Source organism: Panthera onca, chromosome A1 (assembly GCF_046562875.1).
Source record: "Panthera onca isolate mPanOnc1 chromosome A1, mPanOnc1 haplotype 2, whole genome shotgun sequence".
NCBI classification, from domain to species: domain Eukaryota; kingdom Metazoa; phylum Chordata; class Mammalia; order Carnivora; family Felidae; genus Panthera; species Panthera onca.
Window position 1 is genome coordinate 183,675,574 of NC_138339.1, and position 72,089 is coordinate 183,747,662.

General features: G+C 34.8%; 1 protein-coding gene across 1 annotated transcript; it reads left to right on the plus strand.

Moving 5' to 3' along the window:
* The first annotated feature begins 22,643 nt into the window (after positions 1 to 22,643).
* SLITRK1 (SLIT and NTRK like family member 1) lies at positions 22,644 to 26,956 on the plus strand. The gene is made up of 2 exons (XM_060636867.3): positions 22,644 to 23,263; positions 23,760 to 26,956. Exon 2 carries the CDS (start codon positions 23,813 to 23,815, stop codon positions 25,901 to 25,903), a length of 2,091 nt encoding a protein of 696 aa, XP_060492850.1. The 5' UTR covers positions 22,644 to 23,263; positions 23,760 to 23,812; the 3' UTR covers positions 25,904 to 26,956.
* The last annotated feature ends 45,133 nt before the right edge of the window (positions 26,957 to 72,089 follow it).

Genomic DNA, 72,089 nt, shown 5'->3' on the forward strand with positions numbered 1-72,089 from the left:
CTTTATCAAATGTAAAATATAGAAATATTTTGCATTAATATTTCTGAAAAAAAATAGTATGTAGGTGTAATTATACAACTCGTGGAACTTATGATATAATAATGTTTCAAGACCATACTGCTCAGGAATTTTTGTTCATGATAGTATATACTAGGGATATAAATGCCATATCACACAGCAACATTAACACTGTGGGAAAGAAAGCAGGATCACATAACTGGAGGAGGAAAGAGAGAGAGAGAGAGAGAGAGAGATGGAAAAACCAAGAAAAAGTATAATCTAGTACTGACCTCTAAGATTTTGGGTAGCATTAAAAATATGAGAACTTTTTGGGTACCTGGGTGGTTCAATCAGTGAAGCCTCTGACTTTGGCTCAGGTCATGATCTCACAGTTTGTGAGTTTGAGCTCCGCATTGAGTTCTGTGCTGATAGCTCAAAGGCTGGAGTTTGCTTCAGATTCTGTGTCTCTCTCTCTGTCCATCCCCCATACTTGCTCTCTCTCTCTCTTTCAAAAATAAATTAACATTAAAAAATGAGAACTTTGATTCACCTCAAGATTAAAGGAAAATACACAGACATGTATACATACATGTTTGGCAAGATATTACCCATTATCATGATACATAAAAATCTTCCATTCATTCAGTGATTAAAAACACAAATAGTATTCTTAGTGTTACTATCTCATTTATAATTATTTAATTACTTCCTACTCTGTGATGGAGACTGTCTTAAGTACTGAGAATATTGTGTTCAATGAAAAGATGTGGTCCATGCCCTCATAAAATTTTAAAACTTGTAGATGGGAAAGGTATCTACAACAGTCACAATAAGTGCCTATGTAATAGTTACAAAATGTGGGAGTGCTTTAAAGAAAAGTATGGAGCAAAATAAGAAATTATTACAACTAGACATCAAGGCAAGGGAGTGGGTCGTGGTCTGAGAAGATCTTTTGGTGAAAACAATACTTCCATTAGAAAAATTTTCCCAGGCAAAAGGGGCAGTGTATATAATGTCTCTAAATCTAAAAAGAACTTAATTCTTTGGAGGAATAGTATGAATGTGGCTGCGGGAGTGATCACAGGAGTGATATTACAGAGATTGGGGCCATCATCAAACACTTTGAGTAAGAAACCATGATAAAGATTTTATGTTTTAGCTAAAATGCAATTGGGAACTGTTAAAAGTTTCTGAGTAGGGCAGTGACCTTTTTTGATAAGCATATTAATAAGATCACCAAAACTGTGATCTTAAAGATCTTCTTTAAAGATCTAAAGTTCTTCTTTTTAAGAAGATAATTTTCAAATAACTCTATTTCACTTGAATATTGCATTCACAATACAAGAAACATATAACATAAAAAGCAAATAGGAAGTAGGAAGTTCTTGAAAGTCAAAAATATTTCTAAAATTAAATAAAAAATAATTGACAACTTGGAAAAGTCCAGATACATACTAAAGATGTAGAACAAAAGGATAACATGAGAGGAGACTAATTCATGAGAAATTCAATATACAACTAAATATGAACTCTAGATAAAGAGAGCAAAGAAAATGAAAGCTAATAGAAATTTCTCAGAAAGGTGTCTAGGCATAGACTTGACAACTGCCCAAAAGAGTAAATGACAAAAGATTTTGAAAGATAAAGGGTGGATTCTAAACCTTCACTAGCGAGTTTCCATACCAATTAATGAGAGTTACATTTGAGTCACATATCATAAACAGTGAAGTAGCTTGAGATCAAAGAAATTATAGCTTTATAGATCTGACAAAAAAAAGATCTCAGAAGAAAGGACTGAACTAAAATAAAGAATATAAGCAAGAAATTGAATATATATGAGTAAATCAGAGAAACAAAAAAAGTAAAAAAAAATAATCTTTTTAGAAAAGTGTTTATTTATTTTGAGAGAGAGAGAGAGAAAGAGAGCACAAGTTGGGGAGGGGTACAGAGAGAGAGAGTAAGAAAGAGAGAGAATCCCAAGTAGGCTCCACACTGTCAGTGCAGAGGCAGACACAGGGCTCCATCCCATGAACAATGAGATCATGACCTGAGCTGAAATCAAGAGTTGGACACTCAATCGACTGAGCTACCCAGGCACCCCAAAGAAAAATTATCTTATTAAACTAACCTATAGTAGTGCATAATTTGTAAAGAGTGATGGAATTAATGTCTTCCAAAGCTTTTGCATTGTTAAGGATAAAGATAATGAAATAACTTAAGTTTAGATTTTTAATCTCATTGACTTAAATATGCATGATAAAGTTTCTAACATAACCACTAAAATTATAAAAATAGAATGCATAAAATCTAAAAGAGTAGATGGAAAGTTGAAATAAGAGAAAAAAGTCCTATCAGAATAAGGCAAGAAAAGATTAAAAGCCTATGTAAAAAAGGACAAATGGAAGAGGAAAAATATGTAGGTAGAAATAAATCCAAACATATCAGGAATGATGATGAATGAAAACAATGTTTGCCAGTTAATATCTAAAGTTTGGCTGTGATACCCTATTTGTAAAAGCCCTAACTAATATATAAGAAATCAGAGATGATAGTAAAGATGACACCATATATATTCCAAATACCAAGAAAAAGGATTATTCATTTTAATATCAAACAAAGTGGATTAATGTCTCATAATATAACATATGAGCAAAAAGTAATCTAATTCTGATGAGATTTTGAAAAAAATCCATTGTATTATATGACATAAACATGTATGAATCAAATACTTGATGTTCAAGTAGACAAAATTATAGAATATAAAATATTGGAACATGAGTGTGCAGCATCCAATGTTTAGAGAAAATGCATTATTCTTAAAGTACAGTTAATATGTATTACAATTGTTTAACACTTGTGAAGTATGGTATTGTAACTGATCATATGCTTGAGCCACAATACAATTTAACTTGGAAGTCAGTTTCAAATACATAGTGTAGAAATTTTAAAATGCACTTTCAAATATCACTAAATAGGGGCACCTGGGTGGCTTAGTTGGTTGAGCATCCGAATCCTGATCTCAGCTCAGGTCATGATGCCAGAGTGATGGGATCAAGCCCTGTGTTCAGCTCCATGTTGAATGTGAAGCCTGACTGGGATTCTCTCTCTCTCTCTCTCTGTCTCCCTCTCTACCCCCCCACCCCTGCCCCTCTGCCCTACTATAAATAAATAAATAAATAAATAAATAAATAAATAAATATCACCAAATGAACTTCTCTATATCGCATAAATATGAAAGTCAATGGAAATACTACACATTAAGACAATGGATAAGGATATATTGAATACAATTATGGATTTAGTATTTCTATTAGAAGAGCATAAAAAGATGAAAATAGTGAGCAGAACAGCTAACTGAGTTCTGGAAAAAAGATTAAATAAATCCAAAGAAGTTAGAAGCACCTTAACATGAGAGAGGAAATTAATAAATTAGAGAACAAAGTTTCAATGGAGAAAATAAAAACAAAAAGTTGACAATAAAGAAAAAAGCACCATTTGAAAAGAGTAATAAAAGTGATGTTTTTCTTGAGAATTCACTGAGGAAAAAATCAAGATAGATACATATTAAAATGAATAATGAAGTAAAACTCATATACTCATTATACACAGTATATACAATATAATCTTTAATTTGTTTCAAAGATGTATTTTTCAAAAAATGTTTTCATTTCTTATATCTTCTCAAATTTTGGACATAAAACTATTTCTTTTATCTTTCCCCCTAGCTTTATTGAGCTAAAATTGACAAATATATTTTGTATATATTTAAAGTGTACAATGTGATGTTTTAAAATACATATACATTGTGAAATGATTACTATAATGAAGCTAATACATATCCATCACCTCACATTGTGTGTGTGTGTGTGTGTGTGTGTGTGTGTGTGTGGTGAGAACACTTAAGATCTACTCTCTGAGCAAATTTCAAGAATAAAATACATATTTATTAACCATAGCTACCTAATATATATGTATGCATGTATGTATATATATTTATTTTCAGAAGAAACTCTCAGGTAAAGGACAAATGTTTTCATTATTTATCTCTGTAATCTGGACTGTGGGATGCTATAAGCAGCCAAAGCTCTACCAGGGAAATCATGGAATACCTCTGATTTTACCACTCTGTACTCATCAAAGTTGAAAAGCAAGCAATTGAAGGATAGCTATTGTCCTTTGTTGCCATAAAAATGGAAAGTAAAGTTTTTCTTTCCTTTCTTGTACCTTATACTCACCACTTTCTTTATTGAGATATAATCAGGTAAGTTTATCTTTAAGGTAAATTTACCTTAAATTTAAGGTGTATTGCCTGTTGATTTGATACACTTATGTATTTAACTGTGATTACCACTGTAGCATTGTTTAACAGGCCATATCAATATCATTTCTTTGTTGTGGTGAGAACATTTAGGATCTCTTGCCAACTTTGAAGTATAGTATTGTTGACTATAATCACTAAGCTGTGCATTAGATCTCCAAAACTAATTCACCATCTAACTACAGGTGTGTACCATTTCACGGAATCTGCCCAAATGCTCCACCCCTCAGCCCCTGGGAACCACCATTCCACTCTTTCTATGAGATCTGGTTATTTAGATTCCATGTATAAGTGATATCGAACATTATTTGTCTATCTCTGACTTGTTACTTAGCATATTGCCCTCAAGGTCTAGAAGTGTTTTTGTTCAAGAATTATAGCTGATGATAGCTCACAAATGGAGATCGTTCTATACTAATAAAGCTAACCTTCAAATATTAAGGAGCTCAGAAAACAGTATAATTTTCTTATGAAAAAGAAATGCAACATAAAGAAGTAAACAATTATCAGTGATGTTTTTGAAAGACAAAAAAGGAGAGGCTTTGAAGGGAAAAAATTGTGTAGATTATAATGTATATTCCATTATATTTTGAAGGCCTATAGAAGAGTGAATTGCTCTGTAAGGTTTCTTTGTTTGCCTCAACCATTCTCCCTGGCTTTCATCAGAGGCATGCTTTTGCCACCAAAAGATGACTTTTTTTCACCTGACAAGGGGATATTTTTCCTTGTATTTAAATAATTATACTTTTATACAAACTATGGACCTATTATTATGTTGCTACTGAAATAAATTCATGTCTTATAGTCTATATCTTAATTGTACGTGATAATATTATTGTATTAGTGTACACAATATAAGCTTATTATTTTAATCCTATGCTTATAAATTACTATAAAACAAAAATTTCCCTTCTCATTGCTAGTAATTTCGGCTAGTTTTCAATTGGCTTTCTTTGATATTGCTAATGCCTTAGTTTTAAAGTTGAATGAATGAGTGAATGAACAAATGAATGAACAAAAATATTATATGTGTAATAAGGCTTCCAGTAAGATTTTATGTGTATAAACACAGAAGAATATGAATATTTGTTAAACAGATATTCAAAATTCTTCTCAATGAAGTTAAGAGTTGCATGTGCTGTGGTATCCTGGTGAGGGCAGCAAAAGATTCAGCCTAATTTTAAAAAGAGGTACTGTTCTATGCAAACTACAAGTCATTACAAAATCCAAAGTGCAGCTCTTCAATCCCAAAGGAAGTATTCAAAGACAAAAAAACTGTACTTTTCATCAAAACAATCACAGTATCATCACTGTTTTCTAAATCACAGTAGCTCTTGTATCTATTCATCCATTCATTCTTCATATAATTATATGTATATATACATATATACATATACGTGTGTGTGTGTGTGTGTGTGTGTGTGTGTGTATACACACACATATATCTAAGTCACAAGCCTGCAGAATTTTAGGAACCATCTGAAAAGATATAAATACATCTGTAACCAAGAACTAAGAGGATCCACACTCTTATTAGTTATCACTAAATTACAATTGTTCTATGCAGCATATATTTGTTTCTAATTTATTGTCTATTTTCATAATTTGTTTAAAGTATCAAACATCTTAAAATATTTTTTGTGATATATTTAGGTGGGTAAATGTAATAGCATGTTCTGGTATCTAATTGAAGGTATGGTCAGAAGAGAATCTGTTAAATTTATTTATTTTTTTAATTTCAATATACTAAAGCTAAATAGAAATATATTTTGATGGACTATAAACATGTTAGCAGCTGAATCAACAATATTTATTGAGCAGATACTGCATTGTTTTAACAAATATTTATTTGATACTGACTCAGAGTAAAAATGAAATGATATAAATATAAGAAATCTTGGAAATGCATCATTTTATTGACTTGATGATTGTTTAGGAATTCATTGTACACATGAGTGGATTTTTTCTTAAGTTACACACCTTAACAGAAATGCAAGTTATTAGCTAGAATAATAGTAATGAAGAAAGGGCAGGTGGAATGAGGAGGAAGGCATGGAGAAACCTGTATGAGTTCCAACATGCTTTATTGGAGGTTTAACTCTGAAAAAATAGAAATGGTTCTAGAAACCTGAAATGGAATCTTAAAATTTTCAGCCTTTTCAGTGAGATACTCTATGTTTCTAGTCACTTCGATGCTAATATCATATGTGGAAACATTCTTTCAACTGAAAATATTCCATTGGATGCTGACTAGTTCAGAGCATGTGTGCCTCACATGGTATCCTCTTAGTTTTTGTTTTAAAAAGTGATTTCCATATATGTTTAATTGATAGTATAATTTGAAATTTAAACACATACTTCCAGATGCTGAGGTTCAGAAATTACAAATTTGTTCTATATTCTGAGCCACTAAAGAAAAAATAAATTAACAATGTTATCTCATATTTGACACATACAATTACAAATTGGATGTTGTTTTTATTTTTATCATGAAAAATCAAATAATAAATATGTATTGTGACCTCGATATGAGTGAGGATAAAGCATAGTTCTATTTCAAAGCATCTATAACCTAGGCAAGAAAATCAGGCACAGATATTTTACAAACTAAAGAAAAATAAAATGTGAGATGAAATAATTCTAATCTAAGGAAATTTGTAATGTGTAGATATCAAGTAAGTAGCAAAGATATAAAGTGAAATAGTTCAGAGGAGTTAATCTTAAATTGTAATTGTCATTTTTTTGTTGTTGTTTTTTTAAAAATATATGGTATCTCTTGTGTTTAGTGCTGTTTCCCATGGGAATGTCTGGGGAAGACATAGGACAGTCAGAAGGTGGTTTGATGAGCATGAAATCAGAATTTAAAGGACAAGGATGTAAGTGGATACACTTCCCAGGACTCACTCTTCCCCTTAGCATTCTCAGATATGAAGAGTTTTGCCAATATCTTATTTTTCTGTTTCTTTTGTTTTGTTAAGTTTCTTACCATGATACTACTCTAATGGTACTGTTGTTTTTATCTGATGAGCTGGTCTTTAGGGTGAAGTGGCATGTTTATCATATGATAGTATGTACCTAAAAAAGTATAACTTTTGGGCAACCCAGTCGGGACCCCTCTTATTCTTGAGAGCTTTGTACTTTGGCTCAATAAACTCTATCTCTTTGCTAAAAAAAAATTATAACTTTCAGGAAATAAATTACTGAATAAATTTTATGATTGCCATTCATACCATCGTATCAACCATATGATTATTGTGGGCTGTGGAATCTGTATATATGCATATATGTACACATACATATATAGACATATACATACACATAAATTCAGCTTACAATTTATAATGATATATAGGACATACCTATAATATAAGCTAGACTATCATGAGACAGAATGGAAATATGGTATATGGATGGATTCTAGTAAGTTTACACTTACATTTATTGGGGAGTAAGAATTTAAAAAAAGGAACTGTTGTTTTGCAAGCTTTTCTATGGGTCTCATGTTTGGCTTTTGATACTCTTTTAACAGGTTTTCCCAGATTTATTGAAATATAATCAGTATACAAAAAAATGACACATAATTTATGCAATTTGATCAGTTTGGACATACCTATGCATTAATGTTACCCTCACCACAATCAGATAAAGAGGATAATAACTATATCCATTACCTCCAAAAGCTTCCTTGTGTCCCTTTTGTTTCTTTTTATGTTGGGGAGGGGAGGCTAAGAACACTTAACATAAGATCTACTCTCAACAAATTTTTAAGTGCATAATACCTTATTGTTAACTATAGTCATTGTATTTTCTTTTTTGAAAAGTTTAGTTATTTTGAGAGAGAGAAAGAGAGCATATGTGGGGGAGGGGTAGAGAGAGAGAGAGGGAGAGAGAGAATCCCAAGCAGGCTCTGCATTGCCAAAGTGGGACTCAACATGGGGCTCGATCTCACAAACCATCAGATCATGACCTGAGCCAAAATCAAGAGTCAGGCGCTTGACTGACTGAACCACCCAGGTGCCCCTAGTCATTGCACTTCCATCATAATCTCAACAATCATCAGTCCTCTATGATAAAATACACAGTTTTGGAGAATCTAGTAAAGTTTCTTAGATATGAACCTGGGCTTTGCTCAGCAACTTTACATAGTTAGACATTTTAAAATATTTTGCTAACAGTGAAAAGTGAGTAAAATAATGGTCACTTAGATAACTAAGGCACAATGATTTACAGTTAACAACATGCCTTTGTGTTCATCACTTCCTTTAATCTTCAGAGTATAGACATGAAAATGGGTAGAACAAATATTTAACAACTGATCAAGTAAATTGTGCATCTTTTATTTTTCGAGCTGTAAAACGTAGTGATTAAATTGACCTTTGAGCATTAATTAGTTTTCTTTGGCATCTCAATTCTCTTCCACCTCTTTTGTTTTTTGCATTTTTTAAAATAACTTTTAGCATTTTTAATTTAATTTGATAGTGTTTTTTATGCTTCACAGTTCAATAGTTGGCTAATACTGAAAACTACTTTTCTGTTCATACCACCTTTTCAATTTAACACATACAAATATTTTGAAATGTATAAGAAGAAAAGGAATAATGGAGATCAGTACTTGGCTAATATTAGAAAATTCTCCTTTCTCCTTTTCTTCTTGTTCCCGCTTATGTTTTACTGCATATGCATACTTCAACATATACAATGATAAGAAATAAAATGGTTCACATCAAAACATTGTTTCACATAAGTAAGAAGATAAATATTGCCTCTAAAGTATTATTTCTGAAGGCATTGGCATTTGTGTTTTTCACCCAGCTCTTGAAATAATTCAAATTTATCATCATTCATGGCACAAATAGTTATGAGCATTTTTTAAGCTTCTTAACCTTTTACAAAAAGCAGACTGACAGATACTATAATGTTACTTGGAAGGAGTTTATGAAGCATACAGAGTCCATTTATCTTTGCAGACAATTAAGGATTTAAACATGGATTAGGCCATGCAATCAAGTAGTTTGTACATAGATTATTTGGTCTTGGCATCCTATCAAGTTATTTGAGTGCAATATTGTTATTTCACCAAAAGGTATTACAGGAACAGCTTTAAAAACTCATTCCTGTATATGCTCTAAGGAGTTATTATGTCATCCATAATATCACCATTTCTCAATGTCTTCTGTATGAAAACCTACATTGAAAATTCAGTACTTAAATTTAGTACTTGTGAAAAAAATGTGGTTTTCTTAAGGGAACTTCAGTTTTGTCCCCATATCACAAAGTAACTCCCAATATAGTATTTACTTTCAAAATTTGGCCATCCACTAAAGGATATTGAAAAATACCTTGCACTCAGTGCACATACTTATAAATGTAAGTAGACTATTGGAAAGTTAGAAATGCTTAGTTAAAAGAACAGAGCAAGAGCTATGGTGATTAATAATATATAAGTACAACATTATTTTTATTATGCTATCCATACTGGTTAAGTGTGGAAAGAGAAAAAAATAGCAATTCAATGAGTTTGACATCCCATAAGTAATTGTACAGAGAGGAAAATAGTTTACCTATAAGCACACCCTTACAAACTAGCAAAAGTATTATTACCCATTTTGTTTTGGACACCATAATACTCAGGAGCAAATGCATAACCAAATTAAAATGGCTCTGAGGACCTTACAGCCTGCAGGTTAGGTCCTGATGGCCTTTTCCAACTCATTTTCTCCCTAAGAATATGTCTATACTTTGCTATTTTATTGTATATATTTTCTATAAACTACCACAAATCCTTTGTGGAACCAGACATGCTATTAATTAATTGCTTAATTCTGTGCAGCTGCACTGTGCCAGGCCCTCTGCCAGATGCTGGAGATACAAAGATAAACATGACACAATCCCTTTTTTTCAAGGAGCTAGAAATCTAGCCAAAGTGGATCCCATTTTTATGGTACTTTGAAATATAGCAAGCTCTTCCACATTATCATATTTGATATACACACATGGGAAATTTAAAAAGTGCATTAGAAGTATGTTTACTCTTCCTGGGCACTGAACTGCAACAATTATTTTGTTCAATAATAGATCCACCGGGAGTATGTAGCTAATGTGTGAAAATTCAAATCTGAATAGATGTGTTATCCTGGGAGAATAACGAGAATTTTGGTGAAACCCCTTTTGATTCTGTACTGTGTTATTGGATTTTGATTTTCATGAAGCAAAATGCTTCCATCATTACCAAATCTGAGAATCTAATATTTATATAGTAGATAATACCAATTGTAGACTACTGCATTGCTTCAGAAACAAAATGAAAAGAATCCAGAGCCAAAGATCAGAGTGAAATGATAACATATTAAGAAAAACCTCTAATTTGTGTATATTTTTAAGTCTTTAAGAATTTTAAATATGTAAAATAAAATGATTTGATGACCATTTACTAAATAATAGTCATGTATGTTGACAATGTAAATATTTTATTCTGTCTTACCATGCAAAATAGAAGCCAGCCAATTACATATCCTACTGCTATCCATGGTTTTGTGCTTTATCTGGCTGCCTTTGAAAAATAGATTTAAGAGCTCCTGGATGGCTCAATTGGTTGAATGCCTACCTGTTGATCTTGGCTCAGGTCATGATCCCAGGGTCTTTAGATCAAGCCCTGCATGAGCTTCCCACTGAGCATGGAGCCTGCTTGGAATTCTGTCTCTCTCTCTCTCTCTCTCTCTCTTTCTCTCTCTCTTTCTGTTTCTCTCAAAAATAAATTGAATAAAATAAAATAAAATAAATAAAATAAAATAAAATAAAATAAAATAGATTTGAAAACAAGGCTATTTATTCTGCCTTTGGTTTACTGCCCTCCTTTTCCTCCCATTGTTGAGGAAGAGAGTCACATTCCAGGGTAGTGGTTTTTCCATCCTTGAGGATGGCCAAAGCATCACACTTGACACTGGATGATTAACACTGACAGCAGGGAAGAGTAGTGCAACAAACCATTTGCCCAAAACACGTGTGCTGATACTAGTTGTAATAAGACTAAAATGAAAAAAGAAAAAAAAATCTCTTTTTTACCTAGACTGGGAGAGCAATTTCAACATGTGTTTTGATTGACATGCTTGCAGATGTTTAAGTACTGTGAAGCAAACTATAATTTATGGAAACCAGATTTTGCATCCCGTTGATTTCCCTTAGAAACATTTCACTGAGATATGACATTTGATTTTGATTTTTCAAGACCACCTCAGAGACAAGATGTTATGTGCTATCTCCTAATGCTATTAACGTATTTTGTGTGCCTGTAGTGACTATTTCAGCAAATCTTCCTTCAGGAATACCAGGAATTATAAATATGTTACTAAACTAATGGTAAAAATCTGGGAACAGACCATCCATTTTCAGTGGCGATGATCACCCACAAGGGGGGAAGTTGGTTTGAAATGGCAGAATATTAGATATTGCAGTAGTTGTAGACATGTAGGACATGCACGATACATAGTACATCTTTTATGAACATTTTAGGGGAGCAGGAATAGGGGAAAAAGAAGTCTAAAAAAGCTCTTGGTATGGGAAATGATAATGGAAAAAATTAAAAGTTTAATAAACAATGGTATAAACCTAGTCATTTAGGGTTTGAAGCCACATACTGGTTTACCTAAACTAAATTTATCAAGCGAAAGGCAAGACTTTGCTGAACTGGAAAATTACAAATAAAATAGTATTAATACTTCAGTAAGTAAACATCTTCTAGAGAATTCCTTAATGATGTTCTTTTAATATAAGAGAACTGAAATACAGTTATGACAATTTCAAATATGATTATAATTATTTCTAGATTAAAATAAGTATATGAAGGATTAAAAGTATGAGAAAAGTTACAGGTTTTTAATGTCTTGTGTTCTAATATATTTATTTCCAACTTCAAAAGGGGTAGAATATTTAATAACTATCAATAAAATATTTTCAAATCAAACTAGTAAAAATTATGGAAGAGCATATTAAAATAATATCTCTTCTTAAACAGTTCCAAAGATGAAAAACATTAAAGTATAATGAAATTTTAACTGTGTTATTTGTTTTAATTCTTCTTTCCACTTAGTTTTTAAGTCAAGGTAACAATATTTATAATTTGTGGAAGCCATATTCTTCAAAGACAATTATTTTTCTGCAGGTTGTATGCTAACAAATAATTCAAAGTAGTGAAATTCATAAACTAACAAATAAGCTAACCAATTAAACTAAATCCAAACTAAAATCAAGCAATGTGAAGTCAATTATAGTGATATATAAAAATCCATGGCTGTGCACAAAGGCATTTTAGAAATTTACTGTGAAATAAATTTTTGCTAAATTTGCCCCTTTAATTAATACCTATTATGTAAAAAAATATTTAAGAAAACAACGATTTACTGTATAAGTTTTAAAATGCAAATTTAGTATCTAACACAATCATTTTTAACATAGCTTTTTAACTAGTAAGTTTTTTTATTTAAAATTTTTCATTATATTTGAAATAATCTTTGCAGATATATTTCTTAGGCCAGTCAATGGATTTTTTAGCATGGTAATTTCAAGCTGTAATATACTGAAAAGAGGAGGAGTAAACTAAAAAGATAAGAAAGGCAGGCAGAAAATATTTTTTATAATGACATAGAAGAATAGAAATTGCCCATTATTGGGGCACCAGGGTGGTTCAGTCAGTTAAGCCTCCAACTTTGGCTCAGGTCCTGGTCTCACAGTTTGTGAGTTTGAGCCCCACGTCAGGCTCTGTGCTGACAGCTCAGAGCCTGGAGCCTGCTTCAGATTCTGTGTCTCCCTCTCTCTCTGCCCCTCCCCTCACACTCTGTCTCTCTCTCTTTCAAAAATAAACATTAAATTTTTTTAAGTTTAAAAAGAAAGAAATTGTTACTATGTAGCAGAATCTTATGTTCTCAAAAATAAGTTTTCCAATAAAGTTTTTCAATAAAGAAAAACAAATGATGATAAGATTTAGTCGCTTTTCCAAAAATCATACTAATGGGAAAATACCAACTTGAGATAGAAAACCACGCTTGAAAAAAAAAATATATATATGCATGTGTACCTATATATGTGTGTATATATGTACATGTACATATATTTGTTTATTAACTTATGTAAATCACCTACCAGATATGACATCACTTCCTTGACTTCATGATAGTTTTAGAGGACAAAGCTTTTGGACAAAGCAAAATATTCTGGGAAAGGGAAACCTCACTGTGCTTTAGATACAAATTTCAGCTTGAAATAATTGGAAACTGAGTATAAGCATTGTATGTTTAATAAATGGCTATAATAGAGGTGCTTGTTCAAGAAGAAACAGGAATGTAGCTAGTTAGCCTAACTTCAGGGACACAGTAAAATGAGAAATGATAACAAAAGTCCCTCAAGGGAATTACTCAAGCCATGCAATCTAACTGCCAACATCAGCTTACTTTCCAGGATGCTCCTGGAGATATAACAAGTAGGTATATGACTGTACAGCAACAAAGTTAAAACTGAGCAGATAACTGGGCATAAAGCCTTATTTCTCAGTGTCACCTTCAAAGTGGCACTGTGGGTTTTCAAACAATTACAAAATTTGAATTTGTGTTCTGCTGTGTCTGTACTACAATATTCAGAAACCCTGAACCATCATTGTCTCAGAAGTAGCCCCGAATTACCTACTTTCTTGTACAATTATCTTTGATAAACTAGCATTAGAAAAAGGATTGGTAAAATTTGGGGGTGGGGGGAAACAACCAGCATAAACCAGGACTTTCCTGGGAAAACATGGATGTAAAGTCAGTCACCTTATTCCCACTCAGATCAGTCAGATTTCCTGATTTACTCAAGCAGAGAAGCCATTTAGAAAAAGGTAACTGGGTAGCTCCCAGAATCTCTGGAAAGATCAGAGAACCAGGTTGGGTACATGGACAGGAGCAAAAGTTGCCCCATAATCAAAATGGTTGAAGTTAGGCCATAACATTCCTCTGCTGAGGATGGTGCTGCCAGCGCTGGAACCAGCAGCAAAACGCTTTCAACAACTCCCTTCTCAGCCCTGGACCCTGAGAAGTCCCCTGCCACAGTTGTGTTGGATATTCTCATTGCTGCCGTTGCTACCATAGCCAGAGATAATCCTTCTGTTTCCTTTGCCACATGTCACTAAGTCTAATTTCAAAATCCAGATACATGAGCCAAGTCATATGATCTGCCCTAGCCACCAGAAGAACTAGGAAAATGGGTGTCTAATGTTTTACCATTTATGATATTATATGTGGTTTATCTCCAAATAAGACAAAAGGTGGGAAATTGACTGGTATTAGGATCGGAGTAAGAGATTCTCCCATAAGCCCAGTGTACTACAAAGTATGATTTCCTGAGTTTGATGCCAAAGCCCATGCTATTTTCACTGCTCTAGGCAACTGCTCATGTGAGATAATGCTTTTTCACAGCCTAATAGTTACCATAAATGTAAGAACTGCCAATTCCAACTGATTAGAAAATAGCATGTTTTCTAGTTTAATAAATAATATTTAATTCTTTTTTCTTGGGCAATTTAAATGCCCTATAAGATTTCCATTCTCCATAATATCGAAACCAAAATTAGTTACTAGTATATAGTGCTTGTGGACAAATCTAAAAGAGATGGTGTTGACCTTTTTCATCAGCTGATTAGCCACTAGCCATCTGCACGATGTAATGTAATGGTCATCACAACAAGGCATCCACCTCTGTTAAATGCATCTCTACCTGGCCTGCAATAGTGCATGTAATTCTACCTTTAGACATTTATTTCTCTAGATCAAGACATTGTATATTTAAGAATCAAGAGTGAAAATGTAAGTGGCAGCTTTGTCCATCTTGCAGTTTTGGCATTCTGGTGTTTTGCATACAGTAGGTTTTTTTATGATTTATTGTGCATACAGTGTATATACATGTTTGTGTATGGCTAGTGTACATGTGTGTGTGTAAAAGGAAATAAATGATTTTAACACTTTGTTTTTGAAAACTGATGAAAAAGAATGTGGGTATAATACATTTTTAAATGGTACATAATCTTGCCATCATATGAACACTTGAAAGACAGTCGAATTTTGTCCTGAAATAAGTCCCAAGGAAGACATAGTAATGTATGTAACAAGATAATAATGAGTGGGACAAAGAGAAAGGTAAAGAAAGAAAATATTTTAGAAACAAAATAGGTGGCAAAAGACAACTTAGCATCTTTAAGATTTTGCCATAGCTCTGAAAAAAAAATAACAGAATAGCAAATAATATTTTTGTATTCATACATTTGTTTTGTTTTCACACCTTTTAAAAATCCAGTCAATAACCTGAAAAGTTAACCTCACTGGGTCTATAGACTTTCATGATCTTTTATATTCACAACAGCTAATTTCATAATCCACTTCCTCTTGCAAAAGCAGCAACGTGTCCCCATCATTAGCATCATCACCCATTCATTGGTTGTCAACTAGGTCCATGGTGCTATACTACTCTTATGGGATATACAAAATGTAGGTTAGAAACTCATTTTCTAGAGGAAAAAAATTCATAAATACTTGCGTGATAATACAAGAAAAATGTATAAAGTGCACATAATGCATGGAAAACATGAAACCTAAAAATGTACCTAAAAAATTCACAGATCATATCACTTCCTCAGGTAACTAGTTTGTGAATTAATCCTGTCTCTGAGCTTCTAACTCTTGTGATCTGTCCTATTCAATTTATCACTAACTTGCCTACTGCCTTATTTCACCGGTAGAGTATACATCTCACATATTATGTGCCCATTGCTCTGCTAGATGACTGATATAAAAATATAAAAGAATTTTATTCTTTCAAGAATATTACATTTTAGTGAGGAATCAATGCCACAAACAAATAATTTTTTTTAAAAAATACACAATTTATTAGTTATTTTACTGAATACATTAAGCTGAAAGGTCCTGAGATGCATAGATAGGTTGGTCTGGAAAGTCACAGAAGTGATTTTAAGCTGAACCATATCTTAATACTTAAACAGGAATGAAGAAGGTAAACAATGTACTCAATAAATAATCATAAATTGAAAAGTATTTGCTTAAGTAAATGGATCAGCTTGGCTTCACTTTAAAAGTACTGAACTGATTGGAAAATATTTTAAATAATAACAAATAGTGTTGGCAGGGGTTTAAGGAAATAGCAAATCTCATCTACCATGGATAGAATATAAATTAGCAAAATTTTTGTGTAGGCAACTTGTCCATTTGTATCAAAAGTCTTAATATTATTCCTACACTTTGACCTGGCAATTCTACTTCTAGGAATCTATAATAAGAAGATAAATAATGATGTTCATAGTGATTTGAGCACAAGGTTGTTCTTTGCAGCATTATTTATAAGAGCAAAAATTTTAGTAAGAACTAAATATCCAACAATGTGAAATTAATTCAATGAATTATTCTATGCCGTACAAAGGAATTCAGCCTCTAATGTAATATATAAAATATAATATATAAAATATAATATATAAAATATAATATATAAAATATAATATATAAAATATAATATATAAAATATATATAATATAATATAATATAATATAATATAATATAATATAATGATGGATAATTGTTTAATAACAAGGAATGTGAACAATGTTCACGAATAAATGTTAAGTGCAAAAAGTGTATTGCAAAATATATGTGTGGATGTTTTTACTAATTTCTGGGTGTTGGAATGCAGTAGATATTATTTTATATTTTTGCTGTTGTTTTCAGTGTTTTCCAAAAGCTCTACTAGTAACATGTATTGCTTTATCTTAAAAATGTAATATGTAATTTGTACGTAACACAGAATTCCTCTTCTGTGAGTAATTATCTGCAGTATCTTACAAATTTTTAAAAGTAAAATAAGTTCTGTTAAAAACAAAACAACAGGCCCAAGATGGAGTTGCTTATGCTAAACCCCACATCACCAAACTAATACTTAATTCATTTTGGCTCTCCTAGAAGTAGAATATTAAATCAGCATGAGTGAGGTAATTGGCTCTAAGAACTCGTTCCATGCTCTGAAGAAAAGTGACCTTGCCACAACCACTCTGATTTTTGCTAGTATAACTTTCTTGTTCATGCTTGCCTTCTGCCTACAAAAGTCTTTTTCATTTTGGACAGCTCTTTGGAGCACTTCACTATCTGCTAGATAGAAAGCTGCCCAATTCATGAATCATTGAGTAAAGCCAATAAAATCTTTAAATTTTATTCAGTTGAATTTTGTGTTTTAACAGTTCTTAATAGTTATATACTTAGGCACCCATTAATATAAACAATTGGAGGAATATGTGTTCTTAATTCATGGTAGTAGAGTACAGAATACAGTGTAGCACAGTTGACCCTTGAACAAAATAGGTTTGATAGATACAGCACAATACTATAAATGTATTTTATCCTCTTTATGATCTTCTTAATAATATTTTCTTTTCTCTAGCTTACTTTACTGTCAGATACAGTATATAATCATATACAAAATATATGTTAATTGACCATTTATGTTATCGGTAAGCCTTCTTGTCAACAGTAGACTATTAACAGTTAAATTTTGGGAGAGTAAAAAGTTATACATGGATCTTCAACTGTGCAAGGGGTTGTTCAAGAGACAATTGTATACACCTAAGTCAACTGTTACCCTTTCCAGGCAAACATTTGGTTGTGTGATCTATGTTAAATTTTTAAAAATAATTGATTAGCAATTTCCCTTCATATAAATTATGTTTTTGATCAGTGTCCTCTCCAATATGTCCAAAATAGTGATTCACATGAGTTTTACTAGACAATGAGACTTTATGAGAACATCAGTTCCACTTGAAAATGGCCAAACATGTGACTCAAAGCAGCTTAAAATTTAAAGTAATATGAACATGAAAAAAGGATGTCAAGTCACAAGTAAAAATGTAAAAGTATTTTTATGTGTCCTACTTAGTTTACTGTTTATTTCATTATAAATAAAAGCTACATTTTGAAAAGCAACTATAAAAAATAATTTAAAAATATCTTTTATGGTTTTGCCTTCAGAAGTCATGTAATGTGATAATTATCTTGGTATTCCACTCCTAGAAAATTATTTACAAACATAAAAAGAAACTATAGAGAAATAGAGGGAAATCTTACATTCTAAGCATATTAGTTTATAGGTATAATTGATTTATGTTCTCATCTCTTAGTCTACAATTTGTGTTACAGAAGAAAGAATTCCAACAACTCCTTTATCTTGTGAAATAGCAAGGATAGTAGTAGATTAAAGTCAGCACCAGTGAATTCTATTCTACAGTGGTTATTACATTTATTCTTGGTTTCAAGGCCAAGTGAATATGCAAATACATTAATAAAATATCCCAACTCCAACGTTTTTTTTTTTTTTTTTTTTTATTTTTGGGACAGAGAGACACAGAGCATGAATGGGGGAGGGGCAGAGAGAGAGGGAGACACAGAATCGGAAACAGGCTCCAGGCTCCGAGCCATCAGCCCAGAGCCTGACGCGGGGCTCGAACTCACGGACCGCGAGATCGTGACCTGGCTGAAGTCGGACGCTTAACCGACTGCGCCACCCAGGCGCCCCTACAACTCCAAATGTAAAAAGTCTAAGGAGGCAAGAGACATTCGGATTTTTCTGAAATCACTTTTAAAGATTTTGGAATCAGGAAAAAAAAAAAAGCATGAAGCGACCAAAAATTCCACAAACTTCAATGAATTAATTTGCTGGTAAGGAAATTGACCCATGGAGAGCTTACCTGAAGTAACAGATTTAGAGCGAATAAGGACTTACAAGTAGGAATAAAAGTTTAGCTCATGAGGGTGTAGTTTTGTTAACTCTGGCAAAGTCAGCTGGTATTATTCAATCTTGGTAGATTACTCAATACTCCTCAGTTTTGGTTTAAGCATCTGTAAAATAGAATAACAATATTAAATTCACTATACACAAGTTTTCAGTAGTTTCCTCTGGAATAAAAATCATGGATGAGAGAAGACTAAAGATGGACTTCCTATATATGATTTTGTATTTCTTAAATAAAAATGTATTTCTTTAAAATTAAAAAATCAGAGGCACCTGGGTGGCTCAGTTGGTTAAGCGGCCTACTTCGGCTGAGGACATGATTTTGCGGTCCCTGTTCCAGCCCCACGTTGGGCTCTGTGCTGACAGCTCAGAGCCTGGAGCCTGTTTCAGATTCTGTGTCTCCCTCTCTCTGACCCTCCTCCGTTCATGCTCTGTCTCTCTCTGTCTGAAAAATAAATAAACATTAAGAAAATTTTTTAATTAAAAATCAAAACTGAATACTTTTAAAATTATTGTGCAGAATAAATAAACTAAATATCTTAAGATATTTAATATTTTAAATTAATATTTGTTATATATTCTATTCTTCCATCTTAAATATGCATATGCATGGAAACATCTGGAAATTTGATGCCACTTGGGGAAATAGATAATAAACTGATAACTATTTTTAATCATAATGATTTTGTGATATGTATATCTAGCTTTTGTCACTTAAGAGATGAACCTGTTGAAGAAGAATAAGAAAACATGAACTTTTAATGATACAATTGAAATCCTTGTAGCCACAGCGCAGAAACAAAACTACAGCCCTGAGCAAATATTATCAGTTCTCATCATCATCTGGAGTATCCTTTATCTCAGGCTCCTGAGATCATCTGTTATGAGAGGCAAAGCAATTGAAGTAGTTCACTTGAACTCAAATAGATACAGTAGAACCCTTTTAAAAAGAGTTCATGCCTAAGAAATGTTCCCCTAAGGCATTAGAAATGTTTAGATCGCATACACATTGCCATATTTTTTTTAATTTCCCACCAAGAAATTTACTGTTGTACTCGAAGAGTTAATCTTTGGAGGGATGGGAGTGCTTTCCTGGACTGATTTATTTCTCTGAAATGAATTTTTAGGACAATAATATTTTTAAGAAAAATTTTTTGGCTAATTAATGAGGGTGCATTTTCAAAGGAACTACATGTGTGTATCTGTGTTGTTAGCTTGCAACTTTATATTGAATATCTTCATCTAGGTAATATTCCCTAATATTTTCTTCTGATTTGGTTGCTCATCTGACACTACCACACACCTTTTCTTAGAGTACAGACATAATAAACTATTTGAGGAGGGTAACTCCCCCCTTCAAATTGTAATGTGTCTAAGTAGGAAAACCCTGATTGTAAATTTTCTAATGTGACTGGTGCTTTGAGAGGCAAGAAGCAATCAAGGAAGAGAGAGAGAATTTAATGGGTGGGGGAGGGGTGAAATGTGAATATCAGTTGCTTGCTACCTCAATTCTGTTCATTTAAAATCAACTGAAATATGTTCTTTCGGTCTCTTCATATAAAGAGTTTATTCAGCAAGTTGAATAAACAAGTAACTAATTAAGTGAAAAAGTGTGATTTTAGATGATTACCATCAATACTTTTCTTCCTAAACAGACAGCATTTTTCTGTCTCCCCTTCAGAGCCTACTTACCCCTATCAATCACAGACACTGAAAGAGGCTGCCTTTCACAGGGTGTTTTCTGGGGCTAAGAAGTTTCAGACCTGAGTCCTGTTACAAAGATACAGAAATATCCTTCTCTTCAGTATAACTCCTCCAGCACTTCTGCAGCTCTACTGCATAGCATTTTTTCAGTGAAATGGTTTCAGATTAAGCGTTTTCTCTTTCTACATGTGGTAATGGGTTAAATTAAATAGGAAGGGAATTGTTTTAGAAGTGTAATAGGTTGTCTAAAAAAAGGCCTCCCCTCTCTCTCAGCCTCTCTCTCTCTGTCTCTCTCTCTGTCTCTCTCTCTCTCTCTCTCTCACACACACACACACACACACACACACACACACACACACTGAACCTTCATCCATGCTCTCCGGCTGAATTTCACCAGAAGACAATACATTTGATTATATGAAAATTTTGTCTATAGATACGAAAACTGCCTCCCCCAAAGAATTAGCTTCTGGACCCAAGAAAAAATTTTCCTCTACTCTTCTCTGAATTTCCCTATCTCTAGTCCTTCCCGGAATTCTTTGACTCTCCAGTCTTTTCAAAATGCACACATCCTTGAATATTGGATCTTTTATTCAGATTATTAGCAGGCATATTAACAGCTATCCAATTGCATAACACATAGTTGAAAGGGAAACTGATGTAAACATATTTCTACTTAGACTGAAGAAAGGGCATCATCATCATCATCACCATCATGTCCTGTAAATTCAAACCCTAAAATGTGCACAATTTTAAAAATGCATTCACTGAAAAGGTTTTGACACTAATAAGAAAAGTCAGCAGAACAGCTGACAAGCAGCAGTCTCTCACCATTTCTCACCTCTCGGGTGTTTGTAGAACTTGGTTTTTATAAGCTCCATCTAAGTTTGAGGAACCGGAGATTCCTTCTCTGAGAAAAGCCCTAGCCAAGCTCCACTAGCACCAGTGACCCAGAGAAGAGAAACTGCTAGCTACCTGCAGAGAAGCTTCGAACAGGGCCTTAGAGACCGGAGATTTCTCTCTCTCTCTCTCTCTCTCTCTCTCTCTCTCTTTCCCCACTCCCCCTCTCTCTCCCTCAAAATGCAACTGGTTATTTACTTGTATGCGTTTTAAAATCGTCCGTTCAAATTCGGAAACTTTGTGAGTGTGTCTGAGTGAGTGAGTGCGTGCGTGCGTGTGTGTGTGTGTGTGTGTGTGTGTGTGTGGTGCGCGTGCCAGTCTGCCAGTGGTTTTTTAAGAGCACTCACGAATCATATTGGGATTTTTTCCTGCTCCCTCCCTCCTTTTCCGGTTCTCTGTGAAAGCTTTCGGGTCTGGAATCAAAGACGCAAGCAGGCATTGTATTTTCACCCTGCAGACTTAAATAACATTCAAGAAATATCATCAGAGAAACCTAACTCTCAACAACCAAATTGACTAAAATTCTATACCAAGTTTAAAAAAGAAAAAGTATGTGCCTAAATTATATCCATGCAACAAAAAATTCATACCCAAGTATATTATTTAAAAAATATATATGATACGATTATATGTTCCAAATAATCACTTTAAACATAGCCAAAAAAAAAAAAAAAGGTTTCAAAGACATCAAATAGCATAAAACATTGTACTGCAGAGACGGAAGAAATGCATTTAAAGCACCGATGAAAATGGCGTGCAGTATAATTACCTCAAATTGCTGTTCGCTTGACACCCTGACACTAATTTTATTCAAGCCATTGGGAAATAAATGTTTTAAAAGCACTCCTTTCCAAACGCTGGAGCCAGTGGGGGCTGTGAGGTCATTAAGGAAAGGAAAGGGTAAAGTTTTCAGCACGCAAAAAAGAATTAAATAATCCATTTAAAATAAGCGTCTATCTGGATCGACAGCCTTTAATGCCCACATTTTTAACGCTTGCCCTGTACGTGGATTGATTTTTTTTTTTTTCCTTCAGCATTCCCTCACCAGATGGATTTTTGCTACTGCAGATCAGCAGAGGGTGTCAGATCTTTCAGAGTGCACCAGGCTGGAACAAGCAGAGCTTCTTAGCAACTCTCTTCTACCCCCTCCCCATTCTCGCGCTCTCTCCCTCCCTCAGACAACTCGCCCCCCGCCCTCCGCCCCCTCCACGTAATTCCGAAAGAGCAGAATAAAGAGGAGAAAAAGAAAAGAAGAGCTAGTAACCGAGAGCTGGAGCCCAGAAAAAACGGCTGAAGAGGACCGAAAGGGAGGAAAGGAAAAGGATGGACAGCCACAAAACGCAGCGATTGCGGAAATTTTCCAGCGCCATTGGCTCGGCAGCGTGAGTCCTTTCGGTCGGGCGTGATTTCAGCACCGGGGGGACTGGACAGCACCTCGGGGGGACTTCTGGGCAACCTGCAACCACAGCAAGAACTCCATCAGCCGCCTCAGCTACAGAAGCCGCCGAAAACCCTGCTTTGTATCAGAGAGGCAAGGTCAGTCCGACGCACAGCCATGCACAGGCGGTGCGCCTGTACTACGCTGCAAACCCTCTGCTTGTTTCTCTAACATGCACTTGCTTCTAATTACTAGCATTGTTCCCTTCCTGATTAGTGAGGACCACTAGATCAGATTCTGTAAGGGTGTATTTTTAATTTATATGTATATATTTAACTTCTTTTGGTAATTTTTAAAGGGTTGAGGGAGAGTGGGGTTATTTTTTCTACTTTTCTTTCCTTCTCTTTCTTCTTCTTCTTCTTCTTCTTCTTCTTCTTCTTCTTCTTGTTTCTTTTTGTTTCTTTTTTGCTTGCCTTGCACTACGTGCCTGGATAGTTTGTGGATATAATTATTGACTGGCGCCTGGGTTGTTGCAGTGCGGGGGGGTTAGGGAGGAAGGAATCCACCCCCACCCCCCCAAACCCTTTTCTTCTCCTTCCCTGGGTTCGGACATTGGAGCACTAAATGAACTTGAATTGTGTCTGTGGCGAGCAGGATGGTCGCTGTTACTTTGTGATGAGATCGGGGATGAATTGCTCGCTTTAAAAATGCTGCTTTGGATTCTGTTGCTGGAGACGTCTCTTTGTTTTGCCGCTGGAAACGTTACAGGGGACGTTTGTAAAGAGAAGATCTGTTCCTGCAATGAGATAGAAGGGGACCTGCACGTAGACTGTGAAAAAAAGGGCTTTACAAGTCTGCAGCGTTTCACCGCCCCGACTTCCCAGTTTTACCATCTATTTCTGCATGGTAATTCCCTCACTCGACTTTTCCCTAATGAGTTTGCTAACTTTTATAATGCGGTTAGTTTGCACATGGAAAACAATGGCTTGCATGAAATCGTTCCTGGGGCTTTTCTGGGGCTGCAGCTGGTGAAAAGGCTGCACATCAACAACAACAAGATCAAATCTTTTCGAAAGCAGACTTTTCTGGGTCTGGACGATCTGGAATACCTCCAGGCCGATTTTAATTTATTACGGGATATAGACCCGGGGGCCTTCCAGGACTTGAACAAGCTGGAGGTACTCATTTTAAATGACAATCTCATCAGCACCCTACCTGCCAACGTGTTCCAGTATGTGCCCATCACCCACCTCGACCTCCGGGGAAACAGGCTGAAAACGCTGCCCTATGAGGAGGTCTTGGAGCAAATCCCTGGCATTGCTGAGATCCTGCTAGAGGATAACCCGTGGGACTGCACCTGTGATCTCCTCTCCCTGAAAGAATGGCTGGAAAACATTCCCAAAAATGCTCTGATCGGCCGAGTTGTCTGTGAAGCCCCCACCAGACTGCAGGGGAAAGACCTCAATGAAACCACGGAACAGGACTTGTGTCCTTTGAAAAACAGAGTGGATTCCAGTCTCCCGGCGCCCCCTGCCCAAGAAGAGACCTTCGCTCCTGGACCCCTGCCAACTCCTTTCAAGACAAATGGGCAAGAGGATCATGCCACCCCAGGGTCTGCTCCAAACGGAGGTACAAAGATCCCAGGCAACTGGCAGATCAAAATAAGACCCACTGCTGCGATAGCGACCGGCGGCGCCAGAAACAAGCCCCAAACCAATGGCTTGCCTTGCCCTGGGGGCTGCAGCTGCGACCACATCCCAGGGTCGGGTTTAAAGATGAACTGCAACAACCGGAACGTGAGCAGCTTGGCTGATTTGAAGCCCAAGCTTTCCAATGTGCAGGAGCTTTTCCTTCGAGATAACAAGATACATAGCATCCGAAAATCGCACTTTGTGGATTACAAGAATCTCATTCTGTTAGACCTCGGCAACAACAACATTGCCACCGTAGAGAACAACACTTTTAAGAACCTTTTGGACCTCAGGTGGCTGTATATGGATAGCAATTACCTGGACACTCTGTCCCGGGAGAAATTCGCCGGGCTGCAAAACCTCGAGTATCTGAACGTGGAGTACAATGCAATCCAGCTCATCCTTCCTGGCACCTTCAATGCCATGCCCAAACTAAGGATCCTCATTCTCAACAACAACTTGCTGAGGTCCCTACCCGTGGACGTGTTCGCTGGGGTCTCGCTCTCTAAGCTCAGTCTGCACAACAATTATTTCATGTACCTTCCAGTGGCAGGGGTACTGGACCAGTTAACCTCCATCATCCAGATAGACCTGCACGGAAACCCTTGGGAGTGTTCCTGCACCATTGTGCCTTTTAAGCAATGGGCAGAACGCCTGGGTTCCGAAGTGCTGATGAGCGACCTCAAGTGTGAGACGCCGGTGAACTTCTTTAGGAAGGATTTCATGCTCCTCTCCAATGACGAGATCTGCCCCCAGCTGTACGCGAGGATCTCGCCCACGCTAACTTCGCACAGTAAAAACAGCACTGGGTTGGCGGAGACCGGGACGCACTCCAACTCCTATCTAGACACCAGCAGGGTGTCCATCTCGGTGTTGGTCCCGGGACTGCTGCTGGTGTTTGTCACCTCCGCCTTCACTGTAGTGGGCATGCTCGTGTTTATCCTGAGGAATAGAAAACGATCTAAGAGAAGGGACGCCAACTCCTCGGCGTCCGAAATTAATTCCCTACAGACAGTCTGTGACTCTTCCTACTGGCACAATGGGCCTTACAACGCAGATGGGGCCCACAGAGTATATGACTGTGGCTCCCACTCACTCTCAGACTAAGACCCCAACCCGGGTAGAGCAGGGGAGCGGGAAGGCTATGCGCCCCCTCCCCCCCCCCCCCCACACCAATCCCCTACCCGGCTGGCATCCCAGGGGTCAGAGGAGCCCAGACCCAAGTCCAGCGTGCCCCAAGGCTTTATGGACATAAGTAAATAAATAACTGTGAACTCGCTCCGCTGAGAGGGTTTGACCCCTTAGCTCCCTTCTGGAAACAAAGAGCAGACTGTGGTGAGCTGGGAGAGCGCTGCCAAATCGCTCTTTGCAGCGAGCTCCTTTTGATAAAACCCAGCAGGGGCCCTGCTCGAAGAACTAGCCCTCTGCGTTGGGGCTGACCGGGATGTCTGCTGCGGTCCTATACATATATACGTGTACCCCACATCTATATAGAGAGATAGATATCTATTTTTCCCCCTGTGGATTAGCCCCGTGAGGAGGGGGGGGCGTGATGGCTCCCTGTTGGCTATGCAGGGACGGGCAGTTGCACGAAGGCATGAATGTATTGTAAATAAATAACTTTGACTTCTGACAAAAACAAAAAGTGCTGCATGGCTCGCATGGAATCCACGCGCTCCAGGGACGCTGCCCTCCTCGGCGACTGGAGACGGCGTCACGTTCACAGCACCCACCCTCTTACCTGATAAGTCCCATCGTATCAAACTTTCTATAAACAAAACACAGTATAATCAGAAAGTGCCATTTCGCCATTATTTGTGATCGGTAGGCAGTTCAGAGCGTACGTACGTTTACTGTGGAAAAAAAAATGTAAAGGTTTTATTTAAGACATTTGCATGGCTAATCATCGGTCCATTTTATGAGTTAAAAATGTATTTTGTTGAGCGGAGTTTTTAGGGGTTGTTTTGGGTTCTTTCTTTTATTTTGATGGTGATGTTTTAATTTTTTTTTTGAGGGGGAATATTTTTCTATACATATCCAATAATGCCTTTCATCTGAATGTAAAATAAGTACCCATGATTTCTATTATAGTATCAGTGTAATTATTAAAAAAAAAAAAGATTTTGAGGCAGTTAAGCATGACCAATTAATGTCATTCTAGTGCTTAGGCTGCGATCTTATGGTAGCAATTCTGTGCTGGTGTAAATCTTACTTATAAAGTAGGAAAAAAGAACCGAGGAAGCACGTGAAACTTACTAATTCTATTCGAGGATTTTATAATGGCATATTTTTTCAGTATTAAAGTGAAAATGTTTTCAACTCTGGGTCCTTACATTTTTCCAGCTTCATGTTTGCAACTGGTAAATTGGATTTGCGGTGGAAGGGACGGGGGAGGGGGACGGTTGGGGGTGGATCCCTTCTAGAACTACATCAAGGCTCTTTAAGCGTTTTACTTAGCTTTTCATCCTTTACGTAGCTCCCCTCCTCCTCCATCCGCACCCGGGCTTTTTCCAGCTCTCCCCAGTCTGTAAAGCAAGGTCTTCCCCAACACACTCTCCCTCCCTCCGCCCCTTTTTCCCCTTCTCCTTATGCGGCAGTGAATCCCTTTATTAATACTGGAAATCCCTCGCTGCTGCTTCTGCTGCTGCTGCACACACTGCAGATATATTAAGGATGTTAGTAGAGATTTGATTTAATTGACTCTGCCTAGATCGGTCTCATTAAACAGAGTGGAGATTTCATTGGTCAGCACTCTTCGATGAAAGACAGCCCTAATGACTGGCATTTGAGATGCTGCTGGCGTTTTGAATTCAACATCTGCTGAAAACGGTAAAACTAATTAGTGCCCACCCACCCTCCCCGCCCCAACAACTGCACACTGAAATTTGTTAAAGCACTCATCTTTATGAAAATCAATCATTATCCTAAAGAAGTGTTTCTCTCCCATCGTTCGGATTTCTAGTTGTGGCCTAGTAATTAACAAGAAAAGCATTGAACTGTTTGAATTTTATGAGCCAGTGTAACCTGGCCTCAATCATATCCCTCTGGGATTTCTAAGCAGTCTTTTATCAGCAGTTAAGGGACAAAAGGCAAGCAAAACTACACATATTGATGGGGGTCTGCATTCCACCACATATCCACCTTGGAGAAGTGTATTAAAAGACTGCAGACCACAGATTTAAATATATATATATATATATATATATATATATATATATATATATATATGATTATATATATATGATTGTAAATCAGCTAATGAAAACTCCCAGACCAGTAGTAGTAAGATTTGCCTTCTAGAGCTCATATTCTAAAGAGAAGTAATTTCCCAGAACAGTGATGTTCTAGAGTATGTATTATTTATTTTAACAGTTTTTAAATAAAATCTTTATTATAAACTATGACTATACCTAAGGCCATTCATCATTTTCTCTCTTGATTCTTTTGTTTGTGGACTGCATTTCATAGTGATGAAATTGTAACCTACTATCCTCTGACAAATATTATGGGCTGTTTATTTATTTATTTTTTCTTATGAAGGACTGAATTCTTGTTTTGGAGAGTACAACTGGGTTCCCTGTAAGCAATCAATAGATTTATTTGTAATGGAAAAGTTGGAGAGGAGGGGAAGAGTCGTATACTCAGCAATATTATGACCTTAAATGTAGATATTCTACATCTCTGGTGGGAAGTGATATTAAAAGAAATCTAGTGAAGCATGATAGTAATGTTTAAAACTAATACATGATTAGTCTAAGTCAGGAAACTAGAACTTCTCCTAGAAGGTCTTCACTGGGGCAAGAACTTTTGTTCATACTAATTAAAAATAAATTATGATATAGAGCAAGTTTAAAGAGTAAACTTAGTTTTTAAATACTGCTTTAACATCTTTGAGTGAGCCAGCCATGTGCTAAATAGTTTACATAATTATTTAATTTAACCCTCACAAATTTTGACAAATATTGTGATAATGTCTCACAATATTGCTATTTCCATTATACTGATGAGAAAATTGAGGAGAGTAAGCGATAACTCAGATCATAACTGGTAGATACTGAAGTGGTATTTAAACTCAATTTTCTTTGCCCTACCAAACCTCATTGTTTGAATGGAATGGTCGTATATATTTAGCAGGATAAACTCTTAAAGAAGAGTATCCTTAAAAAAAATACACAGAGCTGTAGAAATACTTTATAACAAGTCAAAAACCCAAGTTGTATCTTCTTAATTGAGTATGTATAGGTAGCTCTTTATATTTCCAATATGCCTTGCAGCAAAAGAAAATTGCCCTACATTTAGAGGAGATAACTTTAGTGTGTTGTCCAAGATTGTATAAAAAGGCAAAATAAAAGAAAAAAGATGAATTGCTATATGCATTTATCAATTATACAAATTAAAATCATTAAATTTTCTATTTATTGGTTCTAAAAATATTAGAATTATCAAATATTTTAATAAACACTAATATATGTTAAAAATCCATGTAGAAAAGGTATTCAATGACTTAATGTAAAAGAACATTCATTATTTAGAGAATTTTTATTTTGATAAAGAATCTCTATTGCAATTATATATATAAGCTAATATATAACCATATATGTTAGTTTTGGTTTAAGGTAATATATATTATGTATTAGTTTAGTTTTCAGGATACATAATACATATGGTCTTAGCGCATAACTTTCATTTACAAGTGCCTACCTTATTGTTGTTGCCTTTATATAAAATGTTCATATAACTAGCTGCCATGTGCATTAGTTTAGATATCTTGTTTCCAATTAAATCATATTTAATTCATCAAAGTAAGAGATTTTAGTTATGCCAGATGGAAAAGGAGGAAAAAAGGAGGTATGTTGTTTAGTTCCATTGCTTTAAAGAAAGTAGTAGCTTCTGTGGTTGCTGCTGTAACTAAGAATATCCTAGAATTTAAGTTGTTGCCATAGAAATTTATTGTTTAACCATTTTTACATGTTTACTCAGAGGAAGCTGGAATAGCTGATCTAACATTAACATAACAGGATTCTCTTTCTTAATAGTTTTTATGTCAGATGTAATTAGAATTATCAGGCATTTTAATGTGTTAAAAATTATATTGGTAATTCCAAGGACAGTTTGTTAATTTAGCTTTTTCCAGGTTGCTAATAAGTGTTATTTGGTATGTACAGAGAGATGGATAAATTTGCAAGGGTGAACACAGGAAGTGTGTGTTTTTAATGTGTTGGTAGAATATTAAGTAGAGTGGTTTCTAATTCAGCTCTTTTGCTAGCTAATTTATAAATACTATTTTTTTTAATTTTTTTTAACGTTTATTTATTTTTGAGACAGAGAGAGACAGAGCATTAACGGGGGAGGGTCAGAGAGAGGGAGACACAGAATCTGAAACAGGCTCCGGGCTCTGAGCTGTCAGCACAGAGCCCAACGCAGGGCTTGAACTCAAGACCGCGAGATCATGACCTGAGCCGAAGTCCGCCTCTTAACCGACTGAGCCACCCAGGTGCCCCAATACTATTTTTTTAATATGTAAGCTTATTTGAAGAAAAATGGAAATATAAACTGTGATTAAGATTTCATTTTAGGGGCGCCTGGGTGGCGCAGTCGGTTAAGCGTCCGACTTCAGCCAGGTCACGATCTCGCGGTCCGTGAGTTCGAGCCCCGCGTCAGGCTCTGGGCTGATGGCTCGGAGCCTGGAGCCTGTTTCCGATTCTGTGTCTCCCTCTCTCTCTGCCCCTCCCCCGTTCATGCTCTGTCTCTCTCTGTCCCAAAAATGAATAAAAAACGTTGAAAAAAAAAAAAAAAAAAAGATTTCATTTTAGTAGGTATTATTCAAATGAAACATATTATTTAATTTATAAAAGATAAACTCTCTATGGTATCAGTAGATATAAGAAATGTATACTCAAGATTTTTAATGTATAGGATTTGCTTCAGTTTGGCCCTGAACCATAAAAATAAGAAGAAGACTAAAAATAAATTTTTCATGTAATCCCCTGACATTTTCTTCTTCATAAAAATTTACCAAAAATATTTTTATTGTTGTTATAAAAAGTAATACACAGGACATTCAGGACTTCCTTCTTGGTATCAAAACCTAAAGATATAGCACTAAATGGTTCCATGAAAACACATGTTAAAAACAGCAATCCTGAAATCTGAACCAGTATTGACTCTGCTGTAACCCAAAATTGCTGTCAAAAAAATTGAATCATTAAGAAAAAAAAAAACAGATTAAGTATTTAGAACTAAAATTTTATAATGAAATGAACCACTGAAGAAATCATCTTTGATTATTGAAGCCCAATATAACTCTTTGGCCTCAATTGACCAGCAATTACAGTATATGGCTTAGACCTCAATTATCTAATTAATTACTCTTTCCCATCCATTTATTTGTTAAATATATGCTATATCACATACTTGAAATATAATTATATTTCCAACTTGAACTTTGCCTGAGGTTTGCAAGAAAAGAATTATCTAATAGTTTAAAGAATTTTGAATGAGTAAGAACCTAAATATTCAATTGGCAACATTAATTGGGCAATTGCTACATGAAAAATACTGGGAAAACTCTTTTGGGAAAAGAGAATAAGGCACTTCTCACCTCAAGGAGTTTACAACCTACAAAGCTGAACTATATCCATCCTTGTAATTGTAGAATGGTACACCATTGGCAATTCTTAGAATACTACTAGAAAATTTTGTGTTTCTTTCTTTGAAGTGGTTTAGGTTTTTAGCCATTTGGAAAAGTGCAATGGTCACATCAGCTTTATTAGTTGTTATGCAAATAGTTGAAAATCTTAAAATGATATTTTTAAATGAAAGCAGTACTTTAATTATCCGCTAGTTTATTTCTTTTTCTGTAAAATGGGAATAATGTCTGCAATTTTGTAACTTCAGTTACGAGTTTTTTATCTAATCATTCTAAAAAGAAACAAAGCGATTTTACCATAAGTGAATGATCATTTTTTAATTTTAATTGTTTGAGAAATCAAATAAGTTTAGGAAATTTAATAAGGTATTTTATGATATCATAAGAATTTCAGAATAGTTGTCCTTGGTTCTTAGCTTTGATTTGTGTTGTTTATATACATAAAATAGATTAGTCACTTTAATAAAATATTAATATTCTTTTATAATTGTGCTGTAAAGCTAATAATCCCATAGCTATGTGTTGTTTACTGAAAGCTAATATTCAGTTACTTAGTAGTATAGTCCAAAGGTTTAACATGCAGGAAGCAGTAAGCAAAATCATACATTTACTTGCTTCTATGCCTTATTCCCTTTGCTTCTAATTCCATTTCATTTCTTGGCAGAAGAATACAGGAAGGAAACATGTTTAGCTGCAGCATATTGATAGAAAAAGTCAATATATAGTGAAAAATGAGAAGTGCCTCGAATATAGATGATAAATGGCTAATCCATACTGCTATCAGAGAAGCAGTCTGTGCCTCCCAGGAAAGGGAGATAAGTGTAAAGGGCCACTGTTACCATAAACAATAATAGCTCTTACCAGACTCTGTGATATTTATTGTATACTTTCCTTTTAAATCAAGATCTTTTTAACGTTTTTGAACTGTACATGATATGAGAAAGTAATGCTCATTATTATAATAGCAATATGATTTGAATATTAATATATATATTATATATAATATATACATACACACACAAAGAACTTTGTACCACTGCCATAAAATAATAAGATTGCAAAATAGTGAATGAATTTAAAACAATGTCATTGCCTATACACTATAGTAGAATCCACATGTTTTAGTTCAGGCATTTTTATTTATTAAAATAATTATTTTTATAGTTACAAGTAATCCTACGTGACTAAATTATTATATCTAAAATATTTTGTTGTATAATATATGAAATGGTATCATATAATAATCATTTGCTAATTTCTGTTCAGTTACATAATTTCTATAGCTAATCTGATTTAGTTCTGAGTCCAGTTAACTTTATCTAATTGGATATATTTAGCACCAGTTTGTGTTTTGGTAGCTTATACAGAAAATGGTTAAGTACCATTTGTCATCACGGAATTGTAAATTAATGTTAGTGAACTTTTCAGGGTTCCTAAATAATGAATCTAAATTAGTTTACTTCATTATCAGATAAATCTAAAGAAATGAAATTACACAGCAAAGGGTTTAATGCTGTTAATACCTCTGTTTCCTGAATGAGTAAATGTTTTCTGGTGTCGTAATATATGCTTTAATGAGAGTTTATTATTATTATTATTATTGGAGTCAGAAAATGTTATATTTTGTTATTTTTCAGCAAAACTTTGGTTTTATGACATTTGTATTTTTCAGTAAAATGGTCATTTCTTTAACAATCGAATTTCATGTCACAGATGGTATTTGGTATAATTAGACATTAAGACATAACAAGCAGGGTGTTCCAGGAGGGTATTACATCTTATGGTGTAATGTTATGAGGAATAAGACTTGGAGCCAAGAAACTAACAGCTGGAAGCAGCAATATTCCCCAAGAAATGAATTACATGGAATGTCATGTTACTATTACAACTTAAAATTTATAACATCAAATTAAGAGGAAAGTCAGATCAGAGCCCTTTTGAACATTATTTGCATAAGTGTGACATCACTTTTGGCTAGCCCAAAACTATTTATACCACAAGTTTTTTATTAACATAGAACATGTTTTCCAGCATTTTTACATGGATAGCTAATATGGTGCCTGTTAGATTTCCACCTCTGAAAGCCCAATTTACATACTTGATGAGTAATCAAATGAACAAATTGGAAACAGTTATTTTCTTGTATAAAGTCAGGGGTTTTTTGTTCATAATATCTTAAGCTAGTATGACATATATAAAGAAGAGTAATTTCAGTCTTTATTTTGCTGGTTTTTAAACCATGACTGAGAAATATTTTGACCACGGCCTTTATAATAGTGTATTCGTCAAGACTAACACAATTGTTTACGGAGGCAACGTTGCATTGGTGTTGGGGAGATACATCTTAATCATGACAAATTCAGAAAACAAAAGCAAAAACAAAAAAAGAAAAACAACTATGGATGATGGAAATTTTACTTTGATTGATTCAACATGTATTTCATGTATTCATCTGATTACCAGCTATATGACAGGTACTTACACAGAGGATCTAAATCTAAAGGAAACAGACTAGATTTCTGCTCACTTGAATTTACATTCTATAGGGTATTACAGAAAACAAAACAAAAAAAGCAGTTAAGATAAATTTGAATAATGAAGAGTCATGAATGAAATGAAATAGGGAAGGGGCTGATGATCTCTTTTCTTTAGGATGATCATGAAAGTTCTATCTGAGATAATGCATGAACTGAGTGAAAATGGTAACAGACAATCATTTGAAGATTTGGAGCTGAGAGATCCTGGCAAATAAAACATCAAGTACAAAACATCCTGATTTTAAAATGTGCATGGAATGTTTGAGGACTAGAAAGAAGACTAGAATGGCTGGTATCTGACCACAGACAGAGCTGAAACTGGAGAGACAGAAAATGGATAATGCCTTATAAGCCATAGCAAAGTATTTGGATTTTAAGTATAACAGAGAGTTTTAAGCAGCCAAGTGTTATGATTCAAGCGGTATATTTAAATATCCATTTTGACTTGTTTAGTGAGAATGAATTATACGAAGGCAAGGAGCTGCTGTTGGAGTTTGGGATAAACATGATGATATCTTGTACAATAGAGGCAGGAGGGGAGATGGACAGAAGTGGACAGATGGGGGGTATCTTTTGGTGTCAACAGAACTCCATATTGGAGCAGACATTAGTGAAGGTAGAAAAAATACTTGTACGTGTGTGTGTGTGTGTGTGTGTGTGCATGTGTGAGTGTGTGTGTGTTTTCTTTTTCAAACGATTTGATGGTGGTATCTTTTATTGAGAAGGGAAATCTAGAGGAAGCAAGTATTAGGTGTCAGAGCTGGATTTGGAACATGGTAACTTTGAGATGCCTATTTACATAGTCCAGGTATGTTGTTGGATATGGGACTGTGGCGTTCTGGAGTAGTTTAGGGAGAAAATACAGAGTTGGAATTCATCATTAGTCTTTTATTGACTCCATTTTATAGAATTAAAACCTAAGCCCATGGTTGTGTTTAACCAGAATATATAATCTATATTCAGGGAAGATTTACTCAAAATTGAGTATAAAGTTGATTTTAGAGACAACTGATGTGGGAAAGTTATGAAACGTTATATCTTTAATATTTGTACATTTTCCCTCAAACCAGAAGACAATACATAAAACCTAGCAAAATATTCACTTATGAAAATCAATTGAAAACAGGAGAAAAATAGTCTGGAAAAGAATACAAACAACTTGTGACCTAATTGTACAATGTAAATTTTAAATTGAAATGCTTAAGGTCTTTGCTTTAATAAGCATATTTCTGAATAAGAAAGTAGCAACTAATCATACCCATTATCAGTTACAAAAGGATTTTTTTTTCTTCCTCCAAGAGAAAATATTTCTGGCAAAGGAAGATTAGCTTTCATAATCAATAATAAGACAAAAATGAAGATTGGGCTATTCTTACTTGGTAGTCAAAGGTTGGACTCCGTTTAGGAAGGTTTCCTTTTTACCCTTACTTTTGGGCAACTCGATGATCAGATTATCTCTGAAAACCTCCCACAACACATTTGGCATTTAGTCCAACCCTTGAAGAGACAGCACAATAAAATATATTTCATGTTTTCCTCATAGAACAATTTGTCCACATGTACATTCAGCTCACCATCAGTAACTGTCTCTAATTCTTAACCCTCTAAGTGTAATTGAACTTAATTTTCTAAGTAAATTGTGATAACCTTTCATTTAATGTAGTCCTGCTGTAATTCAAATATTCATTTGACATTGTACAAGGATAGTTTCCCCTCATCAGAAGGCTTTTAGTAGCTTCAGTTCTTTCTGTGTAGGTGTGATGCCATGTCGTAAATACTCAGTTTATTTTCAAAAGGAAAGTTAAAAGCTGACTGAGAGCTCTGCTTAGATTCTCGTAACACGCCCTTACGGTGCTACAGAGTTCAAAGTCTTTGGGATCATTTATGGGGTCAACAACAATGTACCTACAATCAGAAGCTCTGGATTCTGGATTAAGTCATTCTCTAACTAGCTCTGTGATCTTAGGCAAGACTCTTAATTCATCCCTGAAATGAGACTGCTGGACTGGAATAAAGAAATCAAAAAAACTTTTTCTGTAATGGTCCTAATAATAAGTATTTTAGGCTTTGTGGACTGGATGCAAATCTAGGACATTATAGACATATTATATATTAAATATGTGTGTGTATTACATATTATATATATGTGTGTGTATATATATATTAAAAGAAGAGAGGAAACAAATTTCCAAAAGTATGTGTTGACAAAATTTAAAACTTTCTTCACACATGGAAATTTGAATTTTATATAATTTTTATATGTTATAAATACCATTTTTTTCAACTACTTAAGAATGTAAAAACATCACATGTGGCATAAAAACAGAAAGCAGAACTGATCTGGCCTATGGAAGGTAGTTTTTGAATTCCTGAACCAGATTAGCTCTAAATTCCTCTAATAAAGCTCAAATAAAGTTTTTATTATATAGTCATTATAATATTTCCAATTGTTTTGCTCTATGAAAATTGTGTAAGATTTTCAAAATTATACAGGGCATTTGTCTAACTTTTTTTTTTCCATTCAGTGTTTTATGTTTTAAATTATGTCAGGGAATGTCATCAATTTATAATTATAAATGTGTATAAAATAGGCCAGGGATAGGGGCACTTGGGTGGCTCAGTTGGTTAAGCGTCCGACTTCAACTCAGGTCATGTTTTCGCCATTCATGGTTTGAGCCCTGCGTTGGGCTCTGTGCTGACAGCTTGGAGCCTGCTTCCAATTCTGTGTCTCCTTTTCTCTCTGACCCTCCCCCGCTCATATTCTTACTTTCTCTCTCAAAAATAAATACACATTTAAAAAATTAAAAAAAAAACAGTAGGCCAGGGATAAAATAATGTCTGAAGAGGACTGACAATAAACTAATCGTGTTTGATCAAGAATTATTAGAGTGGTTAAGAGTCCCATCTCTAGAATTAGACTGTATCAATTCTAATCCTAGCTCTGGCTAGCTGTGTGAACTTGACCAAGTTATTAACCTTATGGCTCCTCGATTTTCTCACTTGTAAAATGTAAATGACAATGTTAGTGCCTACTTCATAGCAGTGCCGTGAATATTAAATGTGTTAATACAGTTAAAGTGCTTAAAAGAAGTTTCGATACATTAGGATCTTTCAGAAAGCATTAGCTATTAATCGTGATTCTCTATTGCATAAATAATTTTACATAATCCTCAAAACAATTACAACTAGTAGGTCAGTTTTTAAAATCACTATTTTTCAAATAGAGAATCTGAGGATTAGAAAGCAACTTGCCTGGGAGAATACTGCTCAGTGCAGAGCCAAAATGCAAAGCCAGATCAGAGGGACTTTAAAACAAATGCATTTTAACTGCACAACTGGGTATTTGATGAGAAATTATCAGTGTCTATCCAATCCAATCTCCTGTTGCATTTTTCTGACATACATGTTGTTGTTTTTCCTGGGATTACAGGCTTATAATGATATTTTATTGTATCTCTCCATTCCACGCCCACCTCAAAGTACACACACACACACACACACACACACACACACATATATAATTAATTTGACACAATTAAATTTACCCCCTCTTCCCAACTTGCTCAATTACTGGACAGTAACTGACATTCTAAAATTTTATTTGTCTTACATTGGCCTTCAATTCCTAAGCTTCGTTTAAGTTTCTACATAGTAGCTGATTTTAGCCAATACGCAGAAGGAAAAGAAAAAAACAAAACAAAAACAAGCTAAATGGCACGTGGATATGACAAAATTGATTAATATGACAACTCTCTGCAAGAGGTAGGATATTTAAAAATATTTAATAGCAGTATGGTAACAAATAAATGCATTTCTAATACTAGCATTTCAACAAGGATGTTTGGCAGGATGAATGTGTCATGGTGCTTCTAAATACATACAAATAAGATACGCTGTGGAACCAGGTAACATGTTTTATGCATTTTATTTTATTTTATCATTATTATTATTCTTTTAAGTAATCTCTACAGTCAGTGTGGGGCTTGAACTCACAACCTTGAAATCAAGACTTGCATGCTTCACTGACTGAGCCAGCCAGGCACCCCATTTTATTATTTTTTTAATTGAGGTATAGTTGACATACATTGGTTTGAGGTGTACAACATACTGATTTAACAAGTTTATATGTTACGCTATGCTCACCATAAGTGTAGCTCACTTTAAAAAGTATTTAAATAAAAAAATCCGATTGCTTCTCCATCATATCAGAAAATGAAAATGGTCAAATTTGCCTTTTTGGGGCTCCCAAGGTGTCCAATAGAACTGGAAAGGGAATTTAGACTAGTGTTTGTATAAGGAAAATTCTCCACCAAAGTCAGTTACAGAATTGGAGTAACAATTATATTTGGGTTTGAAGACTCTGTATTAGTTATATACCAGGGACCACAGATCTTTTTGCTTGGAATAACAGCTGTCTGTGAATGAATATTTAATATAATATTGTTGCTACTATGAGAGTACTAATAATCCATGCCATCATTTTGAAAGGCAATTCATTCCACCTTCCAATGCCAAAAATGAAGCAGGCTAAAATGTCAGAATACATTTGCTTAGGATAGGAAACATGTTTTCCTCCCATGAATTACTTCCAATAGAATCTGTGTTGACTCTGTTATTTATGGAACTGTGTTCCATGATCCTAAAGGTCCAGGAGATATTAAAAAAAAAAAAAAAACACACTGTGGCCTCTAAAAATGATTTCTTGACTTTAAAATTTAGAGAAATACTGCACTATATATATAACTTAAGTAATCATCTTTACTATAGGACTTAACTGATTTCAAGAAATACTCTGAATCTCTGTGAGAAATGTATGTATGTAATATTTCTCACACTTATTGACCTCAGAAGTCACTACCCTTCTGTCACCTACCATCCTTTGTTTATTCGTTTGTTTTTTTCAGAACACTATTTAGAGACTTAAGGGACACAAGAGATAACTGCCTATGTACCTAATTTAGGAGAGGTAACAAAACAAAACAAAACAAGCTGAGATCTTTAAAAAACCTGAATTTTAGTGGTCTATAATAATAGGCTTAGAGCCAGTTACTTCTGACAGAAAACTAACAATCCAGAGAAATAATAATAATAATAAAACAAAAAAGGAGCCATTACTTTCACTTCCTATGGCTTTCAGACATTTCTGAATCCAAATTGTGTGCCATTTACCATGAAGAGCTTGGACTTTCTTCAACTGTGCCATCTGTTGAAGCACAGGATAGATCACTACTTCATGACCTAGTCATTCAAAATAGATTGTGTCTCAATAAATACAGAATACTCCACTGAACAATTTTTCTTTATTAATCTGGTTTTGGAAGATTCTTCCATTTAGCCATGTTTTATTGGAATAAAATTAATTGATCACAATAGAGCTTATTTTACAACAGTGTACAATTCCAAGTTATCCCAATCCCTCTTGTCTTCAATGGATTATCTTTTTCCTGCATAGACTTAGTCAGCCTTACAAGTAAAATATAACTAATAATAAACTGACAGTCTATGGTGATTAGTGTGCAATCCCTTAACTCTGTAACTGGAGGGCTTCTTTACCTTTATAAGCAAGTTTATTTCCTCTAATTTGGTGTGTTAAAATGCTGATTGATTTTCCATCTGAACTTATCAGTTACGACCATACTTAATGAAACAAAAGGTCAATTTGTTCTAATTTGCTAATGTTTTGTTAAATCAGTAAGCAAATTCTACTTGTTGAAGAATTCACCTTTCCCCTTCTTTTAAAATAATTTATGCCTATGTTCACAGTGATAAATAGATATTATTATACATTAGCAAATCTATATCCTTTAAATTCCATTAACATTGTAAGTTCTTGAGCAAGGCTTCTGCCTTATGTATCTTGTATCCTCCTTACTTATTTGGCGAATAATAGATAATTAATATTAGATGATTGAATGAACACTTCTAAAAATACATATCTTTATGCTTTAAATATGGTTATAGAATAGCAAGGCAAAATCATTTTCAGCATATTTTCAGAACCCACACTCTTCCTAAAACAAATGTTTTCCAAACCACAAAGCACAATACTTGTAAATAAATTGTTCATTCCTAAGTTTGTTATGGAGATAAAAGTGGCTATCTTTCAAAGAGGGCATAGAGCTTTATCTTTTTGTTAAGTTAATCGTGATATATTTGATAGGTAGAGCTAGTAATAGACTTATATAAAATTAGATTTACACAAAAGGTAAAAAAGTCACAGGCTATAAGTTAGCAAAAAGAAATGTGGCTACAATTGTGGTGAGTTTTTAAAAAACTCACCAGAGTCTTGGAGGAAAAATTTTCTCCTACCATGCACACAATACCCGCTATGGTATAAACATAAGGACAATAGTAGACCACAGCTTCTGGGACACTGACTCATGAAGGTTTGAATGGGATAGAGCAACACTGAATATAGGTCTATATTGAAAATATAGAAATACTGTCTTTTTTTTTTTAATTTACTTGTCCAGTAGAATGGTGAGAAGGAAAATGGTGCATTTACATAGTTTATTGAATAAGTAAAGCACAGCTTTATTATTGATTTATTAAAATTACTTGTTTATATTGACTGGCATAAATGTTTTATGTATGTGAGATTTACCAAATGCATGTCACACAGCACTGAAATAAGTGTCAACTACATTTGCAAATAAGACTTGAGTTTTCTAGATGATTTTGAAATTTAAGCTTTCATTAAAAATATGTACTGAGAATTGTCAGTTTCTATTAAACTCAATCATATCGTGTCCCAAATTGCTTTTGGCCAAAGAGGATTAGTTACTCAACATTGATTTTCATTTCTTGTTACTATTTTATAATTCTTGTAATCTCTTTTGTATTTTAAAAATTGTCTTATTCATAGGCAATTATTAATTATCATCTTTAAGAAATTCCAAAGTGTATTGTTAAAAAGAAAGCTTTCAATTCTTAGAACACTTTAAGGACATTTACTGTTTTGTAAACGAATTTGAAATTGATTTCCTATTTGGAGATATTAAACAAACTCATATGTCTCTAAATGTTACAGCAGAAACAACCATATTATAAACTATTTTTTTCTGTATTATAAATTTTATTTAAAAATACTAAAATCTTAAATTCCTATGGACTCTACAGGGAATCTTGCTTTCTTTGTTTTTATTAGTGGTTTTAAAACATTTTGGTGGATTCACATCAGCAACTAAAATTAAGATTGGATGTATTTAATCACTGGACAGAAAATTTTTCTCTTTTGACAAAAAATAAGGCCTGTGACTCAGAATTTTCTTAACAATGTCTTAAAAGCAGATATTTACTAGTAATGTTTACTTTGTTTTTTTTTTGCTAAATTATTTAATCCATATTTAGGGACATCAAAAATTTTGTTCATTTACTGAAAGAGAGCTCCTACTTAATCTATGAATGTTTGGGAGGAAAATTTTTAAAAACTCAAATTTAAGGGGAAAATACATGCACTATTTGCTGATTACTCCTCTGGACAAGAGGTGGAAAAACTCTCCAAAGTGTGCTGTAGGCATCAAAGGAGTTGATAGGAACCAAATAATGGACTTCTGCTGCCTTTAGTGTTAAAAACACAGCTTGCATCTTTCTACTTCTGTGATGCATTATGGTTGACACAACTTTGAGATAAAATTAAATGTGATTTTGACCCTAGCTGTGTAGCATGAATGCTGCTAACGGAGATAATTTCTCCCTTTCCATATATATGTTCAAGGGTAGGACAAAAAAATGCCAGGAGTGCCTAGTCATTTTGGCCTTCTAAACTAAGGGAGACTTGAGACCTTTATCCTTACTGATCACAAAGAGAAGAAGTGAATCTCAGTTAAATGTAAGAAGACATTTTGTAAATTGAGCTGTTTGATTCTATGGGACTATAGATGATTACGAATCACATTATTTCAGCAGCCTGGTATTATGGCATAAGTATTTTACCATTAGAGTTTTTCTGTATAATGAAAGTGCAACTCATTTGCAAATGTTATTTGTTCTATTGATTTTGTTTACTCAGTAAAATGTATGTTTGAGCTGTGTTTCACTTATATTAAGGATGATTTAGTTTTGTATTATATTTTTGAGTTATGAAATTGCTCGAAGAATATTTCCTATGCGTTTTCATGTTTATCTATTATTTAAAATTAACCTAAGGCCTAGAAGACTCAGAATATGTCTCTGCATATTCTATCATATTAAGAATAATAGTACAATTAATTACAATTCTTCTTTTAAGCCAACCCTAAAATCTTGAAATGTGTGTGAACAGGTAAACAAGTTCTAATTTATCTATCTTCTAGCTCATACTGAAAACCAGCTTAGAGAAAAAGTTATTGTTTGAGAAGACAGTGCCAAATTGAAGATACTTATTGCGGTACTCTAAAAATGTGCCCAGGGTTAAAATATATCACCCTGAGACATTAGTCAGGAAACCTGCACAGTTAATAGGAACCCTCTGTTTGACTAATTGTTGGCATTAAGAAGGAAATTTCAAGGTCTATTAAGAAGGAAAATGAAAACCCAAGTGCATGTGTGGTTTAGAGTGTTTAGTGGAGTCTGGCAAGGACATAGACAAAAAGTAATGAACAAAAATAATAGAAAATGTTACAAAGAGGCCTTGTGAAAGTCAAGTACTATAAGAGGGATAAGGAGTAGCCAGGGATGATCCTGAGGGCAGTTTGATCTATGGTTGAAGGATGATTATTCTTCAGATTGGTAGTATATACCATAGCTGTAGGTATGTGTCTTTCAACTCAAGCTGATTATTTAGGAACAAATATTAATGTTTGGTAGATTTTTAAAAATCAGCTACATATCAAGAACAGGAAAAACTGAGTATCAGGGTGCCTGGGTGGCTCAGCCAGTTAAGCGTCCAACTCTTGATTTTGGCTCAGGTCATGATCTCACAGTTCCTGAGATTGAGTCCCCAGTCGGGCTTTATGTGGACAGCATGGAGCTCACTTGGGATTCTGTCTCCTTGTTCTCTGCCCCACCTCACTTGTGCTCTCTCTCTCTCAGAATAAGTAAGTAAATCTTCAAAAAAAAAAGAAAAGAAAAAAAGAAAAAGAAAAGAAAAGAAAAACTGAGTATCTTCCATCTGAACAGAAAAAGTATTTATTAATGGATATCAATTTATTTTAAAATTTTATTTCATTAAAGACATTTCCGTGGTAAATAGTTTTATGTCCTTATTTAGATTTAATTTAAAAATGTTTCTATACTACTCCAAAACACTTGGGTTGTAAGTGGAGACAAATGATTTTCTATGTGATTTTAGTGAATTAGACCAATAAGAAAAATGTCCAGGGTGATGAGGCATCTGAAATTAGGGATGTTAAAATCGTCACTTCCCTTTTTCTTAGTTAACTTAAATCTCTGTTAAGTCGGAAAATGTTCTAAGCTGAAAAATATAGTAGTATTACTTTGGGTAATCCAAACCAAAATGAAACATGCATATTATTTTGAAATAGTGTATATCATCAGTCACTAGAATTATTGAGTGGCCAGTACATATGGAGTGCTGTATTGACATTCGCAGATATTCATACATGTTTAGCTCCAATTATAAGCAAGTATTATTACTACCTTTGAGTAAACACATTTGTACTAGTGATTTAGATGCGCTTTGTGTACAGGAGTTAGAAACATAGATAAAGCACTAAACGCTCACATTTTTGTTCAGTACAAATGACGCTAATCAACTTCTGACTGATAGCTTGTTGGACTGAGCCAAGGAGCAGAGATGATGCGTTTATGTACCTTAGCTGTGTTTTATTAAATTGACCTCATGACCTGCCAGGATTCCTGCTTCTCCCGAGTGCTGAAAGACACTTGTGTTCACAAGCATTTATTGAGTAAAAAGCAATGAGCTAGGTGTTAGGTACAACATGATAAATAAAACAGTCCAATTTCTCAAGGAACTCACATTCCAAAGACTTTTTTTGTCAAAATGAAGTTGTTGCATTGCCTGTGTGAAAAGTATCAGAGGTGCTTGTTTCAAGGGCAGATTCCTGGACAGAGTCTTAAGTTTTCTGCTTCACCACCTTGAGTTCTGGTAACCTTCATTTAAAAAATAATGCCCTTTATATTGCTTAAGCCTTTTTATTTAGAATACTTTTGAGTATTAGATTCTTTAGCAGAAACTTATTTTCAAAGTAATGTAGTAATAGGTATGCTCAGGGAATTGCAAGCATAGAGAAGGGACATGTAACCCAATCTAGAGGAGCAGGAAGGCATTCTTTGGACGGAGCATCTAAGGTCGGCTATCACAGGAGGCCCCTATTTCTCATGTGTGGTTTGGTGGGGAGCATTCCAGGGCCTTTCTAGCAGCAGATAATCTCCATATCAAGGAAGAGATGATTAGTAAGAGACTGGTATAGATGGAGAAATGCAAGGAATTTGTTTAGGGGGAGAATAAGGGACATAAAAAAGGAGGATTAAGAAGATGATTAGGCACCAAATCATCACAGACCCTGAATGTTATGTTAAGGATATTGGATCGTATCTTGTATTTTACTGGTTTTGATATTCAAATGCAAATAAAATTGATTATTAAAGAAACAAGTCCAGAGAGGGAAGCAATGCAGAATTTTTAACACGAAAGCTGTTCTTCTCCAGCTAGTCGTTGCCATGGGGAAATGTGGCATAGAATTGCCAGATTGTCCAGTCTTTCAAAAATAGCCAAAAATCTGGTGTATTCATTAGAATTAGGTTCAGCTGCAAATAACAGGATATCTTAAAATAAGTGTTTCAGCAACAATGAAATTATTTATTGCTCACAAATTAGTCTGGAAAAATGCAGTGCTAGGCTAGAATGTCAGTTCTGTTCTACCAAAACTATATGGAGCCAGATGATGTCTACCTCACTCCTCCATTATCCCTGGGTTCTGACTCTTGTTGTTATGATTCATTGTGTCCACGCAGCAGAAGAAATGAACAAGGTGATGGAGGAGGACAGTGTTCTCATTTAAATAAGTTCACTGGAGATGGCCATAGAGCTTTATTCTATGTCTACATGCCTTAGGTGTAAGGAAGACTGTGAAATGGATTTTTTAAAATTCTGAGTAGCCATTGCTCATTAAACATTTTATTATTATGGAAAAAAAACACAGAATGAATATTAGGGGACCAGAAGCATTTTGCACTACATTCAATTACACATGAAATATTAAGTATCTATCTATCTATCTATCTATCTATCTATCTATCCATCATCTATCTGTCACTATGTATGATCAATACTAGTAATATTGGGAAAAATGTTTGAGCTATACATAGTCTTCAAGCTATAAGTTTGTTAATGACAGTCTTTGTTTTATGGGAATCTTTGGATATTCTGGAGGAGCAGATTTAGCTGTTCAATATACAGAGAAGGTTTGTGTCATAAGCTATTTAAGTGGTCAAATTATCTGAACTTGGTGACTATATTTTTGGATAAAAGGGAGAGGGAGAATTAAGGAATTACTTCCAGGGTTTCAGTTTGTTTTATTTGACAGATTAAGGTGCAACTACTAATTGGAACAAAAAAAAATCCCAAAGGATGATTGGTTTACAGGGGAAGAGAAATCCATTTTTGCCCAACCCTGCATTGGCATATTGCACACATTTTGATATCAAGACTGAAGGTAGAGGAAAGGTTTGAGTCATAGATTCAGGACTTACAGGATATGCCAAATGAAACTATCGTCATAGAAGAAATCATCAAGATAACACAGAAGTGGGTATAGTTTTAAAATAGCAGTGTTAAGGGAACAGAATAATGGCAAAATGATTATTCAAGAGTTGATCAAAGAGATGTAAAACCAAACTCATCATGAAAGTAAATAAGTGAGAATTGGTAGAAGTTTGAATGTTAGCTCAGCAGATGTGTTGTAGGTAGATGTCCACTGCGTTTGTTGATTGACAGTATGCTAATTAGTGAAAGGTGCTCTCCCTCCTTAAAAGGAGGTGTTTTGGGAAGGAAGATAAATGCCAGTGTGTGGGTAAGTGAATGGTAGGTGTGGAAGTGGATATAAATAACTACTGTAAATACAAATCTTTTGTAAAAATTGCTAAGAAGGTATTATACACAGGATGAGGGTAAAATAAGATCAAGGGAAAACCATTTGTTTATTTAGAATGGAATAAATATAAGTATATTTATTGGATTAGAAAAAGAGAGAGTATGGAGAAAGACTTTGAAGGTGTCTAAGTTGGATGTGATGACCACTTGACCAGAGTGTGAGGAAGAAATGACCTCAAGTGTAGCAGCATGGATTACAATTTAAGGATGAGAAGACATGACAATGTGGCTGTACATAAGCTTTAGTTTGGGGTATAGGAATTTATGGACAATTATTCTTCACCAATACAATGTTCATAATTAATTTATCTTCTATGATAAAGGTGGGAAGTGTAGATGAAAAATTCACAGAGAGATCAGAGGCTCCAGATGAGTTAGGAAACAATGATTTTGTAATGATGCCAATTAGCAGAGGGATTTCTGTGTGTGTGTGTGTGTGTGTGTGTGTGTGTGTGTGTGTGTGTTAAGCCGTGGTAATGGGATGAAAGGACACACATGTTATTGACCCAGATATGAATTTTCTGAGCCTATTTGGTGGAGGCATAATGATGCAAATGTGTTAGATGATCTCCATAGAGAATTATTCAATGGATAAATAACTGAGTCCAAACTAGAGAGGAAAGAGAAAGAATAGTTCCAATAGACAAGAACAAGTTGCAAGAATTGAGACAATGGTGGTCTTTAAGAATCTGAAGATAAGATTTAGCAGAAAGGAACTTTAGAAAAAACTGGAGGATATGGGGTAATAGTCAAAAAGGAGGATGTTATGAATTAGGTTGTTAGCTGGACTACTCCATGATAATAGGAGTGGCTGGTTAAAATGAAATAAAGGCAAAGTCTTGGGTACTATGGTTTCAAAGGCTATTAGTTGTTGGGTGGGTATATATCATTACTTTACAGAAATGTATTATGTGCGTTACATAGATCAGGTTAAGATTTTGATACATAGACCTAAGAGTAAAAATAAATCTTCTGTTTCCAACACCTATTTGATTTCTAACTGCTGGAAGGTATCTAACTTTTCTCAGTTTTAAATACTATAATGGTAAAATGGAAATAGCAAAGTTAATTACCTTCTATAGCAAGTAATGAAAAAAAATCTGAGCTTTTAGAAATTAGCTGTGACATATCATAGAGAACATTATAACCAGAAAGATGAAGAGACAAATCTAGTCTTCCTTGCCTAATTGTAGCTCACTGAATAAACAGCCTTCTGAAGCCACTCTCCTTCCTTGGCTTAGTATGCAGGACAATTGATAATCACTAAGACACACAGAAGGAGTAGTTGCAGATGGTTCACATTGATTACACTGAGATGTCATGGTAATCTTTCTGAAGTTCTTAGGCACTAAAATCTGAAGAGAATTTCAGAGAGATTACAAATAGGCTATGACCCATCAACATAGTCCCTCAACCACAATTGGAGAATCTCTTGAAGCCTGGGGGAAACACAAGATTCCTTTATTATTTTTAAGAAACAAGTTGTTTCAACACTAAAAGATAATAGGTAAATTGATAGTGTTTCTGTGTGTGTGTGTGTGTGTGTGTGTTTAATAAATACCTATATCCATTTCAAGATGAAGATAGCCTAATTTTTCACACTTCCAAAAAAGATGGGTATCATAAAAAGAGAATTTAGGTATCTCCTAATTCATGTGAATGGAAGTAAACATCTTACCCTAAAGGAGTAATAAAAACCTTATGTATATGGCCAGTGGTAGGAGTTTATTTCTATCATAAGTTAGTTTTGATAAAGCTGTGAAAGACTAAAGCTGTGATTGATGTCAGAAATTTTAGGTCATGAGGTGAGTGAAAAACAAGAATGAGGACAAACACTACCAAGTGTACCTTGTCTGAAGATATTTGGGAGTCAGTCATATATAGAAAACATGGTTGTGATTTTAAAGCCAAATATTTTATAAAAAATAAACATCTAAATAATCAAAGACTATGTGCAATTATACACTTCTAAAGGTTTTTTGATTTTTCTTAAAAAGTAATCTCAACTCTGAAACAAATAACAAGATAAACTTTTTAATATTCCTCTTCATGAATAATTATTTTCCTAAATTAACTTGAAATTTTCATTGAGTTGTTCAGTATTTTGTAGTATGGGTTGTGTTTCCTTGTGGACACAAATTATACCAAGTGGAAATTTGCCTAATAATCATTCTATTGTTTTGTAGGATTCAATTATAATCATTGATTTGGAAGATATCTTAGAGATCAGTCTAAACCAACTTCCTCATCTTTAAATTTTAAATAGAAAAATTGTTTGTAAACCAGCCAAAACACTTGATTCTTTCCTAGCTTCTAGTTTTAAATTCTTATTATGGCCAGAGCCTGTTTCCCTGAAATGTAGGTGAAAAACTAGTAAGAGAGGTGAGAGACTAAGAGGGAGAATGTTCACTCTCTGTTTTTCCAAATTGTTATTTACGGTTAAAGTACTCCATTGGTTTAGCTAAAAATACTTTGTTTGCATTTCTTGTGTTGCTAATAAGATTGTGAGATGACATTTTGATTCTTCACAGAACAGAGAAGAGACTTCATGTCACATTTAATAGGTGTTGAAAATGGAAGGTGCGGTAGGCACAATTTCTTTTCATGTTGGCAGATGGAAAAGAAGGTTGGAGGACTGGAATTGGGATTTGCATTCTTGGAGGAAGGGGCTTGCCTTGGCAGATGGCTGTAGTTTCTACTGCTTTTTGCTCTTGTAGTCTATAGCCCTTATTCTCACCCTAGTTTCACATTCTACTAGACCCAGGAGTTGATACTGGTGGTTTACAGTTGGAGAATCTGTGTTCTCATTATATAGCAAGTAGAAAGGTCAAGTAACCCCATTTTTACTCAAGTGGCAGAAATGTGCTTCTGAAATATTATAATTCTGATTTTATGTTCCCATAGTAATAATTGCTTAATCGACATATGCCAAGTGGGCCAATTATTCTAAGGTGTCATATTTTGGAGGGGGGTCGGCAGGTAAAACATAGTAATAATAAGATGCAAAAAGATGTAGAACTATGCATGTTGATCATTGACTATGGAATTACTAGTACACACTGCTCATAAGTTATGTTAAGGTATTTTGTAGGTTTTTATGAGTAGACCTAAATCCCTACAATTCTTAAACTTTTTGGATTCTTTGCCAAAATTTACCCTGTGTGCTAAACAGTATAAATTTACAAACTGTTTTGTGAAACAATGTTCATATGCAAGTTATGCTTTTTCATACATTTTAGTTATCTATTCAATAGAAACTATTCCGAGAGCTAGAGATAATACCATAGTCCTGTGCTCAAGAATCTTACGGTCTAGTAAATAAACTTGTTCTTATTTTCTCTATTGTTTATGACATAAAATTTATATCATCAAACAATTTATAGATTGATTCCTGCAACAATAGCTGTATATAATTATATTATTTGTAAATATGTTTAAAAAAATTTTTAAGGTTATTTATTTATTTTGAGAGACAGAGAGCACGTGCACATGCACAAGTGGGGGAGGGGTGGAGAGAAGGAGAGACAGAATGCCAAGCAGGCTCTGCACCATCAACCCCTATGTGGGGCCTGAACTCACGATCTGTGAGATCATGACCTGATCATGGTGGTATTGTGGCTTGCTTTAAAGTGATATTAAATTGGAATGTTTTGGGGTTTCATTCATGCATCAACTATTACTGAAAGCCTAAGTTATGACTAGCATGGAACATGTTTGTGTGTAAGTTGTACATGGAATTATCTCTATGCAAACATAAAATCATCAGCATAGTCTCTATATCAAAGCTAACAGAACAGGAAAAGATGACTGATATTTTTGATAGTAGATGAAAGAGAGATCCAAGAGTTGTTCTGTTCCTGAGGAAACGCAGAGAAGCTGGAGTCAGTTTCCAGCTCTTTTCAAGACTTATTCTGGGTCCAACATGTTACATTTTCTCTGATGTAAGGTAACACATTCCAAGCTCTCTTGATGTTTTCTAAGAAATATAATTTTTCAAATAACTTAAAGATTTATATTTTGAATGATCATTGTATTATTTTCAAAAAAAATGGTAGGTGTATGACTATCTTGAGATGATGCTTATAAGCCACAAATTTTATACCAAAAACAGCTAGATAGATGGATTTTCCTACATGCTTTCCCAAGTAAAATAAGCCCAAAGTTAAATACTCACTCCAAAGCAATCTGTATTGTAAGTGTGAAGGTGTAGGTCTATTCCTTAAGAGCTTTCTTCTTCATAGAGGGTATTAAGATTTTCTTCTTTAAACACCAATGTTTGGCTCTTCATATTTCTCCATGCTCTGTCATGAACCAGTTTAATTGCCTTCATATAATCAACAGTGATTGACTTTACCCATGATGGTTACTGTTATTTTATAGAATTCCAAGTTATTTTTCAGTGTTCCAGGATTAATTTGTGTTTGTCCTTTACAAATTATCTCATTACATTTCTTACTGTCACTATAATAACAAAATAAATCAAATGAATTTTCAATGGTGCTATGACTGATTTCAAAGATAATGATATTTTTTAACAGTTTCCAATGGCACATATCATGCGATGACAAAATGTTTTAGCTAGTAGATGCAACTATAATCCAACTATTTTTACTATTACAAGACACATTTCTATTTTCCCTAAATCTGTCGAGAGTAAAATTCAGACACCTCCGTTTAATTTATTTGCTAATAAGGATAAATTAGCACATGTTTTCATACGAGTCAAGTAATCATGAATTTAGATTGAACTTAAAAACTGAAATGACATATGTAGTAACAGTTGTCATAGTCACAAAGGCTGAGTGCCTAGGTAAGCTTTCCACAGAGAAGATATAACAGGTTCATATTTTGTACAATAACCTGACCTACTTTCACTTTTTCTAAAATATGTTAGGTAGAGGAGCAACAGAAGAATCCTGCCATTCAGAAAATGTCCCACTAGTGTAAGAAAACATTAGACTAATGCCCATCTGGGGAAAAAATACTTTTTTTTAATGTATTTTATGTATTTTATGAAATTTTGCCCTTTATCACAGACAAAAATGTACAAACATTTTACAATGCCGAATGCAGGGGCACCTGGGTGGCTCCGTCGGTTAAGTGTCCAACTTCTGCTCAGGTCATGATCTCACATTTTGTGAGTTCAAACCCCACATTGGGCTCTATTCTGAGAGCTCAGATCCTGGAACTTACTTCAGATTCTGTGCCTCCCTCTCTCTCTGCTCCTCCCCCACTTGCTCTCTCTCTCTATCTCTTAAAAACAAAGAAACATTTAAAAAATTATAAAAATAAAATGCCAAATGCAATGTTAGTCCTTTTCTAAATAGATTAATATGGGAACAGTTCAGATGGTTCCACATCGAAGGGAATTGTGAGATTGCTAAAGGAAAACTGTCAACTGAAGTGGTTATTCTTTTTTTTTTTTTTTTTTAAAGCGAGAGAGCACATGTGTGAGCTGGGGCGAAGGGCAGAGGAAGAGAGAGAACCTTAAGCAGGTTCCACGCTCAGCATGGAACCTGACATAGGGCTCGATCTCATGACCCTGGGATCATGAACTGAGCCAAAAATCAAGAGTCGGATGCTCAACTGACTGAGTCATGCAGGCAACCCCAAAATAGTTTTTTCTTAATACTAATATGCCTAATAATATACTATCTCAAATATGTATATATACATCATAATAATGTGGTTCTGGTCTCATAGGCAACTTCCAATCTTCATAGTCTAGCCATTGTTTGCTACACTCAACCAAGAAACAAATATTATATCCAACAACCTCTTACAAATGATATCCATGATATGGCAATTGAAGCCACTTTCAAAAATGCAAGCTTCAGACATACATTTTTCAACATGAGGCACTATGTACAGAATGTTGTTAATGCTATTTTAAAGTAGTTTTTGTAAATTTGACTTGATTTTTAAGAAATAAGAATATATATTCCATCAATCTTACTTTTATACATAGTATAAAAGTATTGCTTTTTACTGGGTACTGACTACTACATAATTCATATATTTGTCTTAAATTTTTTAAGTATTTAAGTGCCTCTTCACATGGCCTAGTTACCAAAATGTTTTGAAAGAAGGGAGATGTTATTTTTATTAGAGTGTATTAGTGTTTGTGAGGTTACATTTAAATTTTTTTAAGTGTAACTGGTGTGAGGCCGAATTAACTTTGGGTGATTTTGGAAAGGAGCTCATTATTGTATAAAATGAGTTTAGATTTTATGGTTTTGTGAACTTATTAGTACTTTATAATTTTATAGCTCTAAGTATTTAATTTTAATTACTCCACATTAAAAATAAAACATGTAGAGAAATAAGACAGTTTTACATGTTTCAAATACTAGGACAAATAAGGAATGAATTTTTATATTTTAGTAAGATATTAGCATTTATTTTAGTACGATCACTAAGGAAGAAAATACACACATATTAAGTAAAATAAAATGTACACCTAAAATTTTTATTGTAGAAAATTTAGTCTTATCATGGGCTAATAGAGATATTCAAATAAATACCCAGTTAGGTTAATCAGATCTTGAACATGCATTAGATACAACTCAAGCTTGAAGAGACCTAAGGTCACCATCAGGCTACCTCTACCTTCTTATTAACTTAAATTTTTCCATTATTTTCACTTAAATGTCACTGTTTTATTCTTTATATTACCCTTTCAAAGTATCACTAAGTTTCAGAAAATGTAAAAGACAACTTTTCCTTAGAAAACAGATTGTTATCTTGCCATAACAAATAAGGAGTGGAGTGGCATTTTTTGAAGCGGTGGTTCTGGATGGTCTAGGCTTTCCTAATATACATATTGATCTATAAAGACAGTTTGAGTCTGATAATATAATTTGGGGAAGATAGTGATTGCAGAGCACAGATATATCATTATTATAGCAATAGTGGAAGGAAATGAGTAACTGGGGGTCAGGAAGTAGCATTCCTAATCAGTGCTTTTTGTGTATAACTGAAGTTAAAGCAAACTAGACAAAAGGAAGAAAGGTTTTGGAAAGCATCATATGCTTTGATTAGGTGTCAAAATGTGATCACTTTATTGTTTTTATAAGTAGAGTGCACGGTAAAGTCAAAATTTGTGGAAAACTATTCTTAACTGATAAAATAAATGGAGAAAGGACAGGATGTAAAGAAGCTGTTATAGAGACTTAAGCCAAAAATGACTTAATTTTGAACTATAGTTTTACTGGGGATATAGCAAAAAAAAAGTGAATATGTACAGGAAGAAAATTAAATTCATAAGTGTCCTTAAAATTGGCATGTTTGTTATTTTACAAATGTGATTCTATATATGTTTTTGACTGTGTATTTATTCTATCAATAGCCAAGCTATAACTATTTTTTATTGTTTATACCAAGTAATTCTCAATTTATTGTGTACTGTATTTTATTTTTTATAATTTTTTAAATGTTATATATTTTTGAGAGAGAGAGAAAGTGTGAGTGTGCAAGCAGGGGAGGGGCAGAGAGAGAGGAAGACAGGATCCAAAGTGGGCTCCATGCTCTGACAGGAGAGCCCAATGAGGGGCTCTGTCTCATGAACCAGGAAATCATGACCTGAGCCAAAGTCAGATGCTTAACCAACTGACCACCCAGGACCCCTAATGTGTACCCTATTTTAGAATCACTAATTAATTAAATGAAAAGTTTTCTTTTGAGATTACCAACACATGCTAGCATTCCCAGTTTGTCCTAGACTGAGGAATTCCCAGGGATATAGGACTTTCAGTGATGAAACTGGAGAGGGCTGGGAAAAACTGGGATGAATGTCTTTCCAAAGCACATGCACATTCTTTAAAAATTACTGGTAATAGAATTGACTTTGAAAGTGAATGGTTTCTGTATTTGCTTGGCACTGTGGAAGATACAAGTCTCCAAGAGGCACACCAACTTTTTGTTTACTCTTCATTTTATTACAATGTTAATGGCTGCTTTTTTTTTTTTCAATCTCTGAGGCCATCTCTGTACCCAGACCATTTGAATCAATCAATCAATCAATCAATCAACCAGTATCTCTGTTTCCCTCTCTTTCTCCCTTTTAAGTTAATAAAATTTATTCTAAAATAACTACTTTAATGCCAATCTCTTTTCTGAAGGGATCTAGTAATGTAGTGGCCATGTTTTCCAAATCAAAAGCCAAAACACACAGTTTAGCTCTTATTAGTACAATATAGTGAATATTTGACATCAGAAATGTCCCCAGTAAATCTAGATATATATAGCTGTGCAACTAAAAAAAAAAAAGAACCCAAACAAAAAACAAAACAAAGCAAAATGATACAAACCCAGTAAGTTTAGGGTTTGAAGTTATCAAACAGAAATCCAAGTAAAATGAATTAATTTCATAAAAGATATATATAGTATATTATATTAGGCCAATAAATGTTCAATGCATATTTCTTCCATGACCAGAATTAATTTGATGTGGCAAAATTGCTTAAAGTATTTCCTGAGTTTTCTTTATTCATTCAGTCAATAGAATTGCATCCTTCTTATTCCAAGCTTCCCATAAATTGACTAGTTTAATTTATTTAGAGATTTGACATATATCTTCTTATGGACAGATTTATTTGCTTCTCAGTTTCAGTCACAGGATTAAATAAGAAATAGCAGTAAATACCCAGGTCCATAAGTTTACTGAAGCTACAGCTTTCTAGGTCATACACTTGTGATATAAAGGAGTGATTTGTTAGTAACAAGCTTTTACAATTATAGACTATATTTCCTTAGCCACTTCTTGGAACTGAATAATTCTAACTTAATTGCCCTCTTTAAATCAGATTTACTATAGTTATTTCCTTTGCAGCATTTCAAGAATAACCATATTATTCTCCAAGGAAATATCTAATGGAGTCTTTTAGCTTGGATCTTTCCTTTAGGCCCCACTTCAGGAGGTCATCTGAGAAAATAGTATTAGTCCCTGTCCAGATGTCTTCATGAGAGCCCTTCTTCCACTAAGGGTGGGGATACAGCACAGGGATGGAAGAAAGGCTTACCAAATTATGAGATTTCATTCTTATTTAGTCATCTTTACATTGTCTCATTAAGTAGTTGGTGTATATTCAATTTGTAGACATGATATAAAGATTTTTGTTTTGTTACCTTATTTAATTTTCACCAGTGACAGAATAACTGGGTACTAATAAGTTAGATAGGTTAAACGAGGTTTACTAACACCTAAATGTAGTATTCTAGAAGCCAGTTTTTAAAAAGATAAATATTTTACCCCAAATGTCACTTTGTATTACTAGAATGATAACTGTGTATTAAAAGTAATGGGATTAATTAAGCTCTAAAAGTTTTCTTCTAGCTTTTAAAAGTTTTATTATGAAAACTTATTACTTCTTTTAAGCCATATAGTGTTGTGATTTTAATTGATCAGATACAACCCAAATAACCAAACTACTTTAAATTCTCATCAGATTAGAAAATATTATCTATAGTATTTTTGCAGCTTCTCTTTGTAATCCAATGATCTATTTACCAAAATATGAGAGACTATAGCCCTTAGAGCTATACATCACTGTAACACATCCTACATCCTCATTATTTAATTTTGAATTATTACCATATATACTTAAATATGACTTTCTAGTATATTCATTGACCATATAAATACCTAGACTAGGACTTATTTTTTTGCTCAATGGATATTTCATGATCAATATTTTTCAAATCTTTTTAAAGTTAAATATGTAATAGTTCTACTAGTTTTCTACATTTTTAGTATGGAAATTTGTTTGCTCAAGAGAAAATTATCATTGTTTAGAATAATTGCCTACTATTATTTTTTTATGTGTATCTTGACCTGGTTCTTGTTATTTAAGAACTTAAATATAACATGTATGGAATATCTGAGCTAATTGCCTTTGCAACTTCCCCATATTCTTTTAAAAATGGTGCAGTGCTTTCTCCTTTGATCCATATGTCTCTAGCATTATACTACTTCATTTTTCTGTTCCCCTTGAAAACAGAACATCTTGCAGATTTACTACTTGCTATCTCCAAATTCACTTCCTTTATTTTATCCTTAAACCCTCCATTAGGCTTGTCTGACCCATTCCTCTGAAACTGCTCTTTTAATGTTACAGAGGACTATCACACTGTAAATTTTACTTGCCATTCCTCAGTCTTATCTTACATGAATTATCAATAGCATTTGAAACAGATAATTTTTTCTCTTCTTCAAACACTGTTTTTCGCTTGCCTTCCAAAACTCTACTATCTTCTAGTTTACTTCCCCCTACCCCCTACCCCGCCCTGCCACATTGGCTACTCTCTCTGTCCCTTTGCTCATTCTACCTCATCTCCCTAACCTCTTCGCTTTCGAGCACCCCCAGAGCTTACTTCTTGCCTTTCTTCTTTTTTCTATATATAACTACTGTTTTGGTGTTCTCATCCGGTCTCATAAAATTAATTACCTATACAGTGATAACTGCTAAATTTATATCTCCAGACTGGACCTCTTCCCTGAACACTAGGCTCATACATTTATCTGCAGACATGTCTAGCAGGTATCCCAATGTGTCATGTGCAAAACTGACCTCATGGCACTTCGCCTCAAACCTACCTCTTTTGTAGTCTTCAGCATCGTGGAAATGGACAATTTGAGAAGCACAAGCCAAAGTCTGATATTGTTCCTAATTCCTTTCTTTCTCCCCCATCCCATGTCTAATATTGTTGGCAAATTTTGTTGGTTCTACTTGAAAAACAAATTTAGATTCTGACCTCTTCTCCCAACTCCACTGCTTCCACTCTGGAAAACCACTATCTTATGTAACCTTTTGCATGATTGAAATATCCTCCTCATCGGTGTTCCTGCTTCTGCCTTCCTTCTCCAGTCTGCCAGTCCTTTCACCAAGCCCCCATGTACTCGTGCAGCCAAGGGATTCTTTGGATGGCCATTTAGAACACACCACAGCTCTGATTAAAACCTTTAATCACTTCCATCTTAAGCAGAGGAAAGGCAAAGTCCTTACCAAGACCCACAGTGCATTACATTACATTATTCTGACCTTTGCTGACCTCATTTCCCACTCTAAAACCTGTGTCTTACTCTTACAATATACTGGCCTTCCTGCTGCTCCTCAGAAGTATTAGGTATTGTTGGGGAGGAAGAATTCCCTCTGCCCTGTGGTCCTTCCAGCTGGACTTAGAATCAAAATGATATGAAAGAGACTAACAGGAGAAAAATAAAATTTAATAGCATATGTATGGGGAATCCACACAGAAATGACATTGCAAAGGCAGTGAGGCAACATGAAGCTTATATGACCTAAGGAGAAGGGTAGGATCTGAAAATATAAAAGGGAGGAAGGCCATTAGCAGGAAGGTAAAAGGGGATGTTTTCAAAACAAATGTTGCCCTATTACGCACATAAGTCTCTTAGGTAAAGGGGAAGTCTCTGTTAATAGTTCTCTTCTGGTACAGGGTCTCCTTCCCAATGTTGAGGACCAGGAAGAGAGCTTGTCTTAACATCTACTGGGTTTTGATTCTTTTTAACTCAAAATAATGTCAATGCCAAAGTGGCCCATCTTAGGGCCCACCTTTAGCCCCTACACTATTTATACAGCCTGTACACTTCCTTTTCCCCTTGCCTAGAATTACCCATCATATTAAATATCTATGTGGCTGGCTCCTTCACTTCCTCAAGAGTTTTGCTCAAATGGACATCTTTTTAAGGCAGTCTGTCATGACTTCATTTAAAGTTCTAGATTTCAGCTGCCACAAACCTTCTCCCTATATATATATATATATATATATAATATATATATATAGCATGTTTAAATTTTCTTTCTTTTTTATTGTGATATAATTAACCTATAACATTGTATTGTTTTAGTTTTAGGTATGCAGCATAATAATTTGATACATGTATATATTGCAAAATTATTACCACGGTAAATTTAGTTAACATCATCACCAAATATAGTTATTTTTTTCTCATGATGAGAACTTTTAAGATCTACTCATTTAGCAACTTTCAAATATACAGTGCAGTATTGTTAACTATAGTCACTACTCTGTACATTACATCCCCAAAAGTTACTTATCTTATAACTTACATGAATTATCAATAGCATTTGTATTAAAATGCTTTTTATACATTATCTTATAACTGGAAGTTTGTACTTTTGACCACCTCCTCCCCATTCTTCCTCCCCCTCCCCCCCCCCCCCCCCCCGCTCCCTCGCCTCTGGCAATTGCCAATTGGTTCTCTGTACCTATGAATTTGTTTTTCTGTGTGTTTGTTTTGATTCCACTTATAAGTGAGATTATACAATATTTGTTTTTCTCATTTAGCATGGTGCCCTCAAGGTTGATCCATGTTGTCATAAATATTAGGATTTCCTTCTCTTTTATGGGTGAATAATATTCCATTGTGTCAGTGTGTGTGTGTGTGTGTGTGTGTGTGTGTGTATGTGTGTGTGTGTGTGTATCACATTTTCTTTACATTTAATTTTTTTGTCTATTTCCCCCAGTTATAGCCTAAGTTTTATGAATTTACTACTTTGCTAGTTAGTGTTTCTCCAGGGTCTAGAATTGTGCCAGGTGAGCAGCTGGCACTTAATTATTGAATGTATTCATTTTTTACAGACATAATTTTCTCAAATCTTCAAAGATTTAAAATGTCTTTAAGATTTAAGTTGTCAGTGAAAAAAATATGCATGTGTTCAATTCACTCAAAAAAAGTATTTTTTTTAACATTCGTTTTATGTGCCAAGCCTTCTGTCAAGCATGTTGGTTAAAGAGAATAAAATGGAGGATCTTTGCTATAGGAGTTCCTTCGGAATGGAATTCAACGACATTAATAAACCATCAAGGTCACTGTAATGGATGCTGTAGAGCAGAGAGAAGCCATGCCTAAGATTACATGAAAATAGGAGTCAACTTGAAATCAAGTAAACCCATTTAAATTCCTTAACATCACTCCATCATAGGCCCTCACCTATAAAATAAGGATAAAACCTTCCTTGTGGTATTTTCTGGGGGGAACAACTCAGGAAGTAAATATAGATCAGCCTGCTCTGGTTTGGTATGTAGTAGACACATATTTGAAATGATGTATTCCCTCTGCATGTTTTTAATTTCTACCTAATAACCTCTCAGCTTTAATGTATCAAATGCCAAAGATAATAGTCACTTGGAAGTATAAAAAAAGCAAGGTGGGGTAATATTGTAGATAAGCTAAAATCTGATAGGCAACGAGAGTCATTGAATTTTTTTTTAATTTCTTAAAGTTTATTTTTATTTATTTTGAGAGAGAGAGAGAAAGAGAGCAAGAGGGGAAGGGGCAGAGAGAGAGGCAGACAGAATCCCAAGCAGGCTCCATGCTGTCAGTGCAGAGCTGGATGCAGGGTGAGAAATCACAAACTATTAGATCACTATTTGAGCTAAAGTCAGGAGTTGGACACTTAACTGACTGAACCACCCAGATGCTCCTGCAGTCTTTTGAATTAATTAAAATTATATATTTTTTTCTATTAGTATATATAGTAGATCAGAAATGAGGAAATGCTGGGGTGCTTGGGTGATTCAGTCAGTTAAGAGCTCAGCTTCGGCTCAGGTCATGATCTCATGGTTCTTGAGTTGGAGCCCCACTTAGGTCTCTGTACTGAAAGTTCGAGTCCTGGAGCCTGCTTCTGATTCTGAGTATCCCTCTCTCTCTGCTCCTCCCCCTCTCGCACTCTGCACATTCTCTCTCTCTAAAATAAATAAACATTAAAAAAATAAAAAAAAAGAAATGTGGATATGGAAGAAGAGATACCAGTTAGGTTATGTTAATATTTCACAAGACTATTAATGCTGATTTTAAGATACTAAAAAAATGAACATGGGGGAGAGATATTATAGGTGTAGAATCTGCTGGATTTGGAAAATTTATACATATATTGATGGGGAAGAAGAAGGAGAAATCAGAAATGACCCTGGGGACTTGAATCTAAGGAGGGGTATCAATGAAAACAGAGAAGATTAGAAATATTTGCTGGCTATGGGGTGAATAGTGAAGAACCATGATGAATATAATTTGAATATAATTCTAAATATAATGAATTTGACATACACAGTACACTGTTCTTTCTTTTTTTTTTAAGTGTTTATTTATTTATTTTGAGAGAGAGCACACATATGTGTGAGAGCCAGGGTGGGGCAGAGAGAGAGAGAGAGAGAGAGAATCCCATGCAGGCTCCACACTGGCAGCACAGAGTCCAACTTGGGCCTTGATCTCACAAATGGTGACAGTATGACCTGAGCCAAAATCAAGATCTGGATGCTTAATCAACTGAGCCGCCCAGGAGCCCAACAGACTGTTCTTTCATGCAAGCAAAGAAGGAAGTTAGCAACCACACGTAAATCTTTGAGGTATATTCAAAGATAAGGAAGAATAAATTTAAAAGAATGAGTAAGAACTGTCAAGAATAAACATATTTATAGAATTATGAAGAAGGACATAGACAGCAACAAGGGTAATTAATAATTCTATAGGAACAAATTTAAAAATCAAAGGATTTTCCAAACAGGATTTCTTTAGAGGCAGGAAGGAAGTAAAGAAGGGAGAAAGTAAGGCAAAAGAAAGGTAAACTATAAACATTATATGTAGGAAGGGACCCAAATATAAAAGAAAAAAATTATCTTTGAATCTTTGAATATCTCCATAACCGAACATTGTCTGCAGAGAACATGTGGCCAGGAGAAGCTTGGGAGCTTGACGAAACTGGGTACGAAGGGCACCTGGGTGGCTCAGTTGGTTGAGCATTTAACTTCAGCTCAGGTCATGATATCTCAGTTTGTGAATTTGAGCCCCATGTGGCACTCACTGCTGTTAGTTCAGCGGTTTGTATCCTCTGTACCCACCCCCCGCCCTTCCCCATTCATGCTTTCTTTCTCGAAAATGAATAAACATTTAGAAAAAACAAAAAAGAAAGTGGATATGATTACCAATTGCTACTAGATGAGTGATTGACAAGGATATTGCAAGTTCCAGAAAGGCCCCATGAAGCACCAAGTAAGTCTTTAACACACATTCATAGTGGTGTCGGTCAGCTGAGCTTGACCGTTTGAAAGCACAAAAATGTATGGTTGATAGGTGTTCAGGAATAGAGGATTGGCAGGGAATGAATTAAATATCTGTCAGGGTGGTAAGGTTATTGAGTAGGAGCAAGCCTATGTTTTTGAGGCAGTAGAGAAGAATTTGCGGATTAAATGAGACTATCATGGAATGCATTAAAACCACAACTCTTCTTCAATAAACAGTAGCGATGTAATCTTCCGTTCGGTTCTCAGACTTCTGTAATAGGCAAGCGTTTCCCCTCAGATGAAGAGGTGTGCACTCTTTATTCAAAGGAAAGCAGAGACACTAATATTTTTAAAAATTCTTATGATTGATTCATAGACATTTGGGGGTAGATCAATGTTTCAAATGATGGCATACCATCAAACAACGTGCACTGTAAAAGCACGCACAAAAGAAAGTCAGAGTATTAAAAATAAGCAAAGAGACAGGACTGCACATTGGGAATGACCAATTTTAATTTCACTAATTCTTTTTTATTTAATTTTTTTCATGTATGTTTTTGAGAGAGAGAGAGAGAACACAAGCAGGGGAGAGGCAAAGAGAGAGGGAAACACAGAATCTGAAGCAGGTTCCAGGCTCTGGGCTATCAGCACAGAGCCTAATGCAGGGCTCGAACTCATGAACCAGGAGATCATGATCTGAGCTGAAAAAAGATGCTTACCTTACTGAGCCACCCAGGCACCCCTGTCATACACTAATTCTTAATTAAGTATGGCTTTTAGACCCCCACTGACAAATTTTAAAGCAATTTCAATAGGTTACATTATTATTTATTTCTCACTTAAAATAGAATCTTCTATTGTACATTTTTATTTTACTCTCCTCAGTTAATGCTCACATCATTATTTTGACATTGGTTGTATTTTCTACATTTAAAATTCCATTATGTATGAATTTTGAAAAGGTTTAAAATTAAAAAGGAATAAAATTGTTTAAAATATTTACCTAGAGTTCCTTTCTATACTTTCTAAAAAATTTTGTATAGCAATTTGCATTTTAAAAACTGGGTTGTAAAAAATAATAAAAATTAACAAATATTAAAATTTTAAAAATAAAATAAAATAAAAATTGGATTGTAATCATACTACATATAGAAGCCCAAATATATTTTTCCTTTGCCTATTTTACACTATATTTTGTTTAGGATATAATAATTATATTATTTGTTAATAATTATGCAATTTTTTAAATTATAATTTATTATTACTGTATAATGAACAGCCTAGTGGATATATTGACTTCTTTTTCCCCTGCCATTGCTAGCTTAAGGCTGCCTTAAATCTCATAGAAGATAAAAATAAACCAAGAGAGAAATTCTAGCAGCAGTATACTCCAGTTGCTTCAGACCCCAAACCAATTTACTTAAGACCCCAGGGTAACAAACATCTATTTTGTCATCATCCTAAATTCCTTCCAGACAACAATGCAAATATGCGGAATGGAAAAAGCATAAATATGCAAATGCATGATTTATTTAATCACTGCCACTTACATTAATTTAGGCAAATCACTTTTATTGCATTTCTAGTTGCTTATGACTATCTGTACTTAAGTATTTCTTCTTGGTGAATATCTTTCTGTAATTCAGTGTTTCAGCTGTTTTCACGAAGTCTTTTGACCTAGCTTTAAGAAGTAGGATGCATTGGCCATAAGGCGTATAAATTTAAAAAGTGATATAGCCTGTTCAGAATGAGAAAAACTTGAATTCAAGGCTTCTTTGGGGAAACAAATAAACTTTCCATGAACACCTCTTTCGTTTTTTGGGCAAAGTTAGACTAACAAAATGTATCTCAGAAAATGTTGGTATTTTATTTAAAGTTGTCTTTTTTTTGTTTGTTTGCTTTTTTGAGAGACGGAGTGTGAGTGTGGGAGGGGCAGAGAGAGAGAGGGAGACACAGAATCCAAGGCAGGCTTCAGGCTCTGAGCTGTCAGCAACAGAGCCTGACGTGGAGCTCAACCTCATGAACCATGATATCATGACCTGAGCCAAAGTCTGAAGCTCAACCGACTGAGCCATTCATGCACCCCTAAAGTTGTCTTTAATAGAATTTGTCAAGCAGAATTTCTAAAAATATTAAGAACATAAAGAATTCATCATCCATAGGAGAAAAATCATAACTTTCTTGATTGCACGTCACCATCTGAATGTGCACTTCCCAAGCAGCATCTATATGGCTTTGAATTCTTTAGCAGCTTTTCCTGATGTCCGTCAATGAACAAGCATTTCCTAAAGACATTTTTGGGATGTGGTGCTTTTCGAGGAACCCATACCTTTTCTCCTGATAAGTCTGAAAAAGAATTTAGTGAGATAGGCAAACTCACTTCACACTTATCTCACACTGTATAAGGTAGAGAAGAAAAGAAGAGAACCATCTGCAGACCAGCCTAGATCAGTTTAAAACTCAGGACAGTTACAACGGACAACTTTGGAACAGAGCTGCTTTGTGACTTTGGTGAGCCATAGCACTAAGCACTTTTACCTATGTAGTTCCCTTCTTCAGTAAATAAATGCTAGAAGCTATGTTATTATGTTGTGTTGATAAAAAGACAAGTATATTAATGATATAAAATATTTTCTACTTAAAAGTTCAAATTTTCTTAGAAATTAAAACAGCTTGTGAGCTGTTAAAAATAGTGTGGGCCCTCCCTCAGTACTGTGACTAATGGGTTAACTTCCTCTGCTTTAGAACAAGTTACAAAAAGATTAGCTTCTTGCCTCCCTCTTTGAAATCATTTGATTCTTCTAGATGTTAAGGATGTGGGGTTTGGGGGACCTGGGTGTCTCATTCAATTAAGTGTCAGGCTCTTGATTTCAGCTCAGGTCATGATCTCATAAAATCAAGCCCCACATCAGGCTCTGTGCTGACAGCACTGGAGCCTGCTTGGGATTATCTCTCTCTCTGTCCCTCCCCTGCTCATGTGCTTGCTCATGAGCTCTGTCTCTCTTTTTCTCAAAATAAATAAATAAATTAAAAAAAAAAAAGATGGGGGGGTCTACTGAAGCTGTTAATGCTGGCTGCATTTACCATAACTACCTACTTGGGTGACTCTGTTTCTTGTTTATTTTGTTTTGTTTTTCAATCTTATTTTCTCAGAGTGATATAGACATTAAATAGGATGTGGAAGTTACCTGGAGTGTATAATTTAAAGATGGATATGTAAACTTAAACTTGCTAATGATTATTCTTTTGTGTCTTCTTTGCAAACAACAATTGTCAACCGTGTTGTCAAAGGATTTTACAGGTATGAGAACCATTGTTCAAGCCCCTAAAATGTGCTCCATGGACCACTTGACTTTCAGTTACACCTGGGATGTTATTTACACTATAGATTCCCACCATCAAATCAGAGTTTCTCAGAGGGGAGCCCAGAGAATTTATTCTAACAGTATTTCTGAGTGATTCTTATGGCTCTAAAATGTGAGACCCAGAAGTTTAATTGTAAAATATCTTGAAAGTCTGAGGTTTGACAATTTTAAGATCAATACCTATTAAAAAAAGAAAGGGCGGCGGGGGGGTGAGTGTGTACTGAAGTATATTAGGAGTAAAGTGGTCCAGACTGTGTTTACCAACTGAATATGAAAGAGAAGTAACTTTCTTTGTCCCCTCCTTATTTTTACTGTTGAAGTCAGGAGACATGCCCCTCAGCCACATATGTAGCCTAATCGACTGCTATCAGAGAAGTTTCCTTTGTGTGTTTGTGCACAGGGATGCTACCTCTTAGACACTTGTGGAGTGGATGGCTTGCGCGCCACCTTGATCTAGGGCCTCTGGGATTCATTCAGCACTTCGATGATGCACTAAATGACACTTGATGCTTTGTAAGAGTCCAGGAATCTTCCTTGTTGTTCAGTTCATTCCCAGGGAGTTACTGTAGAATAGGAGAGACTAGAGTTTATCGCTGTGGTATTTACTTGTGCAAACAGACATTTAAAAAAATACTATCTCCTGCATGAGTGCACATATTGAGAAGGCCTTACTAATAGATTTTTATTCTTTACAAAAAGATTGTTTTTGTTCCTAAACATAGATTTTGTTTTTACTTATTAGCATAATGTATGCCCATAGAAAATTTGGAAACATATAAACAGATAAAGATGGTATTAGACAACTCTAAGATCTTAATGCTTGGATCTCTCCACTGGTAACACTTTAGTCCTGTGCTTTCGGAAGGTCTGTGATGCTTGTGTGTGATGCATGTGTGTGGAGCCTACTTAAGATTAAATCCCTCTCCCTCTTCCCCCTCCCCCACTCACACACTCTTTCTCTCTCTAAAATTAAAAGAGAGAGAGAGAGAAAGTGGTATTTCAAATGCCTACTATATTGTTCATATGATATTATGGCTTTAGAAAACCCTATAGTAAAGAAAATCATTAGATTGCCATATATTATGGAGCTAGTGGTAAGTATAAATACTGGATGTGGAAGAACTTTACAGAAATAGGAAAGTCTTTAAAGTATAAGAGAAAATTTGGGGGCACCTGGGTGGCTCAGTTGGTTAAGCATCTGGCTCTTGATTTCAGCTCAGGTCGTGATCTCATCATTCATGAGATGGAGACTATGTCAGGCTTTGCACTGACAACGTGGAGCCTTCTTGGGATTCTCTCAGTCTCTCTCTCTCTCTCTCTCTCTCTCTCTCTCTCTTTCTGCCCTTCCCCTGCTCTCTCTTTATCTTTCTCAAAATAAATAAACATTTTTTAAAGTATAAGAGAAAATTAAAAAAAAAGAAAGGAACTTTATAAAACTTAAGCCAGTAGAAAGATTTGAATTATCACATATTGCTAAGGTACATACACAGTTTGTTGGTGCACAGTAATAAAAATTTTGGATAACTATGATTTACATATTGTGTAATCATGAAAGAATTCAAGGATAAAACTGAGAAAAGAATTTAAGTCTCTACCCCTAGCTTACTCATAAAAGGCATACCTCCCCGCTCCCCCCCCACCGCCCCGCCCCGCCACAAAGCTTTTAGTTAGGTGCTTATGCATTCCAAAATACATGAAAAGAAAGAGAAAATTTTAGGAAGGGAAAAAGTTCCTTTAAAAAAAGGTCAGTATTAAGAAGTTAGCTATGACTAAGTCTTTCTGCGTCTCAGTTTTCTGAGAGGCTGAATAAAGAGAATAGACATACTTTAACATTGCCCAGGGGGGTAATTTTGAAGCTCTGTTTGTATTGAGTGCCAGTTTTTATTCTATCTGGAGAATGACTCATTAATTGCACCACCATAATCCTAGGGATTTCAGTCTCTGAACCCAATTAGTTTAGTAAACTGGACAATTTCAACACAGGCACCTAGGATCCTTGCTTGTTGGGATTATAGGAGAAGAAAAATGTTTTAGCTATCCTTATAGGTTATTTTGGCTGGTATGTTAATTAAATTCATATAAGACAGATTAATGGGAGAGAAACATCATTTAATTACATATATACAGGGGCCCCATAAGAAATATGGGACCCAGGGGGCGCCTAGGTGTCTCGGTCGGTTAAGCGTCCGACTTCGGCTCAGGTCATGATCTCGCGGTCAGTGAGTTCAAGCCCCGCGTCGGGCTCTGTGCTGACAGCTCAGAGCCTGGAGCCTGTTTCAGATTCTGTGTCTCCCTCTCTCTGTGACCCTCCCCCGTTCATGCTCTGTCTCTCTCTGTCTCAAAAATAAATAAACGTTAAAAAAAAAATTAAAAAAAAAAAAAGAAAGAAATATGGGACCCAAGGAAAAGTCAGTCAGGCTTGTATACCATCCTGAGCTAAGAAATGAGATAGGGGCCTCAGGCTTCAAAGGGAAGGAGGATAATTCACAGGACACTAAAAAGCAGGTGTCTTGTAATTAGGTGTTTGCCCTGACATAGAGATAGGAATTTCAGATAAAAAGTTATCTCTGGTTAATAGCTCTCTTTCTGGGCCAGGCCCCGTATCTAAATTCTTTTAGGCAGTTAAGGGAGAAGTGTAAGGGTTTTTTTTGTTTTTTGTTGTTTTTTTGTTTGGTTGTTGTTTTTTTTTTGTTTTGTTTTGTTTTTTTTGTTTTGTTTTTTTTGTGGGGGAGGGTCTGGTCTTGATTGCTTTTAGTTCAAAACAATCTATTTGCCAAAGTGGCATATTTTGGGGTCACATATTTTGCTCCCCCTCAGTCCCACCTTTGAAACTTTCTTAAGAAATTTCACAGTCCAGAAGTTGAGTTGGTGGTAGATTGCTTTATCTCACTGAAATAATCTCTCCGCCCTTAGCCCTAAGAATATATCAGTCCTCTAGTTGGATAGTTGTGTCTCAATTTAGGAGGCATTGATGCAGGTGAGCTCCCAAAGTTGGGCCTATGGTGCAAGCAATCAGGTATTTAATAAGAAGTATTTCTATGGAAACAAAAGAAAAATAATGGGTAATAAATGGAGCAGGCTGTAATCTACATTTCTGAGTTATGAAGGCGGCCGGTCAAGGTCCAGCTCGGAGGCTTTTTAGAGTGAGGACAGGCAGTGGCCACCTGATAGATTTCCCTGATTTGTAGTTTGAGTTTCTCTGATAATCTTTTTGAGGAGCTCATATAGCGACAGGCATAAGGATTTCCCATATATGGAGCATTGTGGTGATTCCTCTGAAATTTTTTATCAAGTTGTCCAACTTTAGCTTGCATGGTTTTGGAAAAAGAGCTGCATTAGTTCTCAATGACTCCAAGTCAGAAGGGTGGGAAAAAATTGGAAATGTTAGTTTGGAAAGTTGTGGCCAAATATCAGAGGAAGCTAGAAGAATTCAGGATCCAGTCCAATTTAGAGATAGGACCTGAAAGAAAATTAACAATACTAGAATCTGATATCTACAAAGGTGTATCACTGAAGCATAATTTTTCTAATCATCGCCTGCATGTTTATCAAAGATAACCACAGTAAGACTGAGATGTTTGCAAATTAAGTCTAGTTTTAATACATTTGGTTTGTTTACATAAGTGGAGAAGCAATATCAATTGACTATGTATCTTTTAATCTGCTTTGCTGGAACTTTCCATAAAGAATCTCAGATTGGACTTTTAGAAGCTTCCCCATCAGACTCTGCCTGCAATATCCATAGATTTGGGTGAATTCCTCTTTTCTTGAGGTCCCCCAAATATCCCGAGTTTTCTGTCCCTGCTAGGAAGTGACCTTTCTTACCCACCTGGTAAGTAAGTCTGTTGGGAACCCTGTAAGCGAGGGACCAGCACAATATTTCTAAGGGGTTTTATTAGCTCCTAAAGTCAACCTTGGTTCCTTAAAACTGTCTGGTTATATCTGAGTATGTGTATGTTTCAAACATTTCAGTCAAGGACTTAGTAATGTAACCAATGTTTCTAATCGTGTCCTTTTATAAAGAGAACTGAGTCTCACTGAACTTTTGCAAACTATATTGAACTACATTGCCATACAAAGAATACTCAAGAGTTTTCAAATTCCAGAGGGATCAGGTAGAGAGAAAAATAAGTGTTTCATCTTTGTTTACAAAGATATATTTTACCAATTTGTTGTAGGCCACAGTAAGAGAAGAAAGAAAAAAAAATCTCATTAAATCTGGAAAAACAAAACATTAAAGAACAGGCAAGATCATTAAAAAAAAATTGTAATGGTCCTCCTCAGTTCATGTAGTCCCATGTAATTAATACTTGTTCTGCTTGAATCCAGTTTTCTCATTAGTTCTGGAAATTCTTACCCAGTTCAGTTTTATTATCTTAAAGTTACCAGAAACCTGTTTTCTAGAGTACTTTCCATGAGTCTCCTCAAAGATAAATCACTTCTTGAAGATGCAAATGCTTTTGCAAAAACATCAGGATAAAACAATAAACATCTGTAAATGACAAGACTTAAAATGGCCATGGTTAAAGTTCTGATGAGAGTACTACAATGCAACTGATAAGAAAATTTGCTTATTTCTAAAACATATAACATTTTTAAGATGATAACTGAAATTATGATTGATAATATTATACCAAGACATATTAGGATTGTTAGGAATTTCATATAATTTGTACAACCCTTATAATATATGCCTACACAATTCAACATGAAGAAAGAAAACACTTGGTCAAATTGGATCATAGGTCTTTGTGAAAGTTATCCATTTAACCTTAGTGACAATTAAAGACTTTGAAGGCAAATACAAAATGTTAAATAGTTATAAAAAACAAACTAAAAAACAACCTTAACTCTTTTAATAAAGATAGCTTACTTAAGTAATCAAAGACCTGACAAAAACACAGGAAGTCATTTTGACAAAACACAAAATCTTGTTCTTTTAGGCAGATTACTTTAAAATATAAGGAAAAACCTTTTATATTTTTTAATAAAAAGCAGAGCAATAGTCAAAGAAAACTTTGTGCTTTTAACAGAGAGTAAAAAGCAAATTTTGATTTTGTTCCAATGCACTTTTGATATTAAAATTCATGTAACTTAATTAATTTTTTTTCTAATCTTAGCCAACTTGACCACACATTAATATTCCTTTCTAAAGATTCCCTTTTCAATACTACGTGGCAATGAGAAAGAATGAAATATGGCCTTTTGTAGCAACATGGATGGAACTGGAGAGTGTTATGCTAAGTGAAATAAGTCATACAGAGAAAGACAGGTACTATATGTTTTCACTCATATGTGGATCCTGAGAAACTTAACAGAAGACCATGGGGGAGGGGAAGGAAAAAAAAAAGTTAGAGAGGGAGGGAGCCAAACCATTAGAGACTCTTAAAAACTGAGAACAAACTGAGGGTTAATAGGGGGTGGGAGGGAGGGGAGGGTGGGTGATGGGTATTGAGGAGGGCACCTGTTGGAATGAGCACTGGGTGTTGTATGGAAACCAATTTGACAATAAATTTCATAATAAAAATAAATACATAAAGATTCCTTTTTCATAAATCTTCTATAACTTTCTCACATTCAGATTTTGTCCTATGTTTTTTTCTCTTTCTCACTTTAAAATAATTAGCATCTTTTTAGGACAAAATTATTTTCTTTCCCTCAACAAACAGTTTCTGTAACTGATACTTCTTCCTACCAAAAACATATGTAACTTTCCTTACATGTGGATTTTTTTCCCCTTATCATTTGCTGTAGTTTTAACTACATTTGCTAATTAGAAGTCTCAATCTTTAGAAACTTTAAGAAGTAAGCCATCTTAGGGGTACCTGGGTGGCTGTCAGTTAAGCATCTGACTCTTGCTTTCAGCTCAGGTCATGATCTCACTCAGAATCATGGGCTCAGCTCTGCCTTGGAATTCTCTCTTTCCTCCTTTCTGTCTGCCCCTCCCCTGAGCACTCTCTCTCTCTCTCTCTCTTTCTCTTTCAAAATAAATAAATAAATAAATAACAAAAAAAAAAGTAAGCAATTATACACTGTCTGTTACACCAACATTCTTCACACCTGCCACATTTATAAATATATTTCATATTTTCTAGACATATGTGTTTCCTAATAGCATAGGGTTTTTTTTTTCAATGTGGTATACACGTTTACTAATAGGCCCAGATATCTTTTAGTTCCTCTGTAAAAGAAAGCCAAAACTAGATATGCTTATGTTTGATAACTAATGTTTCAGTTTTTTATCTTATTTGGAAATGATCTGGATAATCAACAAGCTTATCATTTAGCTTAATTTAGCAAGACTTTAAGGTTTCAGGCTACCAAAAGGATTTGGGGGAACTATTTGAAAAAGTTCACCTAAAAACTTTTTATTCTATTTACATCCACATAAATCACTTGATTCTAACAATTATGTTTAGATTACTCACAAAAACTTCACGAGACATTAGACAAAGTCAGCCATCATCCCAAGCTATTTTTCTTGCAGATAAATTTTTGTAAGAGATATAATATAAAGTCATTTGACTAGTAAACCAGACAAAACAAAATTTGTATGTCTGCCTTATATTCAATGTTGATAATTCTAAAGTCACTCTAAAGTCACACCTTTGTATTTTGTAGGGTTTTTGTTTGTTTTGTTTTTGTTTTGAGAGAGAGAGAGAGGTGTGCCCTGGCAGGTGTGCACAGATAACATGGGGGAGGGGCCCAGAGGAGAGGCAGAGAGACTCTTAAGTAGATTCCAGGCCTGGGGCAGAGTCCAACATGGGGCCTTAGCTCACCACCCTGAGATCATGACCTGAGCTGAAATCAAGGATTCTTACTACACTGAGCCACCCAGACACCCCTAAAGTCGTACCTATTTTAATTAAACTAATGAATGTAAACTAGCTTTAATACTGAATATTTTTTTTCAGATCATGTGAACCTGAAATACATTTGGGCTACTTTTTGTTACATTTCTCAGAACTTTGGGAATACCACAGTATAAGCCCTTAATTTTAAACCGGTTAAATAGAACTCTTTACAAATTAATTTTGGCAATATGTTCTGGAGGAAAATACTCTATGATAGACATACATAAACATAGACATACACAGAAATCTCCTAACTTACATTCCAAAACTTTAGCCATGAATTTGGTACAACACTTACTAGTTTTTTTTGTTTTTTTTGTTTAATTTTTTTAAATGTTTTTATTTATGTTTGAGACAGAGAGACAGAACATGAGGAGGTGAGGGGCAGAGAGAGAGGGAAACACAGAATCTGAAGCAGGCTCCAGTCTCTGAGCTGTCAGCACAGAGCCCGACAAGGGGCTCAAACTCACCGACCATGAGATCATGACCTGACCTGAAGTCAGACGCTTAACCCAGAGCCACCCAGGCACCCCAACACTTACTAGTTTCAAATACTTGTGTCCCTGGCAGATAGAACAAGTTAAAGTTACCTGCTTAATAAAAACTTTTTGGTAATATTTATGAAAAGACTTTTAAAATTTGTATGTGTCCTTGACAAGTAAAATTAAATAGACTGTGGTCTAGGGTTTGAGCAAAGGTACCTCGTAACAGTTGCATTTTTTTTTAATGTTTATTTTTGAGAGAGAGAGAGACAGAACATGAGCAGGGGAGGGGTGGAGAGAAAGGGAGAC

Coding starts and splice junctions, on each gene's coding strand:
- SLITRK1 (XM_060636867.3), top strand. CDS start 23,813: ATGCTGCTTTGGATTCTGTTGCTGGAGACGTCTCTTTGTTTTGCCGCT.